The sequence below is a fragment of the Watersipora subatra genome, chromosome 9 (genome assembly GCF_963576615.1).
Source record: "Watersipora subatra chromosome 9, tzWatSuba1.1, whole genome shotgun sequence".
In the NCBI taxonomy this organism is placed as follows: Eukaryota; Metazoa; Bryozoa; class Gymnolaemata; order Cheilostomatida; family Watersiporidae; genus Watersipora; species Watersipora subatra.
In genome coordinates, this window is record NC_088716.1 from 58,859,717 (window position 1) to 58,926,265 (window position 66,549).

At 35.5% G+C, this 66,549-nt stretch overlaps 1 protein-coding gene across 1 annotated transcript; it reads right to left on the minus strand.

The window, feature by feature from the left end:
* Positions 1-16,224: 16,224 nt before the first annotated feature.
* LOC137405287 (cilia- and flagella-associated protein 74-like) lies at positions 16,225-54,781 on the minus strand. The gene is made up of 34 exons (XM_068091515.1): positions 54,627-54,781; positions 53,409-53,639; positions 52,964-53,068; positions 52,561-52,703; positions 51,548-51,689; positions 50,622-50,724; positions 49,737-49,894; positions 48,073-48,205; positions 46,483-46,729; positions 46,027-46,274; positions 44,859-44,977; positions 44,197-44,353; positions 43,412-43,585; positions 42,428-42,608; positions 42,124-42,314; positions 39,324-39,445; positions 38,792-39,008; positions 38,186-38,359; positions 37,060-37,193; positions 36,786-36,955; positions 35,236-35,342; positions 34,369-34,524; positions 33,817-33,843; positions 32,589-32,735; positions 31,707-31,837; positions 29,536-29,677; positions 28,988-29,131; positions 26,561-26,716; positions 25,262-25,457; positions 24,023-24,238; positions 23,266-23,286; positions 21,181-21,308; positions 19,020-19,154; positions 16,225-16,658 (listed from the first exon to the last, which is right to left on the minus strand). Exons 1-34 carry the CDS (start codon positions 54,779-54,781, stop codon positions 16,452-16,454), a joined length of 5,217 nt encoding a protein of 1,738 aa, XP_067947616.1. The 3' UTR covers positions 16,225-16,451.
* Between the last annotated feature and the right edge of the window lie 11,768 nt (positions 54,782-66,549).

A 66,549-nucleotide genomic window follows, 5' to 3' on the forward strand; every position in this document is an offset into this window, starting at 1 on the left:
TTAAAGTTTAGAAGTTGTACTTTTTCACAATAGTACCGTGAATCAAGGCATGCTATCCTCAATAAAATACAATATAGCAATATTTTGAATAAATACTTAATTACAAAATCCACAAATATTTTTCAGGCTGCTACATTTTGTCATGGTATTAAGTGCTAAAAGAAATAACCAAGTTTATTTGATGAAACTTTTCAGCAGTTTGAGTATTTGATTAGGAACTTTCAGTTATTTGTAACACTTATTGTTAAACATGTGCTGTGATATTTAAAGATTTCATGTTTTCCTTTTACTCTGTACAAGTGAGATGCAACCAGTCTACACTAATATCTAGAGATGAGGGTAGAAAATAGACTTCACCAGCTCTTTGATAAATAAACTAATAAAAAAAGTGTTTAATACCAATTTTTAGAAATGAACACTCAAGTTAACATGCTTGCTGGAGCAAGCCTTCAGGCTCAACTCACAAATGAATTGAATTGACTCGATGAATCCCACTAACAAAAATTGAATTATTCGTTCGTTACTGTCATCATAAACGAGCTGATTCAATTCTTTATTTTTAATAATTAAAATGGCTTGAGGCAAAATGCATGATTGATGACTACTAAAGGCAAATTGATGACTACTACCTTGACAAAAGTCCACCTCGGACAGTGATATCCTAAGTAAACCAATCTGATATTTGATGCTCGCCAAAGAGAAGATGCCAGTGCAGTCCAATGTTGCCAGCTACACGCATTTCTACAAGATCCTTGATATCACCGTATATATTTGTTGGTCGATAATATGCGCTATGAATTAATTTAGTGTAGTTCTGTGGTTTGACTGCAAATTGGCAATAAGCTTAGTTATACCATTTTGGTTGTAGTGCAAGCAATATAACTTTGTTAGGCATATTTGTGCTAGTCATTCAGAGAGATGTTTAGTTTTATGCTAACTCTTTCAGTTAAGGAAAGTCATCAAAACGGATCGTGTGTGTTGTTTATTCTGTTGGAAAGCTTTTATAACGGCTCTGTGCCTATACAAAGTATAGGCATATAAGTGCCTATACAAAAACATTTTGGATCACAGAGTTAACAGATCCAAAATGTTGCTACAATAAGTTTTAAAATATTGGGTCACTATTTTGCCAAACAAACAAACCTGTTGGTTGTTTTACTCAGAAGTCACAGCATAAAATCATGGTTTCCAAATTTTATTATACTTCTATTTTAAGATGAATGCAAAGAAAAATTGTAAACAGTGACTTAAACATATTTGTTTTTGTGAAATGTTTCAACACTGGACCTAATAATTTCTGATGAATAAATATTTATATTAGAGAATGTGTGTCCGCGTTTTAAATAAACTGCAAAAATGATAGTGTTTTTCTTTTGAAGCCGGTTTCACCAAACTACGAAAACAATAAATATTTTGTTTTTTGTTCAAAATGAATTTTTTCTCTTTTTTATGGTTTTACAAAACTTTAAATTAAAGTTCCATGACAGAAACTCTAGCATTTACAATAAAAAATACTCAGTGGATGCTAGCAAAAAGGTTTTCAGCCTGACTTAATCCATACAAATGAGCAATGAAATCCTTAATGAAAGTGTTGATATTTGCTGTACAAACAGTCAATAGGCTGAGCTAATGTATGCATAAGTTAGTGAATGTGGTTTATTGCTAGTTTGATATATTGCCATAAGTCAATTTTATGTAAGAATTGATAGAGAATTGATTTTGTATATTTGGGTGAATTGAATTGAGTTGAACCGACTCGTTGAAGTTCGGATAATTAAATAAGTGAGAATTGAATTGTGGTGTTGTGTACTTAAATACAAAATTGAATTAACTCTTACATGATCTATGGTGCAAAAATATTATGAAATAAATTGCTATTTTCTGGATAAAAACTGAATGTAATCGAGTCATTTTTAAAGCGTTAAAAACATATCTACCGGTTTTGAATTGAAATTTTTTGATAAACGCCTAAAATTATTATGATATCATAGCCTTGCAAAATTTGATGTTTATATAACCTGAACAGGTGCATTTGTTAGTATTCTATCAGTTATACGCTATTTCTAAATTAAATACTAAAAATTCTATACAGCAGAACCTTCTAGTGGATACTTGCAGCAGGAAAAATTCACTACAAATGTTTATAACAAAATGTGGTTCTGTGCAGGTGGTTCTAAAACGTCTGTTGCAGATTTTAAAAAGCTCTGTTGCAGTGAAACAATCTTTGGTGTTTCAGTTGGCATTTTTTCTATGTTTATCATATTATTTTCAAGCTGTTCATTTTCTCATGGATGAAAATTATAGTAATTTACTATTATAGCAAGGTAAAAATGTCATATGAAAATAAAATAGACCAAGTATTTTAAATTATAACAATAACTCAAAATAACTGTTATTGAAATCTCTTAGAGTCTAATAAACAACTCTGAGAAATACAGTACAACCGGATTGTTTTTCTGTCATATCAGGAAACTCCAAGTCGGATTGGATAATTGTGATTGGACATCATCCAGTGTTCTCTTCTGGCTCCCATGGCAGTGAATCTTCCACAGCTCCCATGTATAAAAACATACGTAGTGAGATGGTTAACCAGAAAGCTGCTCTCTACATTGGTGGACATGACCACTTCATGGAACACATAGTTGACAGGACGTAAGAAACTTTCTTTTTTCATAAAAAAAATTTTTAGATGTTGTCTGACTTTCTCGCCCAAAGTAAATTTAGTCGGTAGACTTTATAAATGTCTAAAAATCTTTCTTACAAAATATGAATCTAAAATTTATAGAATATTGCTTCAAATGAAGCTTTAGTTGGCAGGTATTTTTTAAGTACGTAATAACACCAAACTGCTACAAAAACTGCTACACTTGAATAGGGCTTCACTTCTTTCTTGTCTCAATCAGACTTTGATTTAGTAAATTAAATAGAGTAACTTGGTAAACTAGAAGCTTTTGGCAGGAGCAAGAACTAAGGGAAGGTTAAAGCTAAACATCAAGTGCTCATTTATTTGCTAGTAATTGAGACCATCAGAGTATTCGGTATATAACGAGCACCAGAGTGAGCTCCTGGTAAATGATACGAAAATGGTGAGACAGTGGTTGGCAACAAATAACATATTTAGACTTCATTGTTTTTACTGCTTAGAAATAACTGTGGTAAACAGTGGTAATCAGGTCAGAGTTCAGCTAATAGTGAAATAGCGGGATATATCTACGAACAGCGAACAGAAGCTTTGTTCTTTTTTGCAGTGGGATAGTTGACTATGTTATTTCTGGATCTGCTGCCAAGCACCGAACTAGTAAAAGTTCTTCAGCCAAAAGAAACATACAGAAAAAGGGTGCATCAAGCAAGTTCTGGAGCTCAGCCTATGGGTTTGCAGGTGTAGAGATAGAAGGAGACACAGCTAAGGTTACGTTCGTTGACCAATATGGAAAAGAACTAAACAGTTTCACAAAGAGAAACCCCAGATCCACCAATGGAAATGCTGTTGTTGGTTAATTGAATGCACTGGATGCCACCAATATTTGTTAAATATATGCAAAAAATGCTAAATGATTTCTTTTTGTCTGTATTCAGTCAAGTTGAACGCATCACACAGTGTTAGATAAAATTATATAACCAGGTTGGGATGGCTAACAGTGCCAAACTTGTTATGGTAAATTGAAAAGTGAAAAAAACTGCAACAACTTATATTACTAAAATTTTATCTGACAAAATCGGGAGGTTCTTATGAGTAATATAGAAGAGCATTGGTGATGAGCAGAGTGGTGCAAAGGAACTGAACACTCTTTGATACGTATAAATGATTGTGATATCCAGATGGTACTATTGAAAGGGAACCATAGAAAATTATGAGTCACGGCTCTTGTACAAAACTTGCAAGTCTGACAGTATTTTTCCGCTACTTGTAGAAGTTGACTTCACCAAAATTTAGTTGTGTTGGCACCAGCCAGTCTGTTACACAGGTCAGCAAAACACTGAGAGTGACCTCTTTAAAAAGCCGCAGTTCTTGACTATTCTGGTGTGCACCAAATGAATGCATTTGCTCGGGTATACCATATTGTTCACCCAAATAAATGTGAATGCTTTTTGTAAGTTCTACTTCCCCATGCTGATGGTCATGTGTCATTTTAGAACCTCTTACCTGTATAAGGCCTCGTTCCCATATCGAATGTGAGACTCCGACTGTAATCTCACGCAGCAAAACACTTGCGGCACAAGGTTCGGCGGCTAATGTTCACATAAAGCTGCATTGCTGATGATTGCATAAAAATGGCCGCTCGCCATGCTGTTTCAAAAGTGCTGACCTTCACCTGTGCAGTGCGTTTTGGGAAGGTTTTGCCTGCAGCTTTTCACAAAAGTTGAACAGCGCTGAACTCTTGCATTGACCACCGGCAACTACTGGTGGTACTCGACGCGTAGGTTCACATTTCACCGCTGATAGCCCTGCGGTGCTGTCACCAATGCTTGAGGCGTATATGGGAACCAGGCTTTAGGAGATTTTTGAAGCATTTTTCAAGAGAGTTGCAGTTGGTAGAGGCTGTTGGAAGATGGCACACCATGGAAGAGACACTTTATAGTATACTACAGCTGTATGTTCACTTTTTCAATTGCGTCGCTTATTTGGCATCATGTTGGCCAACCGTGGTATATCCAACCATCTGGAAAAGCATTTGGTTAAAGATATACTTCTCCAAACTCATCATTGGGCTTAAGACCAGAAACTCCCATTGAAGAATGCTGTTTTAACCATAGCCTGATGTTGGTTAAAAATAAACTGCTGAAGCTTTCGAATGATTATGAGCTCATAATTTATGTTCTCCAATCACCCAACAGACAGGAGCAGCAGGTAATGTTTAAAAAAAATGCTTTAAAAAACTGGTTACAACAGCAAGAAACTGAGTCACTTTGTGGGAGATGCATGACACACGCTTCTAGATGGGGTGCTAGGCAATATTGGCAGCATAGTTTTTTTCTGGTAAATAAAGCTGTCTGCGATAAAGCTATCTTGCTTCTAGATGGCTACACTGCTCCTTCAGCACGTAAGCTGCCATTTTACCGGGTCAAAGGGAAAACCTTGTACACGATATCAAAAAGAATTTTGGGACTGGAGGACGGTGGCAAATATGTGTCCTTATTGCTTAGATTGAATGTACTATGTCACTGCACATTACTGTCAAAGATCTGTTTGGCAACAACTGGCTTATGGGTGGCATCCCACTCTAATTTCTTGCCCATCAATTCACAAAACGCTTCATTAGAAAATAAGCTCACAGTTTCCTCATCAACACATTGTAAATACTGATTGTACTCATGCTGATTCATTGATTATTAATTTGGTCTTAAACATGACTTTAGAGCTAATTTATAAATGCTTGTACTTCAGATGTTATCAGCAGCAAAATTCAAGCCAGCAAGTGGTTTTGGAACTTTATTTTGCTACAACGATGGCAAAGTGCAATGCTCTAGTTTAGTGGCTTTATAGCAGTAGGTTTTATAAACTGGAATTATCAGTCTGAGATACCTCATTGCTAAAAACATGTTTGATTCTGCAAGTTAGCTGTTTGTCTCACATCTGGTCTCTCAAAAGTAACAAATTTTCCTGTCAACAGTTTTGTACAGAAACCAATATTCTTTATACTCAATTAAATATTTGGCACCATTTACAAATGGTACTTCTAAAAGCTATAAAAACAAATGAGCGTCTTTACATTCATCTTTTGAACAAACATGACATAAACTTTTATGAAAAACTTCTTATTTTTTATGTACTTGAGCTGTTTAATACTGTGGTTTTTATCATTATAAAATTCTAATAAAGTAATAAAATTCTTAATGGTTATCTACTCATCACAGTATTTACCTATCTGCAAGATTTCTCAAGCTCTCAAAAGTAAGAAAAAACATGCTGCAGTAGTTTTTTCTTGTGATGCAATTTTGTAATGTGATGGCTGAACAATCAACAAGAAAAGAGCAGATTTCACATCATAGATTGATTACAAATGTGTTAACGTACTGAAGTGCAACAAAGAGATGCATTTGTAAATTGAACACTTACAAAAACAAACAAGTTATTATTCTTAATAAAATTTTCAAAGTTAAGCTTTGAAAATCTGCTGAGACATCTGCTGCTTCTCAGCTTATACTCATAGAGATAATAACTTCTGCTGCTCTGACTGCTACTGTATTGCTCAAAACTAGATTCATTTTAGGATTGTCAAAGATGTTGAAGTTCTTGTACATTGTCTCTGGCATCGTATGTTGCCTCTCTGCAGCAGCCATTTCATCCACAGGTAGACTTCAGCTTTCTCGTTTACTTTTGTACAAGTCATAGCATTTAGCTTTATAGCTAATGTAACGGCTGTTTTGTTTATTTACAACTAATATATGTAAAGTTATTTTAGTAAACCTGCGGCTTTTTACCAGAGTATCACTTCTGTTGTTTTTGCTGTATCTCAAATGTTTCAAAAGTTTGTATTCAGCTCAAACCTGTCAAAAGGTTGAAGTTCTTGTACGTTCTCTCTGGCGTCATCTGTTGTCTATCTGCAGCAACCATTTCTTTTTCAGCTTTTTGACTTCAGCTTTTTGGTTTGCATCTGTAAAATTAATTGCTGAATATGACCTGTATAAACAGCATAATCTCTTTTTCTATAAATTCTACAGTTGAGCTGGTATTACTTGTAATCATAGACATGAATACACCGTGGGCTCTGGTATAGTGTTCAGCATAAAACTTTACCAGTAGTTTTATAGCCACTGTAACTACTGTAAAGTTGCTTTATAGCTGATGTATGTAAAGGGATTTCTGTTTATGGAATGTAAGGCAAAGCTTAAAATGACTTAAAGATTATATACATCAAGCAGCCATATTTATATTTCAATATTTGGTTCAAATTTTTCATTTTTTAATGGAAGTAGGAAAAGCCGAGGTAATTAGTGCCCTAGGGTCACTTTTTCAAGAGCATTTTTGGTAAAAAAACTACTGTATGCGGGATATTGTCTGATCTCACACATAACAAGCATTAGTTAGTGGCCACATTGTTTCCTGTTTTTCTTTTCAGAGCTCATAATGAGTAAATTATTTTAAATTTAGCCATTTTCTTAGGAAAACGTATTTTTGATATTTACATTTTTGATAGTTGAGACTCATTTTCTTAAATTTCTCATTTTCATTTTCTGGCTCATTTTGTCGCTTTCACACAGAGAGCGCACACATGTGGGTGTTTAAAAGACTGATTTTTACAAACTAGTCTTGAGACCAAATACTTTAGCGACCTGACAAATCGCATGTAGTACTCGTGTGCGAAGGTTAAATAAAATCTGTCAAATAAACTTTGAAACGCATAGAATTTATTCAGACTGACACACACCACAACAGCTATTGCACCACACCATATCACGCCACAACACTCACCACGTATCACACTAGGCCCTACGCACCACGCACCACACACCACACGCCATGCACCACACACCACGCACCATGCACCACACACAATGCACAAAGCACTATCAAGCCTACACACCATGTCCCATACCTCACATCCCATGCCCTATACACTATATACTCTGCAATGCATACTCCAAACACACATACTACACCAAATCTCACTCCACACATTACACACCACAAACCAAACATCACACATCACACACCGCACATCACACATCGCACACTGCACACAAAACACTACACACAACACGCCACACGTCATGCACCACGCACCACATACCACGCACCACATACAATACACCATATACCACACACCCACTACAAAAACATGGGACTTATTGATAAATATTTTTGAGACCTGGTTTTTCTGATTTCTATATTCTTACTTGCTTCTTTTACAAGATGTGACTTTGTCTTAGGAAAATGGGTCTACATTGGATGCTACAATGATCAGAGACCCAGAGACCTCACGAGCTACCATAAGTTAGCAAACTACTCAGGGATGACCATAGAAAGATGCTTCAATTTCTGCAGTGGTTACAAAAATAAGTATATGGCCTTACAAGCTGGGTAAGAAATACTTTATGGAATGAGCATTCGTATTAACTGACTTTTCAAAAAATTAGCGACTGCAGTTCTCAGGACACGCAAACTAAAACTAAATGTTGTTTATCTTTAAACTGGCCAGCTTATAGTGTAGATCTTTTGAGAGAAAGCATGACCTTGACACTGCCTCCAATATTTTAGGCGATTTCAATATGTCAGTAAATTTGAATGTCAGTATATTTGAATGAGCAAATTCAGGTAAAGGATTTGAGTTGCGAGAGTTTTTGTGTCCGGTGAAGGCACGAAGCTAGTTGATAGTCTGTGATTAATACGATTTTGCTTCTAGTTTTATACAATGAGCTTGTAAGATGTTAGAATATTAAATGAAAGAATGAAACAATATATTACAGTGTAATGTAACATAGTGTAATATGACATAAATAAAACATCATATGATATTATATAATCTGATATGATCTAACAGGGTGCGATGCTACACAAAGTTATGTAACAGCTAACTAAATACAAGTTATTATAGTATATTTTATATTAAAGTAAATCACGTAAGTGTTGAACTTTGTGTATTTTTGCTAATACAGTAATATATATTATTTTGTAGGACAGAGTGCAGATGTGATAACAACTATGGTCTGTATGGAATCACAGATGAAAGCAACTGCGATGCGGCGTGCACAGGAAATGACCAGCAAGGTTGTGGAGGAGGTTGGGCAAACGCTGTTTATCAAGTTCGAGGTTTGTGAAATTTCCTGTGATTTGAAATCAAAGCCAGAGTGTGATACATATTTGGCAAAAACACAAATAAAAACCTTACCAGCAAAATTCTCCAATTTAGCAGTTTAATTGAACACCCGAAGGAAATACTAACAGTCTAAACTCAGCTGGTAGTTTTTGTTAAATTGCTGCCAGGTTCTTACCATTGTCTGATTTAAACTGCTAGTGCAACAGAAAAAGTGAGCACTTTATTTAGCTAAAGGTCTCATTTTTTCATTTAACAAATAAGCTAAAAATTAGTTTGTTTTATATTCTAAGTCATTCAGGTTTCTGCTATCTACAATTTAACTATCAATCGTATTATTATTTACAAAAGATATTTTGTAATCATGATACTACTGTTATTCTCATCACTAGTTTTGTCGTATTTATCTGGTTTATGTATTTTTAGCTGTTGCGGCTACAAAAGTAACATCAAGTATGATGACACTTTCAACAAACAATAAACTTGTGTTCACTGTCGTGGGAGACTGGGGTATAACAGGGAGCCCACAGAGTGATGTGGCTAAAGAACTCGGAAATTGGGCTGAAAAGCATGGTTCAGCCTTTACGATCTCAGTTGGTAGGTCATGAGAGTTTAGATCATGATCTACAAATCAAGATTTCTCAAGTTCTGACAGCATAATCTGACAGCATAGTTTTATTGGGAAACATTTTGCAGAAGACCATTTTTATGAATTTTAAATGTAATGTTTCGAGTCTTGACTAATTTTAGGCTAAACTAAGACATCTGTGAGACATTTTCATGTAGAATTTTAGCCAAAATTCTCAAATGCTGAGCTTGCATTATTTATATAGTGTAAGATGCAAAAAAATTTCAGGCCATTTTTAGGTAACGAGCGTGCATCTTATAGGCCACCAAATATGGTAGCTAAGATTAGCCAGTCTGGTTTTTGTTTGCTTACAGTCAAACTGCTTTTAGTTATAATGCAGAAACATTTTGTCACATGATTTACTAAAAAACATCTTTATAATGGAAAACGTTTTTGTAGGAGACAATTTTTATGAGTCGGGAGTGACCAGCAAGAACGATCGTCAGTTTTTGACAACTTGGAAAAATGTTTACAGTCATAAGGCTCTGCAACATCCTTGGCTGGTTGTTGAAGGCAATCACGATCATCAGAATGGTTTGTATTACGTAGTCGGTTTATTGGAGCAATCAGTTTCAAAAGCTGCGGTTACGAGAAGCCATTCTAGCCTTGAATTTTACATGGTTTTGAGATTTCATAGCCAAACAGAGCTGTCACCCTGCATAGATATAAGATAGAAGCAATTTGGCAAGTCATACTATGACCTCTGACCAGAATTTTGATTTATTTTAAACAGTTATCTTCCAAGTTGTTTAAGTCATGCTTTCACACCCCGCCAAATCGCATTTTTCTTTTTAAGACATTTTTGACTAGCTTAATTTCATTGCATTTACTAAAGCTTTATTGTTACCTAAGGTGGTGTTTATTATTATGAAGAAGAGTGAGGAACAAACAGACTAAGATCCTTCAATCAGATAGTCGGTGTAAGATTTTTAGTTAGGTCTCACTCATTTTTCACTCTTTGTTAAATAAATTGGTTTTAGCCTCATATGTGAATAAACTTTTAATCAGGAGAAGTATTTCTATTTTAATTGAATAGTAGAAAACTTAAAACTCTTTATGACGAGAGCAAAAATTTTAAACAGAGATCTTGTAACTATTTTATTCAAACAACACAGTTTTTTTTACCACACAGTTCATGAAATTGAAAGCTTTCAATAACAAAACATCATAAAGCTTTGTTTTGTTTGTTTTTGCTTTCTCTGTTGAGAGTAAAACTTGTTTGCTGGCAGATTCTGTAACTTTTCTCAGTTGAGAACTGAATACACGCATGAAGAAACACTTGAAATGTTACACGAGTGGTATGCCTGATATTTTGAAGGTAATGCACCAAATCAGGTGATGCATGGAGACATAGACAAACGGTGGGTGATGCCGAGCCTCTACTACTCTATGCACTACGCTGTCGACAACCAAGATGTCCACTTTATTTTCCTCGATACTACTCCAATACAGAATGTGCATGATTTTCATCAGCACAACTGGTTCAGACAGGAGATTAGTAAGTCTGCTATGGTTATTTTATTATTAAATTAAGTTTTAACACTTTTCTATTTTTTCGTGTTTTGGTTGCTCATACATTCATCAAAAATTGTTTAGTAATGAATTCATAGATAATAAATTTATAGATAAATAAGAAATGCTTATTTGTAACTTGCTCGAGTTACCTTCACTGATATGTTTATTTACCTGATGAAAACATGTATCAACTGTTGACTTAGTGCTTGCCTTACAAAAGTCTATGTCTATGATGCCCCATTTATGATAACTGTGTAAGATTTCATTTATAATTCTCTGGTTTGTTCAGCGTTTTCAATTGGGCAGTAAAAGATTTCGATGCTCATACGATGTAATACTTTAGGAAAAAGTTTTATGGAAGTTTAAAAGCGGTCTCTTTTTCTGCAATAGCGCTGCAATTAAAAGGTCTATCAATGCATGAAATTTTTGCTAGTGACACAGCTATCATCAATAAAATATAGCAGTATTTTAAATCAATAAAATATTAGATTATCCATGATTTTTTATAAGCCCCTATTAAATGGGTAAAAGAATATACATACCTACTTGATAAAACTTTTCAGCAGTTTGAATATTTGGTTAAAAACTTTCAGTTCATTGTCATACTTTCCATAAAATTCATTTAGCTTTAAATTATATGTAAAGCTATAATATTGAAAGATTTTATGTTTTTCTTATACTCTGCGTAAGCAAGATACAAATACCTGTTCTCACTAACATCTGGATATTGAAACAAAAATAGGCTTAACCTGTTTTTGAGCAAATAAATTAGTAAAAGGGAGTTCAAACCTGTCCAATATCTGCTTTTTAGTGTTATTCATTTCACAGATGCATAAAATTATTTGATAATTATATTTCTGCAAACAGTGATTGTTGAAGAACCTGAACAAGTGTAATAGTTAATACTCTTTAAATATCTTACTATAACTTATTATATTATTGTAATCTCTTGTTATACTAAACTAAACACTACAGAATATTCTATAGAATATTTGATAAACTTGGAATTTGCCGTAGTAAAACTATCTGCAACAACATTTGGATGTGTGTAAGTGCTTCGGAAGAATCCATTGCCTCTTACAAAAAAATTGTCGTGATGAAATGTCTCTTGAGTTCCATTCAGCACATTTTACTCTTTTTTTGTATTGCGCTGTTCATCCTCCCGATTTACTATTTATAAAAATGTCAAAGGTTGATATTAGATAAACAGACAAAGTACTTTAAATTTATAATAACGTCTCAAGCTTGTTGCTCTTCTGTGTTCTGGCAGCGCAATGAACCACTTGAGTCCAAATCTTGCCATATGAAATTGAACTAGGCGAATATATTTCAAATTATAACTATGCTTCAAAATAACTGATCCTGTGTGGTCTTAAAGTCTAATAAACAACTCTGGGACATACAGTAGAACCGGCTTGTTTTTCTGTCACATCAGGAAACTCCAAGTCGGATTGGATAATTGTGATTGGACATCATCCAGTGTTCTCTTCTGGCTCCCATGGCAGTGGCTCTTCAACAGCTCCCATGTATAACAAAATACGTAGTGAAATGGTTAACCAGAAGGCTGCCCTCTACATTTGTGGACATGATCACTTCATGGAGCACTTAGTTGACAAGACGTAAGAAACTATTTTTCTAAAAACAACTTTTAAATGTTTTCTGGATTTTTGGCTCAAAGTAAATTTAGTTGGTAGACTTAAAATTTTCACAAATCTTTCTTGCAAAGTATGAAGTGTTGAGGTAATCTTGTTGGATGAACCATTTTAGTTTAAAAAAGAATAGGGCATGTAATTGTATCAGTTAAAAGAAATCTATCATGTTTATGACATACATGTACATTATTACACAAGCACTGTGTAGGCATTATTGAACAGTTGATTATCTACACCAAACTCTTTAAGGTGAAAAATAATATAATCATGAAAACAAACAGCATAAAAGTATAGAAATAAAGTAGTGGCTACCATGAGGCGAGTCACCGCGAAAAACCATTTAGCATTCAACATGAATGCTACTCATTGATAGCCAATAAGGGTTGCCTCTAAAGGCTTATTCACACTATATCGCTGTCTCCTGGTATTGATGCCGCAATACTTCAGTGATGGTCATCGATAATAACGTTCACACTATCATAAACCCACCTGCGTTTGCATTAGCAAATACTCCGTGACATGACATGTGTTGTCATTTTTATTTTTTCACGAAGAAACCTCTTTGTTTTCGGTTGCTTGAATACAATACCAGTCCCGCAGCAACTATTATGAACAAAAATAAATAAACCACGCTATCCGTGACTGCTAATTGCTATTGTCAAAATAGTTCACAATGTTCAGGTTGTGGTCGATGCTCAGCGAAATATCAGGAAAGTTTGACAGTTGCAAACTTTCTCGATGTGTCGACATTAAGTTCCATGACTCATTATACAGACAGCGGTATAAGGAGCCGTGGAACTGTCTATTTTAACTACCATTATGTACTATGTTAGTATAATAGAAAAATGTGACCAATAACATGCAATAAAATTCTGACATGATTAATAGCTGTTAATTAGCGTGGAAAGTGCCCTTGCGTCATTAAATAAAAAAACTTTCACAAAAGTGTCTGCATGATCAACAAATCTCTTTGTTGTTATAGCATGACACCTTCTCCTCGGGCCACAAAACATCATGAAGCGCCTCATTGGCCATTCAAACTCTTCACACTCATTAATTGAAGCTCAAAAGTGATCAATTATTGTGACAGTAGAAGTTGTGCAATTTCAAACTCATAAACTTTGTGGGAAAATTATGTAATTTGTTTATTTAAAAAATACATCTTATACCTTTGACTAGTTACTATGAACATAAAACTTTGTGGGGCTACGTGACATAACAAAAATTTTAAATTTAACTCGAGTAAATTTAGTTTCAGTATTCACAAACTTAAAAGTAATTTTACTTTTTACACTAAAATTAATTCTAACTTTGTTTTTATTTTTTGATATCTTTTTCCGGCTTGTCTCCTTTATTCTCGCTTTTAGACTAACTTTCTCTTTCACTTTTAGCCAATTTTTATTAAATCCTGATCTGACGAAAAAGGTCAAGCAATTCTGTTCCTATAAGCCTCGCCTAGCATGTCTAGCCACCTAGCTGCTGCATCAGGAACAGTTTTGTATGCTCGTATCTCAAATTTCTAGTATGTCGAGGCACCCCCATCTCAAGGTACTACTGTATAGTGGGTGATATTTACAAATAGCCAACTGCATCTTTGTTTTTGTAGAGGGATAGTTGACTATGTTATTTCTGGATCTGCTGCCAAGCACAGAACTAGTAGAAGTTCTTCAGCCAAAAGAAACATAAAGAAAAAGGGTGCGTCAAGCAAGTTCTGGAGCTCAGCCTATGGATTTGTAGGAGTAAAGATAAGAGGAGACAGAATTAAAGTCAAGTTTGTAGACAGATTTGGAAAGGAGGTGCACAGTTTCACAAAGAAAAACCCAAGATCCACTAATAAAAATGCCATTGCAGGTTGATTGCATGAGCTAGACGTTACCCCTGCTGTTCAAATATGATGTAAATATAAAAGTGCTAAATTAAATTCTGTCGTCTGTGGACAGTCAAGCATCACACAGTGTTAGTTACTCAATCATGTAAGAGGTTTGATGCTACTAATAGTGTCAGCCTTGCCATGTTAAACTTTTAAGGGAAAACGAATGCAAAAATTTATATTACCAAATCTTCTTTTGTCAAGATTGGAAGTATTTGATGCTGAGGAGAAAAGATAGCTAAAGAAGAGCGGAATGACAGAATTAATCACCCGTAAACTTAATTAAAGATGTACTTGCACAAAATTTTAGTAGATTTTATCAAAAAGTATCAGTATTTTTTATCATTTGCGATTGTTGTTAATGTTTGAGGTCATCTGACTGCCAGGATGTTTCAAGATTAAAGTCAACAAACTTAATTATGGTTATATTGCTCAGATTAAGCAAAAGTGTGATTATGACCTCTATTAGTCGCAAAAACCACAGCGTAGAGACGTGTAATACTGCAGAGTGAATGCAGTAGCCAATGTTTAGAAGAAGAGAGACAGGCAGTCCCGCAGTTAGTACACCTTTTCAGAGTGTATTTTGATTCTGTGCGTTTTAACCGCAGTCAAGCTTTGTCAATTTTAGTCATGCAACATCCTGGCAGTCAGATCATCTCAAACATTAAAAACAATCATAAATGATAGAAAAATACAAATAAAAATTACCCACACTTTTTGATAAAATTTTGTGTAAGTTTATCTTCAATGATGAGCTGTCAGCAACTTGCTGACTAGCGTCAGCGAGTTGCTGACAGCTAGTCAGCGAGTTGCTGACTAGCGTCAGCGAGTTGCTGACTAGCCACTCAGTCTTTTGAAGTCTTCTCAGTTTTAGCATCTGGCAAGTTTCTTTACTTTATGTCCAGTTGTACAGCTTAAGATTCCTTTCAACACGTTAACCAATAGACTTCTGAGCAATTATCTGCTTAAACAGATGTCTATTGGCATAAGAATTAAGATGTGTAATAGGGATAACCGTGGAGCCACCTGTGTATTCTCATGTTCTTTAGCCAAAGAACTTTTTTACTCCTGGCTTCTGACTACTCAGTGGCTGAACCTTAATTCAATAGGCAATGTTTATGCTCAGAAGCGCTTTACTAGCATGGCTTAGGCATCTCATATTATAAACACGAGTAAGTAGATTGGGAACACAAGGAAAAATTATTTAAAAAGCTTTTCTCTTAATAGTAGCATACTTTAGACCATTTCAGTTAGTTTAACTTTTGGATCGTGTAGTTCATGGCTCCATTTGAAACACAACAAAAATTCTGATACAAAATCTGTTTAGTATATTCCCATCTTGCATGAATGCAAATGTTTTAAATCTTGTGTCCACGAGAAAACTGCAGGCCACTTGCCTAACCCTTCATGTGTTTTAATGAGCAGCAAGAAAATTTTGTGTCCAGACACTCTATTGATACGTTTATCTTGGCAATTAGCAAACCAGATACCTTGATACCGGTGAGTGTGCCCTACTCGATAACAAACAAGCCTCTTGGGGACTAACGGTTTGTTAGAGTGCATGTTCTGGCTGTGAGTAGGCTGCACAACATGGCTATGGTAATCCATTGATTCACACGCTATGGTTTTCTGCCTAATTTGACGTTCTTTGATCTGGAAGAGACTGGAAATCTGTTTCCGGAGTTTCTATTAGCTTGCATTCCACATATTCAACTTGCTAAACATTCAGTAGAATATTTGATATTTATTGATTGTTGACTGTAAAATAAGAAAATACCATATTTCCTGCTGATCAGTGTCAATTCTATTTAGACACCAATTCAAAAATTATGAAATGGCATAGATTAAGAAAACCACCACACGGAGCAACATAAATTATATCAGTCAGTTCATGTTTATATTATGTTATCTTCTGAATAAAGTCAATCTGCTAGCCACATAGTTAGCTATGCAAAGTTTTCGAAAGCAGAACAGTATGTCGCCGGTATAGAGGATATATAAAAATCTTTCATCCGCATACCAGACCGCTATTATGAGCTGGCAGCGGCAGCGGTAGAAGAGCTGAGTGGCCTCTCTTCAGCTGGTGTGACTACGGATGGAACGAGAGCCTCAGATGTAGCGGTCTTAGGTGGCTCTGGAGGGCGTGAGACGATGAGGCCTCTCAATAGAATCTGATAGTTTTCTGTCAACTCACATTTAGTCGAAACTATTATAGAACTTTCTATTGGCTCGTCTGGCTAAAAACAATATATATTAAAATTAAAACGAGCTTTAGAATTTCTGAATACAAAAGTAATTTACCAAGCAACTGGCGGCAGTAGTAGTTTAGCTGGTATATCCATTCATGGGACACTAGTGCAGAAACATCTGATAGCAAGGTAAGTGCAGGAACATTTGATAGCAAGGTAAGTGCAGGAACATCTGATAGCAAGGTAAGTTTAGGAACATCTGATAGCAAGGTAAGTGCAGGAACATTTGATAGCAAGGTAAGTGCAGGAACATCTGATAGCAAGGTAAGTGCAGGAACATCTGATAGCAAGGTAAGTGCAGGAAAATTTGATAGCGAGGTAAGTGCAGAAACATTTGATAGCAAGGTAAGTGCAGGAACATCTGATAGCAAGGTAAGTGCAGGAACATCTGATAGCAAGGTAAGTGCAGGAACATCTGATAGCAAGGTAAGTGCAGGAACATCTGATAGCAAGGTAAGTTCAGGAACATCTGATAGCAAGGTAAGTGCAGGAACATCTGATAGCAAGGTAAGTGCAGGAACATCTGATAGCAAGGTAAGTGCAGGAACATCTGATAGCAAGGTAAGTGCAGGAACATCTGATAGCAAGGTAAGTGCAGGAACATCTGATAGCAAGGTAAGTGCAGGAACATCTGATAGCAAGGTAAGTGCAGGAACATCTGATAGCAAGGTAAGTTCAGGAACATCTGATAGCAAGGTAAGTGCAGGAACATCTGATAGCAAGGTAAGTGCAGGAACATCTGATAGCAAGGTAAGTGCAGGAACATCTGATAGCAAGGTAAGCGCAGGAACATCTGATAGCAAGGTAAGTGCAGGAACATCTGATAGCAAGGTAAGTGCAGGAACATCTGATAGCAAGGAAAGTGCAGAAACATTTGATAGCAAGGTAAGTGCAGGAACATCTGATAGCAAGGTAAGTGCAGGAACATCTGATAGCAAGGTAAGTGCAGGAAAATTTGATAGCAAGGTAAGTGCAGAAACATTTGATAGCAAGGTAAGTGCAGGAACATCTGATAGCAAGGTAAGTGCAGGAACATCTGATAGCAAGGTAAGTGCAGGAACATCTGATAGCAAGGTAAGTGCAGGAACATCTGATAGCAAGGTAAGTTCAGGAACATCTGATAGCAAGGTAAGTGCAGGAACATCTGATAGCAAGGTAAGTGCAGGAACATCTGATAGCAAGGTAAGTGCAGGAACATCTGATAGCAAGGTAAGCGCAGGAACATCTGATAGCAAGGTAAGTGCAGGAACATCTGATAGCATGGTAAGTGCATGAGAATGGTTATTAAGGATGAACTCACACAAACTTCTAGTAGAATTCATCATAAAGTATAGATTTTTTCTAACATTTCCATTTGTTTTGATGTTGGAGGAGATCTGATTGCCAGGATTTTTCAAGATTACAATTGACAAAACTTGATCACAATTAAAACGCTCGAAAGGAAAAAACATGCAAAATAATATCACTAGTTGTAATCATTGCTATAGCTGATATGGGCTATTGTGTTCAAGTGGCAGTCTTACACTTCTCTATTCTGTCCGGCCTCCTCGCAATTATAGATTTCATAATCGCACACTGATCTGAGCATTTTAATTTTGAAATATTCTGGAAGTAGAGATCGCCTCAAACATCCAAAACAATCGCAAATGATAGAAAAATACTGATACTTTCTGATAAAATTTATTAAAGTTTTGTGTAAGTTCATTTTTGGGTGTCTAAAATTTACGACAAAGCTAACAAATATTGTAACTACTCTATGGCTATGTTGTTATTTTACTTAAAACATACCTGACGGTATTTTAAACGTTTTTGCGCCACGAGAATCAATGATAGGAAGACAGCTCATTATCAAGCCTGTCGTTAAGATGACTATCTACTGGGTGTAAACGAAGCTCCGCTTACACTAATATGTTGTGCATGCTCTGTTTTTGCGCAATTTATTTGTGAAATATTTTGTCAAAACATATTTATTACAAGAAGACATGGCTGATAGCTTGCACAAAATGCGTGTCAGCCCCTGCAGTCTGTATGTTTACATTATTTCAGTTCAACAGTGCCGCCAGAAGACATTTTCTGGTAGTGATGATTTACTGCCTTAATTTTGCTAAAAACAACATAAAAACCTATATTAATAGGGGCAGAAATTTTTAACGTTCAATAGAGAGCAAGTTTCCAGTAAGCAGCAATTTGCAATCTTTTTTACTGTGAATACATCTGTAACTGACCTTGACATAACTCAAAAGATAGTCTAGTTATTTTCCCATTGTGTTCTCAACTATGTACATCAGGTGACTTCAGTTATTACATCCTGCGAGCAACAGACTAAGTAAAGATGAATTTATGACCTACATTGTGAGTCTCTGGTGGTGTCCATGTGATTGTCACATTTTTCTTTGTGCCTGCCTCCAAATATGCTTTTGGCTCTGCTATAGTAAAACCCTTGGAGTTGATGGTGTTCATGCTTTCAAATACATACTCCCCATTCTGTAATATATCACGGCATGTAATAAAACTCATTCTAATTTAATATTAATGTGGCAGACACTATATCATAAGCTAAACTCTTTTAAGGAAACTTTTAAACTCAAGTACGGAAAGTGATAACATTTACCAATGACCACAACTTGCAATTGACATAATTTTGAAGTGCTCCTTATCGAAAACGCTACAACTGCTAAAATTCAGCGCATAAATAAATGAAATTTTGCAATATACTATTGCCATTGTGCGATGGTGCTATGCGATGGAAGTCTGTAGTACCATGAGAACTGTAAGGTATGAGAACTACCCTTGCAATAGGAATGCAAATGTACATGAAAATGCGTATACATAAGGTATTCAGACGGTTAACAAAAATAGAAATCAATAGGGATACGGTGAACTAGTCAAACTCGTGTTGTATTAATCTCAGCCAATGAGAAGGAAGGTTGCTGGCTTATCACCATTCTACGACAGACTTGTGACAGCACATAACTAACAATTTTTTGTGGTTGAAACATGCAATGATTGTAAAAAAGCGTTTGTCTCATGACTGATTGGGTGGACTAGATAGCTGGGATATGTCTCAAACAAGAATTGTTCTCCAGATATTTACTAAATTTAAAAGGAAAAAGAGTGCAAGAGCTTAGATTACCAAATCTCTGTTTGGCAAAATTGGGAGGTTTTTATGAGTAGGATAAAAGAGAGTTGATGATGGGCTGAATAATGCAAAGGAAACTGAACACTCTTTGATACGTATAAATGATTGTGATATCCAGATGTCACTTTTAAAAGGGAACTATAGAAGGATATGAATCACGGCTCTTTTACAAATCATTGCGAGTCTGACAGTATAATTTTACAATCATCGTGGATTCCGCAAACGGTTCAATCATGCTTCACAACAACAAGCTGTATGTTGTAAAATAATATCCATGAAGTCTTTTGGACAAAGACTAATCATAAAGTATTCAGGTTTCCTAACAACTATCAAGCATCAAACGGTACAAACTTGAATAACTCTATGGACACAACTTTATCTAATGGCAGTTATGTGCACCTTACCTCAAGCTAAAAATAAACCAAAGTTTTTGCTAGAGTTGCATAAAATAATAGATCAGCGGACTGCTTATAGGATTCTCTGTTCTGACCATGACCTAGACAGAGAATTTCTACATGTTGATTCAAATGATAGATAACTCTATGGCGCATACACACAAGCGGTAACAAAGAACTAGAAAGCTTAACCATCACCTTTCGTGGCTGCAAAAATAAATCAGTTTACAGGTATTCACTGCGACGCCTGGTTAGCTGGCTAATTGAATGAGAGAGCAAATCCAAGGCCAAACATCTATCACCATTTCTAGTGTCCTAATTAATAAGGAAAACATTTTTTTTTAAATTGCTGCTACTTTGTAAATATTCAGCCAAAAAAGGATATGCAGGGAAGCTATGCCAAGTTTTTTATCATGTATCAACACCAATGCAAGGATTATAAATGGTTTACTTCCACACAACAACAACTGTGAACTATCTCTCCATGTTTTTACCCTTGACTGAATTTATAATATGTACAACTAAGTATTTTTGATTTTCCTGCATGAAATGACCTGCTAGCCTTTTATTTTATGACCAAAAATTCTAGCGTAAGAACAAGTGACAACAAAACCTAAAAATTCTTTTTAAAGGTCTAAGTTTTTTTTTGTTCAGAGCTTAACAGACTTGTAGTCAAAAAAGTTAATATTTTGAATTAAGTTTGTTTTTTAAAGATAATAACTTATTATTAATTAACTCTATTATTAGAGAGATGAGCTACTCATAAAAATGTTATTTTACTATAAAAAAACAAGTTAATTGATCAAATTCTAAGTCATGGATGACAAAAAACAAATGATAATTGAATGCTAAAACTATATTAGAGAAGCTAGGCAAATATTTTAGTCCAAAACAGAACTGCATAGATGAAATTCCTAGCTTTACGCAATAGAAGAAAGTTCTAGAACTATAAAGTTTATATCAGCATAAGTCTTACCTTTTTCTGGCTGACTGCCATGGTTCTCACACAACCGATGATAACATCTGCAGTGGCTGTAGAAAACACACCATCTCTAGCTACGCTATAGAACATCAGCAGTATGTGGCCTGCAATCGGCTTAGTGTCTACAACAATAATAAATCCCATTATGATGACCAGCAAAGAGTTAATCTTCCAAACAGATATTTCTGTGCTTTTAGTGATTGTAACAACGCAATTCTACTTTGTGAAGGTTGTGACTACTAATTACTAATGTGGCATCAAACAATAAAAAGGAATAAGTCAGCACTTGCTCAGTTTACACCTTGATCTAAACAGAGAATATCTACATGTACATGTTAATCCAAATAATAGATACTTCTATGATTCCAACACACAAGCAGTAACAGAGAACTAAAGAGCTTAACCATCACCTCTCTTTGCTGTAAAGACAAACCAGTTGAGAAGTGTTTACTGCGAGCCATGGCCGACTTAGTAGCTATTGTATGAGAACACAACTCTAATATAGAACAACATCTCCGTTTCTAGCATCTTACTAGATCAGTTATTTAATCAAAAATCAGGGTTTGCAATAAACTAACAGTATAGGACAGGTTTTATAACTGTTTTAATAATAACTGTACAACAATTTAACTGCCCGATGGAGCTATGTTAGTACATAGAATAAAGAAGCATACCAAACATATATATGTATGCCAAACAGCTTAATCACCTGTTTGGTATATATATGTACGTTTTGATACCAGATTCAAACTGGAAAATAGTTTCATCTTGTAACTATTACATCATTAATATAGCTGTTACTATTGCATCATTATTATAGTTGTTACTACTACATCATTATTATAGTAAACACTATTACATCATTAATATAGTTGGTACTATTACATAATCAATATAGTTGTTACTACTACATCATTATTGTAGTAGTTACTATTACATCATTAATATAGTTGTTACTAATACATCATCAATATAGTTGTTACTATTACATTATTAATATAGTTGTTACTATTACAGCATTATTATAGTAAACACTATTACATCATTAATATAGTTGGTACTATCACATCATCAATATAGTTGTTACTACTACATCATTATTGTAGTAGTTACTATTACATCATTAATATAGTTGTTACTATTACATCATTAATATAGTTGCTACTATTACATCATTATTATAGTAAACACTATTACATCATTAATATAGTTGGTACTATTACATCATCAATATAGTTGTTACTGCTACATCATTATTGTAGTAGTTGTAGTATTGTAGTATCCTTACATCATTAATTGTTACTATTACATCATTGTTATAGTAGTTATTACTGCATTAGAGAGTCATTTAACTTTAGAGAGAGATATGTATCTCTAACAGACAATCAAATGTTAGATACTTCAAATGCCAGTCTATCAGACCATAGTACAATTTCCTCTCATATTTCCTCAATTTAACAATTAACCTTTATAACTAAACTCTATATCTACCATCCATTATTTAAACAGACAAAGTTATTCCAAGTTGAAACTATTATAATGTTATTGTTTCCTTTTTTTAAATGTTACGTGTTTTGTCCCTACATTTGTAAAACGGGTTTATCCAATAAGGTACATCCTAATAAAGTTCTTGTATGTACATATACGTAAATATGCATTTTAAGCGTATACAAAGGCATATACATGTATACTCGTATATACGTGTATATACTCTGCTACCATTTACATGTAGTTATATAGTTATACATAAGCTCTACCACTGTTTAATTAACAAAACTACAACAAGGCATACAGACTTTCCACACAAATAGAAAGTCATAGCTGCAAGGTACATTAACATTTAACCCTTCACCGATTTCTGCAAGTAAACCGCTAGCTTTTATCTGAAAACAAGAAGAGAATGGGACAAATACCATGGCAAGTGGTGCAGATGTAATCTCCACTATAATTGCAATAAATCATAATCACTTTTAAATATATAAGGGACAACAGAGAAATTCAATCACGCAGAGAGATTAGAGCCCAAGTCCAGATCTAATAACATAAAGGAAGGAAGAGACATCTAGTCTAAAAACATACCTTGAAACCGTAGCAAGCGCTCTATAACAGGTGATACGGTGTTGAGTCAGCAGATAGTAACAAGTTATATCAAAGATCGACACATACATGTATGTAGGTGCGAAGAGAAGCATATGTATATTGCATCTTGCAAGTCTGAATTCGTTGAATAAAACTTAACAAAACTGAACAATTTTTATTGGGTGCAGGTTTATCAAAGTATGATATAAATTTAATCTTGTGATATAGTAAATGTTTAGTGTTTGACGGTGACCAGATACCAACACGGTTAAGGTCCCGACAACAATGTTTAACAACTGCCCACAATAATCAATTTTGTGTGATTAACTCCTAGGTTTTTTGCTGGCTCTCTGTATCTCTTACTACATGTTGAAAAAAATTGAAGTTGATACTAGTATAGGAACTTTTTGAATTCATTACAAAGCTTATTGACACTTGTCAATCGCAGTCAGAGCAGAAATTTTCCTTTTAGAAGTCTAGCAATTACGCTGTAGTTCAAAGCATTAACTGTTAAATAGTCAAAGCATTTTGTACTAGCAGGCAAAGATCAAAGAGGTCAGCATAAATGACAGGTTTACCATCATTAATACAGATTAGTCCTGAATTATGCATATTGAATATGCTCAAGAAACTAGACTCTCATCATATTCTGTAACCACCATTTAACTAATATAAACTCCAAGACTATAATTCTGGTATTTACTATATACATGTACAACTATATATAAGCTTGTATAAACTACGGCTGTTCACAGACCTTCATCTGGCTGAATGGGAACCAGGGGCAGCAGAGACTCAACACTAGGATGCATAACCTGTCCACCGGTCACATACATTATGTGTTCTTTGGCCTGGCCAACTACCTGAAAGGAGTAAGCCTCTTCCATGTTGAACAGCTCAACATGGACTCCGTCTGAGAAGTAATCACTCGCGTGATCAGGCGCGAATGTCAAGGTTATTTCCTGAGAGCCACCTAAAAGAACCAATTGTGCATTAGGAGAGAGAATGAAGCGAGTACCTTGATCTTTGGTACACAGGCTAAAACCAGTTTCGTCATGCTAGTTCTGAGTAAAACAAACTGATCAGGTTCATAATTTCATGCTGTATGTTTTCTTCCACTTTCTAAAATCCTTCGATGTTGTTACTGTTGTGACTTTCACATAAACTTGATAGAATCTGATGCTGCAGCTCTCATGTTCTAATCTTCGCTATATTAAGATTTGTGTCCACTTGTCTGTCTGAAGCCACACTAAGAGCGTGAGGTAAAAAGATTGCACCATACAGGGATCAAATCCGGATATTTAAACTTTGAGACAGGCGGGCTACCATATGCGCCACTCCATCGCCTTCCCACACCATAGAATAATTGTGCACATAGTTTTTACACGTAATGACTTTTCCTCGTGCGCGGTACTGTCAGCGTACCAGTACACGGTACTGTCAGCGTACCGGTACACGGTACTGTCAGCGTACTATTGCAAAATAATATATAGAACAACTAGGTCCAAGTTGAATGTTTAAAAAGCTTCTACCCTACCCTTACAGTAAAATATAAGCATGCTATTTCACATAGCACAGTAACTTGAAACAAGTTTCTTATCAATAGAATGATCACTAATAGAGAAGTTGTTTAAAACATACATTCACGCTTCTATTCCAAACAACCTAACAGAGGTCTTAGATGGACATTATTATTATTATCAGAGCAAAAAGAAAATTCTTTAGTATGCCTGCTTTCCAGAATGTAGTTTCAAGGTAAATCTATATCAAGACGGTTTATTGGAGTTGCTTCCTCAATGACAAACTCTGTTCAGTGTAAAACGAAAAATGGTTGTGAAAACAGCCTTGTTCCAGTAGTCTACATGATGCTGCATACTATGTTTGTTCAACATTGAAGGTGGTCATTGAAAAAGTACAACACATAATTGATCAATCATATTTAGCCCTTAGAGACCTTGAATCTTTACTCTTTTACTCGCTCACAATGGTCACTCACCTCCAGAGATGGTTCCCGCAAATGGAACACAGTCAAATACACATTTTCCTTTGTTATTTTGCACTCCAATAGTATTTGGTGGCTCTCCTTCAGGCTGCACAAATTTGGGTAGGTCCTGCATCATCTTGTATCTTAGGAGACTAAGGCTATCAAATTTGATGCTGTAGTCTACTGATAGACTCGAAGTGTTCTTTATCTATGGAAGTCATAAATTACATAGATATTACAATATTTTACAAACCTTACCAACTACTCACTCAGTAGTAAAGAATATAATCTGTAGCAGTCGACACCCAGAGAGTTAGGGTTCTAAAGATAGTGTCAAGATTTTTAAGATAGACTAATAGCCCTCTGTGTTATGAGTTTGGTGGCTACACATGTCTTACTCATAACTCTATCAACGGTTCATATTGAAAAATATGAACAATGCAGCAGCTGGATAGTCTTAACCCTCGTTCTACCAGATAGTCCATCACATCTTTTTCTAGGCTGCCATCAAAACTTTGGTTTTTTGTTTTTTAAAATCTGACTTGTTTCATCGAATAGCAGACCAACAACAGTTTCAAATTAGTTGATACTTATGTTGGCTTCCTCTAATACATTCATAATTAATAAAAAAATTCAATTCAATAAGAAAATCAAACAGCGCACAAGCAATCTGTTCAAAAGTTTAGCAATATGGTTTTGACACAAAATTACTTCTAGCTTTTAACAACCATTAAAAATATTATTAAAATTAATTATAAATAATTGCTCAACTGCTTAAACACAGTAACATTTTGATTACAATCTGTATGACCACGTTTGGTGCCTTGAAAGAAGGCAGAACATGGTTTAAAAGAGCTCTGATAAACGGTTACTCCGCTAGTCACGTTAATAATCGGTAAAAACACAAGAAAAGGCTAGCTTCTAAGCTCAATGTCAACTGCATGTCGAAAAAGCTTTATCAAAATTAGTCATTTGGTCAAAAACTATTAAAATAATGTGCTGATGAAGTACATATGTTCTAAAATAGATTTTTGAGGCGTTTATGAACACTTATCACGGGTTTCTGCGCACTTTCAATCCATGCTTACTAAAGCAAACAGGAAAAACTATTGTGATTTCGCATTGTGACACTGTCATGAGAAAACTAATGGTAGAACTAGTTCATAGCCTTAAAGAGTTGGCCAGTAATTCTGAGAATCAACAAGATATGTTTGTTTTTAAATCACTCTTAACACAAAATATTCTATACATGCAGTAATAAACTATAAAATATAAGCCTAGAACAAGGCATAGCAACTGAATAATCACTACCTTGAAAGTGCGCTCTACATATTCGTTCACCAAGACAGCACCCATGTCAAATACAGGATCCTCTAGATTCAGTTGAATAGTTGGGTTGACTCCTCGCCCGACCAAGTTCACATGTAATGTAGAATCTGGGCCGTAAATATGTAAGGTCTCTTGAAACTAAAGTCATGCAAAAAACATTGGTAAGAATCTTGCATCAGTAACTGTTAATAACCTCTACTTTGTCCCATCAACTACAAGTCTGATTAACTCTTACTTTTGACTAGTTTGTTGAGTATGATAAACATATTCATGTTTGTTTACCTAAAAAGCTTCAAAATTTATCTTCAGCCTTTTTTAATACAGTGAAAACAAAACATGCTAGCTTGTATCTGCCAGAACCCTACAGTCTGTAACATTTAATTATATATAGCATTATACTACAGCAATTTTATTTATATAATTGTATAAGGTATTATATTCTTGATATTTTATTAGCTGCTAGCTTAGATGCATCAAATGAAATTGAGGAGAGTGGCTGTTAAAGTGCGGAAATGTAAAAAGCAGTTTTGTAACAACACGAGTGTTTGAATTCATTCTAATAGTCCACTTCTTATAGCTCATCTTATTAACGACCTAATTCTCTCATTATGCTTACTAACATTGATGTTTCTGTTCACCGATACAATATATCACATAAAAAAATACATGTAAAGCGTAAAAACTAAAATTCCAAGCTGATTGTTGTTCAAAATATTAAGTTTATATGCTCCAAAAGACAATTTGGGGCGATTAATATGCAGTCTCTTAAGAGTGAGATGAATCGTCAGAATCTAGTGATAATATGACATGACCAATGGAGCATAGTTCGGGATTCTTGCTGTGGTTTTGTCTTTGTATGTTTACTGTTAAGTGGTACACCGATCTTTAGTACAAAACATAAATCCGCATGGTTTGCATCAGTGAGTCTATACATATAAGAAGACAAGGGCAGCTGACATAACAAGTACATTTGTAGACAACAACACTCGCAACTAACTGCAAACACAGTAAAAGGCAGGCAGGGTCGATACAAATAATCTATAATTGTGCTCGACTCTTTAATTATGGTAGATAATTGCCAAAACTTCATATTGTTATAGTTTTTCAAGTTTGTATGTTAGATCAAAAAATAATATTTTACAGACTAACTATATGTAATAGTTAAGAAGCCATATATGTTATGTATACTACATTTAAAAATAATTCTGATCACAAAAAGAGATGCAAAGACAAAAGTTTATTTTCTAATGTGCATGCAAGATAGATCAATGCGATTTGTTAGCTAAAAGAAGAATAAAGAACAACAATAAATGACTAATAAAATGTTATAGTCGCTTGCCAACTTAAATGTTAGGTTACTTATGAATAAAATATAGCACGGCATAAACAAAGGCTGTAATAAGTTTAATAGAGAGTTTATTCTAGTAGCAGTTGAGGTGTTACCAAGTGATAAAATAGTAAGACAATAGCAGGTTTAGATAAACACTAAAAGCAGACTGGGGGGAGACAATAAATTTCTACCTGTCCCTGTAATAAAGAAATATTCATATTAAACATTTTGGGCATAAGAAATATGTTTCTACATTAAAAAATGGCAAAAATATTAACTGCAGTACTAAATATATAAGTAATTATCTGAACCTCACTTGGATTCACATAAATCCTATTATTATAGTAATTTGGCACAGCTCCAATTCCATTACATGTCTTCATTTTATTACGGCTCAAGGTGTTTGGCTTCAACTGTGTCATGTTTAGGTTGATATGCTCAGCTTGTATTAAGAGAGTAGAGTAAAATTTACAGGTTTTGTTTAGAGCACCAGGTCCCACATTTTATTGTCTGGTAATGCTATTACACTGTAATGGAGATCAGATTTATGTAGCCTTTACCAACAAAATTTAATAGTAACAAATAACACAAATAAATTAAAAAGGTACTAATTTTTATAAGCATATAATCAATTAGTGATATAACAAGGTAAATGAGAAGGAGTTTCACACTCGCTTGCAACTTCCTATAGTTCTTAACCAGAACATATAGAGACAATTAATAAAATAGATGTGCAATGTCAACTAATCTACTGCCAAACAGATCTCAGCTGTAAAATCAAAGTGAACATTTTATTCCATTTCTATGGCCTCATCTCAATTCCATCTGCTGATGTGGAAGGCCCAGTTTTCTAATTCTCAAGGTAAGAATGTGCTAATTTTGTAAACAATTCAATAAACAATAAAGTCTTCAATGTAAATATATAAACTTATTTTATCTGATTGTTTCAATTTTAAAAAGCTAGCTAATAGCCCCACAGTCAATCCCTCACAGAAGGTGGGAATCCCTCAAAGAAGGTGGGAATCCCTCAAAGAAGGTGGGAATACCATTATAAAGTCCAAGTATAAAAGACAACTCACATGATCTGGCTTGAGTGGAGCAAATCTGATAATGAGAGAATGTGATGAGTCGGGAGGCAACTCTCTCAGTGGATTCCTCATCTCAAAGGGCCCAGTTGTGTCAAGGAGAGAGCCAGTCAAGTCTATTTCTTTATCATCAATGTTCTATAATAAGACTTAGGGGGTAATTTTTTCAGGTAAGTATCAATGCAGTACTGACTATATTCTGGCAAATAGTGTGCAGCAATTGTTACACACTTAACAACATAAATAATTCCAATAAGAATAAAATGTTAGTGAAATGCAGATTGACAGACAGAAACTATCAACAATCCATAAATAGTCAATCTCTAGTAAAGTTATCAACAGAATCATAGAGTTGTCAATAACAAAGAAAGCTAGCAAGATCAAAAAAGATTAATAGACAATAGCAGCCTATGAAGTAGGTTCGGTTTATCTACTAAATTAGTCACTCTACTAAAATGTCTCTTTCATGGACTTGAGAGTGTTGTCTTATCTGTCTACAGAACGCATTCTCAATGTTCAGGTGAGCCAGCCATGCCTCTTACCTGTATAGTAACAGTCTTGTTCATTTGTTGTCCGATGCTCACATCTCCATAGTCAATGGTCGCTCTACCATTGTCAGATATGACAACAACCTGGGGTTTAACTGTAGGACAATGTACCTCGAGGTACAGAGTGTTGTGTATGCTGGAAAACAATATTTGAAACTGGAGCAACAGGTAGACGGAGCATGAAAGAACAGAGTCAGTCTGAGTGTCTAAGTAAAGTTTATTGTTACTCGTACCCTGGCAGTCTATTGCATTATGAGAGATCTTCAGGTGTAATAACTATGTGTACAACTATTCTGGCAAATGGAAAGGAGATTGATCGGTGCAGGTGATAGAGTGTCGGTCGTGCAAGTCGGAAATCGTGAGCACGAATCTCATTGAAAGCAATATTTTTTCCTAATCTCGAAGCAAGGCTTTTGACAGATGGACAAACAAATGGCTCTTACTATATTTAGCTAATACTTAAATAGATTTAGATGCTATTGTATGTAAACCATTAGACAAAACAGTAGGTAGATTACAAGCATCTAATCGATAATGTTTGCAGTATGAAATCTGACAACTCTAAGTGAGTTTTTTTAATTTCCACTTTTGATATACTCAGTTTTGTTGAGTCACACTGTATTTTATTTTAAAAATTTTAACTTTACACACAGTCAACTGGTTCCAAGTTGTTTTGGGTGTTTTCGTAGAAACACTGCTTGGTAGAAACAGACCAGCGTAAATACACAAATCTATGAACTTCCTCTTCTTTAGAGGTCAAACTATCAGCTCTTTCCAAGGAAAAAGCACAGCTCCAAGCTTAATACTTTTGGGGGTTTTAGCTAGTAATCTACTGGTTAACCACAGCAATTTGCTATCTTTAGTACCCGAGTATTCCACTGTAGTGACAAGAGCAGATAACTGTTATTCTGCCAGCGTGTGTTCATCTATATAGCCACAATAATCGCTAATTTTTCAAGACTGCTTGAGACAGCTTGAACTAGATAGGCCTCAGTTGATGCTGCCAATCAGCCAACCGCGAGGCTTGGCGACTGCTTTCAATTGGCACAGGTGCAACAGTTGAGCAAGGAACAAACCCAACTGATCATTAACAAAAGATATGAAAGCATGTTCACCAATGACTAGGTAATAAAACTCACTTGAGGGCTAAAAATACTTTGCTGCCTGTTCCACCAGCTCAGCCTCATGTGTAGCCAAAGAAAAATGATGTACATACATGTAAACAACCAAACAATGCGTGACCAACTCTGCTGGTGCCTCGTAATCTATATATATATTTCTCAAAGTTTGCGTGTATATCTGTTTGTCCAGATATAGCTATTGAAATCTTTAAATAACGAATCCATATCGCAGAAGGTTTTATATCGGACCCTCTCAGTCGCCAGTCCGATGCCCTACTAACTTAGCTACATGAGCTTGATACATCCGCTAGGCAATATATGTCGTTATATGGGAGCAAATACTCTACCGCTTTAGGTCATGACGCAGGGTGATTGCTTAACGTCATGAGAAGCTGGTAGCTCTTATTAGTACGCTTACTCAAATTATGCATTGGCAATGTGCCAGGCTAATAGCAACTGGCGGGCAACTTTCATTACCTCTCATTGTTTATAAGCTGATTTGTAATACCCGGGCAACGCCGGGTAGTGCAGCTAGTATATATATATATATATATATATATATATATATATATATATATATATATATATAATAATAATGTTGACACAATGATGCACAACTAGCTGTACACTAACAGTAGGGCATTTCAGTGCCCTCAAAGCCTCCTGACCACCTAATTTCTTATTGCATAAATCTATATAAGCTGAGGGGCCTTATTATGACTAAATTAGTGAAAGTACAGCATCCTTAAATAGCTTCAACCTTTAATCATCAGCCACCTTACAGAAAGATTTAGAGTCATATGACTTAGTTTGTATGTAATCGACACTTTTTTAAACCTTGGTAACAGAAGGAATGACAAGCAAAATGATTTGTTTTGTCTTTAAAATACAAATTTAAATCCTTATAAAAAAACCAGAAAATACTACTTTGCAACCAGCATTAGTTTTTAAGCTAAACAAAATAAAGAGATAAATATTGTTTCAGCTACAACTTTATGTTTACCAGGAACCTTGGATATCTTCAAATATGTCTATAGTTCTTACCTGTACTTGAGATCACCAGGTTTAGCGCAAGCACCACTGGATAGGTAGCATGGAATTACGTAGGTTTGAAAGGCGCCCTCAAACTGTCTCAACAGCGTGGAATGGGCACTAGCATACTCATCAGACTCCAGCTGTAGTAAAAATCACTACTTAGTAATACCTTACTTGAATGCCTTGTTTCTGGGAACACGGTACTGTATAGACAATGGGTACAATGAACACGCAACTGGTATTTGAGGGTTTCAAAGTTTACTGAACGAGCTTGCTATGTAGATATAGCAACAGTAGCTGGTACCCTTAAAGATACGCTAGACATAGTACTAAATACAAAAACTCAAGCTATAACTAATACTAAGGCTAGCTGGCTTGTGAGCTAGTGGGTAGCAGGTTAAGGCTGGTTCACTCTATATCGCTGTATGTTGGAGTTGTCCTTTCGGGGTTCATCGGCGACTATGTTCAATGTAAACCAATGCCATCTACAAAGCAGCGCGGATACGTCGGCAAGGTTTGCAGCTGTTAAACTATCCCAATAGTTCGCCAAGCATCAATGACAGCCTGTACAATGCGCACTATTTCGGCAATGGTGGTTGCAGTCGTGGATAACGTAATCTATTTATTTCAGTTTATGACAGTTGCTGCAGGACTAGCATTTGATTCAAGCACGCGGTAACAAAAAGGTTTCTTCGAGAAAAACGAGAACACTATGCCATGAACTATTCACTGATGTAAACACGAATAGTTGCCATAGTGTGAACATTGTTATCACTGACAATCACCGAAGTATTGTGGCATGAACGCTGAGATATGGTGATATAGTGTGAACCAGTCTTTAGTTGAAACACTATAAATTAACACAAAGGGTGGAATTTTTCTAATCTGTACTTTAATGCTTTCCACCGGTGGAGCAGTCACAGGCTCTGGACCTCCTATGTCTAGTTGAGGCCCAGTTGCTGGTCGATTTGCAGCCTTCCCTTTAGCTGATCCTTTGCCAGCAGGCTTGGAAGGTGCTGGAGCAGCTTTCTTTTTGCCCTGTACAATTCAAATAATTGCATCAATTGATAGTTTGATAAACAAAAAACAAACTGCAAAAAGAAACAAAAAAAATAAAAAAACAACTGCAAATAATGAGAATGGTGCTCGTTATGTTTAGTCATCCCATAACAGTGGCAGTAGATACAACCTCACTTATCTCACTAGTTAATAGTTACAATAAATTGTCCTGAACTGTGAGTGAGCTGACATTCCCAGCGATGGCAATCTGAAAAGACTGAAATCTAATAGTAATTCAACCAGAGATCAGCGAACAGTCATGGCTTAAAATGCGCGACCTGCAACCACAGGTTGGGGTTCACTTCCTAACAGGCCACCGGTGGTGACAGGAATTGCATCTACCCTAAAATTGATCTCTGCGTACGTCTCCAGTCGTCAAGGTTTCCTTGCCACTGGACTTAGGCATGTCCAACCAAGTTCACAGAACTGATGTTTGTACTTAACAGCACACTTAAAAACACACACAACCTCTGCTTGCAGTTAGTTAAGCAGACGTAGCCAATCTTTGAGTGTTCATTTCTGTTAGCATCTGGTGATGTTATAGAGTGGATGGGCTCTGAATGTAAAACTGTACATGGTTTTGAACAAAGAGAGTTATGCAAAATGCTAAGGAATGCTCTATGTAGCAGACCATGAGAAATGATTGTAAATAATAAAAAACAACAAAGTCAATTAAGGAGATCACGGTCAGCCGTTTAGCAAGCGCATGCTGATGTTCTATTTGCAGTAAGCTAGTAATTAATTGAGGAGAAGAAATGCTTCCAGTTATCTGTTTGAGCAGGTGCAAGCAGACATGTAAGTAGAAGCTTGTTTATAAATCGGAGCGTCTCACTCAGGTTTGGGAAGAAGTTTTTAGGGATTGTTTAAGCTTAATAAAGTTTAAAGTGTTTTTTATGTTCACTAACAAATATACTGAAACTTTCTGACAGACTTCAATGCTTCTCATCAGGGAAGTCACAAAAGAATTGCGCTTATCTATGTTTGCTATAGTAAAGCTGAGCAATGAAGGGTTAGTAAGTCACAACAAACAAGTTAGATCGGGTGGGTTTTTTGGACCTACCACATTCGCTCCTGCCGCAGCCAGAATCTAATGGTATAGCAAAACAGAGTGAACTTCCAATTGTGTCTATGAAATGTGATTTGGCCTACTTGCTTTAGTTCAAATCAATAGCAAATGTATCTTTAAGTTTTTTGCATCTGTCCTGATGTCGTTATATGAAATAAATAAATAAATCGTTAGGACAGAATTTCAACAAAGCAGCAATAGATGTGATCATGAATGTTTTTCTGCAACCAAATGTTGAAGCTATTGTGCTTCCCAAAATGATTCTATATGTGGTTTGGTCTGCTTCACTAAATACAAATCAGTAAAGAATGAATTTTAAATTCATTGCATCCACCGGGAGTGGTGATCTGAAATAAGTTAATACGCCATTTTATGGCAGAATCTCAGCAAAACAACAATTGATGTGATCAATGAACATTTTTCTGCAACAAATTGTTGAAGCTATCAGCAAAGTGACGCTAAACCAAGAAAGAACTTCAGTGAGAAGTTTGACCCGTCAATTAGCATTTTAGTCCTTAAACTATCACTAAGTTAAATGGAACTTACAGCTTGGGCCTCAGCTTCCTCTCTCTCCTTTCTCATTTTCTCATCATATTCTTTCTGAGCCCGCTCTTCAGCTTTGCGCACCACAACTCGGACAGCCTCTTCCTTTATCCTCTCAACCGGAAGTGTCGGGGCAAACCTCATCTGAACTCGCAATCTCTAGAAGAGATCAGAGACCAAGTGAGAATAGTTACTTTCTAATCTACACAACCGAACTGGTATATGTTGTTATTGAGATGCTAGATCTACTATAGAAATGAGTATATGTTGTTATTGAGATGCTAGATCTTCTATAGAAATGAGTATATGTTGTTATTGAGATGCTAGATCTTCTATAGAAATGAGTATATGTTGTTATTGAGATGCTAGATCTTCTATAGAAATGAGTATATGTTGTTATTGAGATGCTAGATCTTCTATAGAAATAAGTATATGTTGTTATTGAGATGCTAGATCTTCTATAGAAATGAGTATAAGTTTACTTTAAAAGAGAACAGCAAAGGTAATTATTTAGTAAACAATTATTAAAGTAATTATTTGGTGGTCAAATTTTCAGCAGTCAAACTTTATCATAAATATAATCACTAAACTTGAAACTATTATGACCACTTGTAACATTTTTAGTAATGCACAACATTTTACAGTTTAACAAGTTAGTAAGAATAAAAATAACTAGGTTGTTGTCTGCCCTGTCATACAGACTGTACCAATGTTGTTTAAAACAGCACTGGTAACTACATGATGCCAAAAGCAATAATTAGCAAAAGGAAATAGGCAACTTGACATAGTCTATAATTGTAGGACTGTAAGTAGTAAGTTCTAGTTACAAGGCAAGTTATTCTATTCAGATTGTGTGAAAGTCATATATACTTCTCCAGGTTTCACTGTGCCAACAGATGGATAGAGATTGAGAGGGGCCCCTTCAGGAACTTTGAACTCAAAGCTTGTAGGACCTACAGGTGCAATTGCTCCTTTCCCTGGTAAAAGAGAAGATGTTTTTTGTTTCACTTTCTAAGTAACTAGTTGCTACTGGAAACGCATCACATAAATAACGGTCGAAACTCTAGAAAAATGTGTCATGTTACGCAACTACTGTGAAACCTCTAATTGAACATCATGGCCTTCTATTTTTCAAACCTTTTTATATAGTGGTGGTCAGTTGGAAGTGGTGTTCAAATAGAGGCTGGCGGTATATTTTTTAAATCGCTTGTTGGAATTTTGGGAAGATAAATTTAGCCCTTTTAAGGGCGAAGCCAATGTCGCCTATATTTTGCCCTCTCCTTCCCGGAGAGTGATATTAAACCTTTTGGATGCAATAAATCTGCTAACCTACCTCCAAATTGTCAAAGATCTCTTAATAAATGTGCCTTGAGAAGCTGAGAGATATCTCTATCAGTTGATATCTATTGCTTGCAATTAACCTGCGATGATATTATGGCCTGTGTTCTACTCTGCAATTTGTTAGAGCTTTCAATTTTTATTTCATTCTAAATTTGAAGACATATTTTTATCTTATATTTATATTTAACAATATTGCATAAAGTGTCATAGCACTCATTGTTGTGGTTGTTACAGTTTGCATCAAAACTGGCTTTTTATGTGCAATAGAAGTGGGGTTATAAGCTTCAATCAATTGTCCGCCGAGTTCAGATTACCGCAATCATGCTAATAAGTAATATGCTATAAATCTGCAAATTTATAAGTTATATAGTGATAATCTACCAAATGCTGCAAATATATATTCACGAAGAAGTGACATAACAAACCACACTTCTATTATATGCAGAAACAAAAATTAACGTTTTTGAACAAAATTATTTACATCATTTGCTTGGATAGCAGCGTTCTGATTGTTGCGCTCGATGGAACAAGAATCTTCTGGTTGTCCAATACCTTCCACAATATCTTCTGGCCTCAACTCTTCTTCTGTACTGCTAAACTAGTCGATATTAGTGTCCAAATAATTTTTGGCAGAGCAAATCTTTTACAAGTTGCATTTAGCATAAATGCGACTCGTAAAAGTATTGCTAGCTGAATGTAACCTTTGGCCTAAAACTAGTCATTCATCTACCATTGTAAATATAAACCATTTGTATATACATATACAATAACCTGAGACAGTTATTAATTATTTTTATGGTGTTGCTTTTAAAGTTTTAATAAAAAAGCTTTGGAGTCCGATAGCGGAAAAACTGATTGTTATCAATGTAAACGATTCTTAATACAATTTTGTGGACACTTTTACTGCTCACTTGATATTATGGGTTCATAAAGATCAATGATTGTAAAAGTGGCGATCAAATAGAGGTCGTGTTCAGTTAGAGGTTTTACGGCACATACTTCAAGCATGCAATCATACAGACAATTTTAAAAAGGTAGAGTGTCATCAAAGTTGGGTATCTGATGGGAAGACAACTCACCTATGCGCGGTACAGGATGGGTGTACTCATTGGTGGAGAGATGGTTGTTGATTATGTATAAGTCATTTATGGAATAGTCATTCATAGAGGTAGCCTTAAAATGCACAACTTGTTCAGAAAGTTCCATGGGTGGGTGCACACCCACCCCTTTGCACTTGATCTTAAACTCCCTGTAAGATTATATAAGTAAGGCATGTTTTCCTTCCAGAAATCCAATCAACTTGCGAACAGCTAATATATTGTTCAAAATCCTGCAATGTTTAATACAGAATACCTGTTAATGAGAGATTTGCAGCAGAGCTCAAAATTGTAGTTCTTGGCCTTTGGGGGGCTAAATACAATGTCCAGATCTATTGTCTCTTTTGGTAAGACAATTCCAAAACCGTCATTAGGTTGAATGTCCACATACTAAAATTGTAATCATCAATTTACCAACTAAAAAATAAATTGAATGTAGTATTTCCTACCCGGGATCTAAACCATATAGCATTGTATAAACTTCATCAAGACATACAGTACACTGATAGATCTCAATTTTTTTCTACATTCTGTAAACCAGTGTGAGATGAATACATGTATACTGGTCATTATATTTTATTGGCATCAGAATTGCCTTTAAAATAGCTGATAAGGCTGCTGATATAAAACTCCCTGTTTTGAAAATTTAAAAAAATTCGGCTGACTTAGTAAGACTTGCAGCCAGAAGTATGATTCTGTTTGACTCAGTTTCACTGTATCATATAAACACTAAGATTAATAGTACTGCTGGAGAAAAAGGTTAAAAATCAAGGTTGGCTTCAACAAGCGCATGTATGTCATTGCTGTATATTGTCTGTGCATGAAACAGTACTACTTGCCCAATTACATATGCACCGCAACAGTTTTCCTGCACTTTCCACTCAACAGTTCATGCTAATTTATACGTTGTTTTTGTTATTATTATACTTTGAAGTTTTGTTCAGGTAGTTCAATCAATGGTTTTCCATAATTGCTTAACCGACTCATTCCACTTACAGGCTACTATCGTGCAGACCTACAGGCTACTATCGTGCAGACCTAGAGGCTACTATCGTGCAGACCTAGAGGCTACTATCGTGCAGACCTAGAGGCTACTATCGTGCAGATCTAGAGGTTACTATCGTGCAGACCTAGAGGCTACTATCGTGCAGACCTAAAGGCTACTATCGTGCAGACCTACAGGCTACTGTCGTGCAGACCTACAGGCTACTATCGTGCAACATTTGGAAATAATATTATCTTAATGGTTTGCACAAAAGCTGGAATCTGAAGATGACAAGCAAAACAAATTACTTCTGATAAAGCCATGACTTTTTTATCAACCTTTTACGCAGTCGTTGCCCTAGAGTTAAGCTTTGGCTGCGCACTTCTGTAGAACTCACCTCTGGCAAACCCATGAAGCCAAATTCCTGAGGAAGTATGGATTTGTTAGTCAGCTGAATGCTCGCTCTAGCAGACTCGTAAATAGTGCTGTGGCCAAAGTCTATCTCAGTAACGCTGAACTCTAGATCAGAGTTGGTCACAATAGCGTGTACCACAAATGGCACAGGTCGAGTCTAAAATAGTGCAAAATGGCAGCAAACTAAAGAAAGTCACACTCAAAAATCACGAGTTAAAAAAAAACACAAGAAAACACGCTCGACCAAAAAACCATTTCAGCTCAAAAAGAACATAAAGAGTTGAAATTTTGCATCATGTTTCGAAGGTGGATACTTATCAACCGCAAGAAATCATTGCATTTGATACAGCAATTTTAAAGATAAGGCCATTTTAGAGGAGACGATTCTGCATTTTTAATATTTCACAAATTATACTTTTAAGAATCAGCTGTTCCATTAAAATATGACTAAAATGAACTTATCAGTTTACTAGCTGCCGTCTCACAATAAAAGTCTAGCTCCACTTCAGTAATACCACAGGATTTTTTGCCTGAACAACAAAACATGATAGCAAATCAGGCATCATTGATGCCGCAGCATTTCGCTCACCTGATCCGCAACATGAATGATTAATGGAACTTCCAGTACACCCGTGCTCTTGTCAAAATACTCAAGGGCATCTTCAGCTATTGTACTCCGTGGAAGAAATTTCAGTTGGGCTGAGAAAGAGCTTTGGGCTTGAACAAAACCAGTTTTAGGCAGCAGCTCCATGTGTTTCCTTAGAGATTTTGGCACCTCAAACATTAGTTTGAGAGCACTCGTAGCTCTAAAAAAGAGAACAGAAAACCTGCTGTTGAACATGTTATAAAACTAGTAAATAAATGCTATACAATACGTGATATCAGGCTGGTGATCTAATCAAGAATTGTTGTGAGTCATACAAACCAACTTCTAAAAAATTCTTTAATATTGTCAATTAGATGTAGACAAGATAGATTTGATAATTGTGCAAATTATGTTGTACGTAAAAACGTGGGATCTTCATCACTTGTGTAACAGCATTCAAAGTTTGCATTATCTTGTGGTTACAACTAGTTTGGCTGTATGCTCAGAACTCAGGTTCATAGACATAGATACACACCTGTTTTTTACTATAATAGAGTCCTGGTAGAGTCTATCAAGGGTGCAGATTTGAAGATCGATGTTCTGTCTTGTCACATAAACTGGTACATCTATGGCTGTTCCACTGCTGGTTAACGTTATCTAAATTCATATATAAATACATAGACTGTTTATTTTTAATTTTAAGTATGAACAGACAAATAACCATTTCATAGCAGAGTGGCTGTGGTTTAGTGGTCTAGAACCCCTGACCTACAAACAACTGGTTGGGGTTCAATTCCCAAAGAATGTCACTGATAATAACAGCAATGATATTCAACCTTGAATTGCTCTCTGCAGCTGGGCATGTCACAGTTAATGAGGTTCTTTTACCCCTGTACTCAGACATGTCCAGCCAAGATCATAGAGCCATTGCTTGTGAAACAATGCCCTTAAAACATGTACAGCCTCGGCTTGCAGTAAACTGAGCAGATATCCTACTCGATAATCAAGGGATTGCTCATAGACACACGCGCACTAATGCACACATATAAGTAGCTCACTGTGTTTTATTGTTTTCCACCTGCACATAGCCACATATATATTTTTATACAAAGCATTTGTATCTTAAGATGAACTAAATATATCTGTATCTGTGATCAAAGAAACCTCTGCATGTTGACACATAGAAGTGATTATAACTGACTATGTGTCAATAATACTACGTATTATATGTATTTCATCAAAGCTGCTGATTTGATTAAAATATTTAAAAAGCAAAAGAATATATAGCAAGTATTATAAGATAAGTGTTATGGGCTCACATCAGCAGCATTATAAGATGAGTGTTATGGACTCACATCAGCAGTATTATAGGATGAGTATTATGAACTCACATCAGCAACATTATAAGATGAGTGTTATGAACTCACATCAGCAGCATTATAAGATGGGTATTATGGACTCACGTCAGCAGTATTATAGGATGAGTGTTATGAACTCACACCAGCAACATTATAAGATGCGTGTTATGCACTCACATCAGCAGTATTATAAGATGAGTGTTATGAACACATGTCAGCAGTATTATAAGATGAGTGTTATGAACTAATGTCAGCAGCATTATAAGATGAGTGTTATGGACTCACGTCAGCAGCATTATAAGATGAGTGTTATGGACTCACATCAGCAGCATTATAAGATGAGTGTTATGAACTCACATCAGCAGCATTATAAGATGAGTGTTATGAACTCACATCATCAGTATTATAAGATGAGTGTTATGAACACATGTCAGAAGCATTATAAGATGAGTGTCATGAACTAATGTCAGCAGCATTATAAGATGACTGTTATGAACTCACATCAGCAGCATTATGAGATGAGTGTTATGAACTCATGTCAGAAGCATTATAAGATGAGTGTTATGAACTAATGTCAGCAGCATTATAAGATGAGTGTTATGGACTCACATCAGCAGCATTATAAGATGAGTGTTATGCACTCACATCAGCCACATTATAAGATGAGTGTTATGGACTCACATCAGCAGCATTATAAGATGAGTGTTATGGACTCACATCAGCAGCATTATAAGATGAGTGTTATGAACACATGTCAGCAGCATTATAAGATGACTTTTATGAACTCACATCAGCAGCATTATAAGATGAGTGTTATGAACACATGTCAGCAGCATTATAAGATGACTGTTATGAACTCACATTAGCAGCATTATGAGATGAGTGTTATGAACTCATGTCAGAAGCATTATAAGATGAGTGTTATGAACTAATGTCAGCAGCATTATAAGATGAGTGTTATGGACTCACATCAGCAGCATTATAAGATGAGTGTTATGCACTCACATCAGCCACATTATAAGATGAGTGTTATGAACTCACATCAGCAGCATTATGAGATGAGTGTTATGGACTCACATCAGCAGCATTATAAGATGAGTGTTATGAACACATGTCAGCAGCATTATAAGATGACTTTTATGAACTCACATCAGCAGCATTATAAGATGAGTGTTATGAACACATGTCAGCAGCATTATAAGATGACTGTTATGAACTCACATCAGCAGCATTATGAGATGAGTGTTATGAACTCATGTCAGAAGCATTATAAGATGAGTGTTATGAACTAATGTCAGCAGCATTATAAAATGAGTGTTATGAACTCACATCAGCAGCATTATAAGATGAGTGTTATGAACTCACATCAGCAGTATTATAAGATGAGTGTTATGAACTAATGTCAGCAGCATTATAAGATGAGTGTTATGAACTCACATCAGCAGCATTATAAGATGAGTGTTATGAACTCATGTCAGAAGCATTATGAGATGAGTGTTATGAACTCATGTCAGAAGCATTATAAGATGAGTGTTATGAACACATGTCAGCAGCATTATAAGATGACTGTTATGAACTCACATCAGCAGCATTATAAGATGAGTGTTATGAACACATGTCAGAAGCATTATAAGATGACTGTTATGAACTCACATCAGCAGCATTATAAGATGAGTGTTATGAACTCACATCAGCAGCATTATGAGATGAGTGTTATGAACACATGTCAGAAGCATTATAAGATGAGTGTTATGGACTCACATCAGCAGCATTATAAGATGAGTGTTATGAACTCATGTCAGAAGCATTATAAGATGAGTGTTATGAACTAATGTCAGCAGCATTATAAGATGAGTGTTATGAACTCACATCAGCAGCATTATAAGATGAGTGTTATGGACTCACATCAGCAGCACTATAAGATGAGTGTTATGAACTCACATCAGCAGCATTATAAGATGAGTGTTATGAACTCACATCAGCAGAAAGCTCATCCTCAAATGATAGAATGAACTGAGCATCACACTTTCCAGGTACAGTTGGCTTCCAGACAATCTCCAGCTTTTCTTGGGAGAATGGTTTTATGAGCGTCGAGTTCTGATCACTGACCATCATGCCATCAAGGTCAAGGTCATGATCTTCAGAAAGACTTGCTCCAATCGAGCTCGCTGTAAGCAGTGACAAAAAGTAATTGGTTGATAGAAAATTGAAGCCATGACAGGATACACTGCTCTACCGCTTTTCTGTCAATGGTTAAAATACGCTAATGCGTAAATCGAACCTTCATCAAAGCTTCTCTGCTTGGTGCTGGAACCAGCTACCTCTTCAACTTCACATTGCGACCTATTAGCAAGAGTGCCAGCTGGTGAGATGGGTTTGCTCACCCCACTTTCAGATGCATCAGCATTTCCTTGAAGTTTAGGGCTATCTGGCAAACCATTATCACTCATAGGTGTGTCTTCCTTCAAACATAAGTGAGATACATACATTAAGTATATTTTTCACAAAGAGAACAGAGATTTTATCTTAAAAATAGCAGAACTCTTCATTTGGATTTTTTACTGACATATACATCTAATTTTAAATAATTTTTTATATATTTTCTTCATTTCAACTTACGTGCTATGATTGAATTGCATACATCATCTAACAATTATTTTGAAAGCATTATTGCCAGCTGATTTAGCAATCTTCTACCTAATATCCGTTCTCTTAGCAGAGAAAGGCATTTTAAACACTATTTGTCAAACTATTTATTTGATTTTAAAGGCTAACTGTTGCCCTTTTTTGTTTTATGATTTTTGTATGGCATAATTTAAAAAACATTTCTGAATGAAATGAAATTATTTACAATAAAATAATATATATTTAGTAAATGAAAATGGTTACTTTGTTAGGATAATTTCAGTTCATCACATCACAAATGGTAAACTAAAGATCAGATTAGTCAGGTCTCTCAGTACGAATGCTTAAATCCTGTAAGAATTCTGACAACTAAATAACAGAGCTTACTTATGGGCACATCTCTTAACAGAACGTTGGTATGACCAGCTAAAATAACTAGCAACAAGTTAATGCTATTAGTTAGAGGCAGGTAGTTAATGCTATTAGTTAGAGGCAGGTAGTTAATGCTATTAGTTAGAGGCAGGTAGTTAATGCTATTAGTTAGAGGCAGGTAGTTAATGCTATTAGTTAGAGGCCGGTAGTTACTTAACAAAAAGTAGCCAACGCGATGGAAATTAGATTAAAGAAGTGGTGAACCCACCCGCTGTACAAAGTCAGCAGGAGCTGCGGTTATAATATGATGATCCTTCCCGGTGTATTTACCAAACATCAGCCTTGTTCCTAAGGCTCCGTCATTCCTAAGGGTGATGTGACGTTTTAGAGTCTCTCCAATGACACTTGTACCAAACTGTACTTCTGTCATATCCACCGACAGCTACATAGAGAGGTTTTGTCTCTGGTTAGTTAGTGATATGATTATAAAACAGAAGTATATATGTGACATGCAACAGCAGGTAAGTGATGTCACTAGCAACCGATATTTACAGATAATTATTTATTATATTAAATATATATATATATAATAAAATATTTATAAGTGGAACTTCACTTCCAAGAGTGAAGTTCCACTTATAAATATTTTATAATTTAGCTCTGATTTATCATTGAGCACTCTGTAACGAACTGTGCAGCGTCCACTTTGTCTATATATATAATATATATATTAAATATTATATTATATAATTATAATTATTTATTGATATAGCACATTTTTTAAATTAGAGTGCAATAAAAAACATGTATTTTTATTTTATTTATTATGTTTTATACTCATCAGAATTGTCTTCATAATACCTGATATGTCACTGCAAGTAACAATTGACAGCAGTCATTTATCTGTTTGTCATGTCAAATTAGTAGAGTCTGAAACAAGTATCTTGAGGAATTGTGGCATGCTATAGCAGGTGGCTGAAATCATTATATGAAAATTACTGCAATGCCAATCCCTTAAAAAACCATTACTCACATTCCAGATCTTATACTCACATCACATTTCTTTGTAGAACAGACAACAGGCAGTTCAAATGGCCCTGTCTGGGACAGGAAGTTGATCACACCCTCCAAGTCTTCATTGATCATGGGCTTAAACATTATAAGCAGCTCACATGTCATGCCAGCTGACAGCTGACCAGGTGGATCAAACCTACAAACAATACAGTTTTAATATCATGATAGTTTAAAGATGCCCCCACAGTGATACCAAAAATCAACAATAATACTTACAAATCTACTGTAAATTATGTATTCCTTCTAGTTAATTCAATAGAAAAGGAAACAGAAAAGGACCTTCCAAGGTTAATATAAAATTCTTTGTTTATTGACAAAAATATATGACAGTAGTGCTTTAGTGTAAATATGTAACATAAAAAGCAGGTGTCACAATTTAAGGACAGCAAAATTTGATACATGATTACCAACTTCCTTTAAAATCTAATGAACATTAACTTACGGCTTGTGAGTCTTAGCAGAACATGGGACCAGAGTCTATGTTTGTTGAACAAACTATTGTTTAACCTTCTCAGGAAATTCAAGCTAATAACTGGTTGTATTTTGTGCTTAGTAACATGAAACACGCATGCTACATTTTTTTTAGTTTTGAACAACTCACACTAGTTTTTAAAATTCGAGACCATACATGCAATACATACGTTATTTCCAGAAAGTCTTTGAGGTGATCTGAAAGGCCAACCAGTTTACAGAAGTTGATACTGTAACTGACATTTGTGAGAGTTACTCTCTTTTTGTAGGATTTCCCAACGTCAAAGTCCTAGACAAAAGAGAATAAAGAATTTATAATCAGAAGGCAAATAAATTTGCTATTCACACTTTTCTAGCAGTGATAATGTATGTGCTGAACTTATTGATATAAACACGTTTGGAGTATTTTTAAAGTGTAGCTCACAATCAAAATTAGAGGGACTACTTAAATAGCTGAGACCATAAGTCCACTCAAGTTATTACAGTTTTAACTTACAGTAAAATCTGATCCAAAAATGTACCATGAGGTTAGGTTGATTGAAATTGAAGTTTTACAAATATCTTTGTCATCGTAGGGAAAGATATTTGATTGTAAACGGTTTATTGCTTTGAACTATATTGGCAATAAAACCATGGATTCATATTAGCACTAAGTTGGCAATAAAACCATGGATTCATATTAGCACTAAGTTGGCAATAGAACCTTGGATTCATATTAGCACTAAGTTGGCAATAAAACCATGGATTCATATTAGCACTAAGTTGGCAATAAAACCATGGATTCATATTAGCACTAAGTTGGCAATAAAACCAAGGATTCATATTAGCACTAAATTGGCAATAAAACCATGGATTCATATTAGCACTAAGTTAGCAATAGAACCATGGATTCATATTAGCACTAAGTTGGCAATAAAACCATGGATTCATATTAGCACTAAATTGGCAATAAAACCATGAATTCATATTAGCACTAAGTTAGCAATAAAACCTTGGATTCATATTAGCACTAAGTTGGCAATAAAACCATGGATTCATATTAGCACTAAGTTAGCAATAGAACCATGGATTCATATTAGCACTAAGTTGGCAATAAAACCATGGATTCATATTAGCACTAAGTTGGCAATAAAACCATGGATTCGTATTAGCACTAAGCAGCCCTTGGAAAATGTTTGGAATGTCAAAAAAAGCTATTAGAGAACGCAAAACGTGTTTTCATAAATTGGCGAATTTTCCTACAAACATGCAGCTCATGCTACTACTAAAGTAGGGACCAAGATGGCAGGCTTTGATTCTTTCAGAAACAATGATATTGAACTTTGAGCGAGAACAAACCTTGAAATGAACAACAGTAGGTTTGCTGTTAAAAGAGGATTTCTCCTTGAACTCTCGACCCGCTGCGACCTGTGTTTGTACTATGTTTTCTCTTTGCACTTGTAGTTTTTCTCTCATGATGTCTTGGTCCATTTTGCTAACCTTTGACCCCTTGATGACATCCACAACAACCTCTTTTGGAACAACGTATTTCTCAAACTTGTTCCACATTCCTTCAAACTCTGGTTTGGCTAGTGTGACAGAATCATCTAAGGACAACAGAAGGATGCAGGTTAGATACTCTAAGATGATTAACAGGCTCTATCTCACACCAGCCAACACTTTACTATATAGAAAATAACAGCGGTTGACCTTGAACTCTCTTTAACGCCTGCTAAGAATTTCTAGTAGATTATGCAACTACTAGCATTAGGTAATTAGGTATAAGAGGTTATAAAGCTTCAAACTAGCCCATACTTGTGCTCGTAGCCTTGGATCCATCATTTGCGGGCAAAGTGTTTGACAACTTGTTGACAATAGCCTCGTCATCACTGGAATCCCGTCTAGTGCCCATGGGAGGGGCTTGAAGGCCTCTAATAAGCTGGTCATTAGCCTCCAGCTTAGGAAGTGAGTCTAACTGAGAGATGTATTTGTCATAATCATTGCTAGAGGTGACGTCTGTAGCCAGAGTTCTGAGTTTCTTCTTCTTGTGCGGCTTGACATTCTGTGAAATTCAAATCAAATCAAACCAAACTTTTTCAACATACACACTACATTTGAACGATTTTCACCAGAAAACTTATACTGATGATATGAAGTTATAACAATTTTATAATACTTATTGCGAAGAGCTTTATCCGCAAGGTACAGAGTTTTTTCAAGTGAATACTGATGTTGCTGCCGAAGGAACTCAATAACAAAAAAGAGAAAATTAATAACAACAATGTCCGCCAGTGTAATAACTGTGAATATGCATATGCAGAGATTAAATGCTAAATATTAATACTGTTACTATGCGAGGCATTATACAAACAGCCAGTATACACACAGTTACACGCAGTCAGTATACAAACAGCCAGTATACGCACAGTATACACGCAGTCAGTATACAAACAGTCAGTATACGCTCAGTATACACAGTCAGTATACAAACAGCCAGTATACGCACAGTATACACGCAGTCAGTATACAAACAGTCAGTATACGCTCAGTATACACGCAGTCAGTATACAAACAGTCAGTATACGCTCAGTATATACGCTCAGTATATACAGTCAGTATACACAGTCAGTATACACTCAGTATACACGCAGTCAGTATACACACAGTCAGTATACAAACAGCCAGTATACACACAGTCAGTATAACACAGTCAGTATACACACAGTCAGTATACACACAGTTAGCATACACACAGTCGGTATGCACTCAGTTAGCATACACACAGTCGGTATGCACTCAGTCAGTATACACACAGTGGGTATACACACAGTCAGTATACACACAGCCAGTATACACACAGCCAGTATACACACAGTCAGTATACACTCAGTCAGCATACACACAGTCAGCATACACTCAGTCAGTATACACACAGTCAGTATACACTCAGTCAGTATACATACAGTCAGTATACATGCAGTCAGTATACACTCAGTATACACACAGTCAGTATACACACAGTCAGTATACACTCAGTCAGCATACACACAGTCAGCATACACTCAGTCAGTATACACACAGTCAGTATACACTCAGTCAGTATACATACAGTCAGTATACATGCAGTCAGTATACACTCAGTCAGTATACACACAGTCAGTATACACACAGTCAGCATACACTCAGTCAGTATACACACATTCAGTATACACTCAGTCAGTATACATACAGTCAGTATACATGCAGTCAGTATACACTCAGTCAGCATACACACAGTCAGTATACACTCAGTCAGTATACATACACTCAGTCAGTACACACACAGCCAGCAGCATGCATGTAGCAATATACCTAAAGATCATTAAAGAGGCTGATCCAGACTGTTATGAAAGGTTTCACACTTACGAGACTATCAACCCATTTCTTTTCTTGCCAAAGGTGTGGGTAGGCTTGTTTACGTTTCTTAAACTGCTCTTCTTCAGAGATGATTTTTGAGGCTATTTTCACTTCAGCAGCTCTTTGTTTCACCTCATGCTCGCTGCAAAGCAAGAGCCCAAATAATGGATGAGACCAACTTTAGTTTTCACAACATAGCTGTTAGAGTTTCGCTTAGGCAAACATAAAAACGGAAACATCCTTCTGACCTAGTATTTTAATATTTTCAGATGCAAACCGGATTTCGCTAGAACCTATCTGGGCATTTCATGTAAGATTCTTTGGTTTCTATAAGTGAGATCAGCCAGTAATCAGTTACGGTTGCTCACTCTAATAATGAATACCTAATATATATTAGATATTCTATCACTGTCGCTCTGACCTGATCGATCAAAACAAAGAAATTGTCTACCATAAAACATATAAAATGTGAGAACTTTATATTTGTTATTTCTTTAGTTTAACCCAAGTGTAGAGTTTTGCGTGGTTATTGAAACATAATTAAACATGAATCATTACCTTCAAGTGCATTAAAACTGTTTACCAGCTGTAGATACTAGAAGAGGGCCTAATTATTATATCGTTGTTAAGATATGAGAAGTGCTCCAAGTGTGGTGACAAGTATGATCTCAGTGAGTCACTAATAACAAATCTGAAGCATTTTATTGGTTCCCTGAATCAGTAAAAATGTTAGGTGTTTGTTTATGTATCGCCATGGACACTACGCCTAAGAAAGGTGGTAGATCTAAACACAAACATCATGCTGCAGCTTTTAAGTGTATTGCCAAACAAAATAGCAAACTATTCACATGTAAAATGTGCTGTCTTGTTTACAACTCTATGTAGATTGCATATAAGAATAGCTTATGTTCCTAGTTGTTGGATCGGTACACGTTATTAGGCATCTCATACTGGTTTATTATAGCAGACATTAAAATCTATAGTTCAGTTCTCGTCGTAAATAGCTATGGCAATTTCAAGTTCTCAACTGTTCACAACGGTCAAGAGAAGAATATTAAAACACGGTATATTTATATATACATCTATTACGTAAATAATATTATAGTAAAAAATAATTCATATCATAAGGAGGATTATAGCCCTGTTTTGCTGCCTAAAATATTTCAATGTTTGGGAGATCTATGATGGGTATAGAAATTTCATTTTAATATTTATTCTTTTTCTAATGCTATTATTTTATGCCTGCTGAGTAGGTCATCAGCTCTCACAACCTGTGAACTTTAATACTGTCTTCAATTTCACATGTTTTACAGGCAACCGTAGTCCGTTACATTTATATCTTCAAACTGTTGTATCATGGTCTACTTAGTCTAAATATGTCTGCGTACATACTGTATATGTTGCCCTAGACCAGTTCTTTTTATGATAAAAGCTCCTTAAATGGACAAAAGTGGTCAAATATTTTGTGCACTCAACAGCTTCTAAAATTCAAAAAGGTCTGCTGCGTGAGTTCGAGTGGTAAGCGCACCCTCTTACCTACCAGGGCCCCTCCTACCTACCAGCGCCGCACCTTTGTTTTAAATTATGAACCTGTGAAAAGTTGGTGCACTTTGGGTACCGGATATAAGATAGTAAGTTCCAATGCCTTAGATGTAAGTACAAGGTAAACTTACGCTTGGTTCTTCTCCATCTGCTCAATTCTCTTTTTTACAAGTAGTGCTGTCTGCGCATCTCCGCCTTCTGCAGTTATCTGGTCCATAAAGACTTTGTCCTCTTTTTGAGCGTCTTTCTCCAAATCCTTGTTCCTCGCTCTTAGAGCATTGATGTTCTCCTGTACCCATGCAAATACATTGCGTCTATTGCAGCATACAAGGTGATAATAGTTGTGGGCAAAGAAATTAGAAATGTACACTTGCAGTAGGAGTTTGTATGTAAACAGATGTTAACTCCACCTCCTGATTTGAACGAACAATAAAAAATCACCCTATTTTTGGTGTTCACTACTTAAATATATAATAATTATACATCTATCCTTCCCCCCCCCCAACTTAAGTAGTGGTACACGCTAATTATTTGATGTAGAGACTCACAACAGTAGCAGTGAAAATTTTGATAAATTTATGATAAACCCAATTATTAGGTTTATCATAAGTTTATTAAATTTCTCACTACTGTGGTAATTCTCTACATCAAATAATCAGCATGTACCAGTTTACCTTTTAAAAAGACAGACATTATATGAATTATTTCTGCAAACTTCTGATAGAAATTCAAAGCATATCATAACAAATACTTGCAGATTTGAATGTTTTATCCATTCTTCAAAAGGTTAAACAACCGATACTTTAAGATAGGTTTTACAAAGATGATGATTCCAAGGTAAATGCATGCCTAACAGTACAGCCATTCAGTTTTATTAGTGGATGACACTTATTTCATCAAAAGTGTAACAGGTCATACAGCCCAAGACGTTTCCATAGCAAACATCAGTTAAACTATAACTATTTCTAAATCTTGGCAGGTATAAAAAAATAATGAAAAGCTATTGAAAAAATTACCCTGTTTGTAGTGATGTTGTTTTTGAGAGAAAGAACTGCCGTAATTCTTCTGTTCAAGTCAGCACTGTGTCGCTCATTCTCCTGTTTTGTCTGATCTCGAATTCTATAACAAATAGTTTTCAATAAAGCAGTTACTTGTTAGGAGTTGTCTAATATGCAAAAAAATAGTCGTTGTCTTATTTCAGCAGATCTGTTGTCAAGGTGGCTGGAGCAGATGAGGGTTCATTCAGTGGAAAAAGAATATTCACTTTCTTATCGGCCTATGAATGGATAGAACCCAAGTCTGTAGTTATCCAACCAAGTGTTCCGACTGCTAGGCATTATCGGCCCGACTGCTAGGCATTATCGGCCCGACTGCTAGGCATTATCGGCCCGACTGCTAGGCATTATCGGCCCGACTGTTAGGCATTATCGGCCCATGAGGTACATAGACAATCATTTTAAAAGCTTAAGAAGCACAGCCAATTCTCTGACTCTGTGATGTGAAGTTTTGGACGGTAAGCTAGAGTATTTTAATGTCAAAGAATCCCACATACAACTTAAAGTTTAAAAGGTTATAGTTCACCTAGTATGAACTTTTATATATGCATTTTTTGCATATTTCACTGTTATATTAGTGATATACGATAGATACATGAGATGAGTTGAACTTCGTGTATTTACTTTATACACTCATATTTTTTACCATTTATTTAAATAGGAAGTGATATAAAACATCCTAGATATTACTGTTATCATTATTTTCACCACAGCCATAATTACGTATCCAGTCATTGATCTTAGTTAATGGAAAGTTGTTGTATATGTACAGTACATTGTTGTACAGTTGTACGTTATGCAACAGCAGCACGCATAAATGAATGTAACTGTACAAGTTCAGCGCCTAAAGACTTGGTACAGTTAGGTACTTGTGGAAGAGGACTCACTCTTGCATGGTCTGCTTGAGGTATTTGTTCGTCTCTTCCTTAGCTTTCATTGCCTGACTGAGTGCGTGTTTACCTCGTCTCTCGTACTCTTTTGATGCCTCCGCTGCATCTTTTAGAGCTTTTTTGCGGTGCTTGTATGTGTCTGACAATCAGAGACAGGTGTGCGCTTAACAATATTTAATGATGTTGACTGGATGACTAAATTGTGCCACCCTTTATATACAAAAAATAGTGTGTGTAAAATTCCAAGTATATAGTTTGGTTTTTGCATTCTGACAGTCTGTCATTATGACTTTTATCAAAAACTTCTTAAATCGACTACAAGATTTTTTGTTAACAAAAGCCAATAATAACCCTAATAATAACTCTAATGGTATCTGATGCATTCTTTAGTCAAATTTGCCCTAATAGCGTTTAAATTTTTTACACTAATAAAAAAGTTGGCTAAATCACTAGATAATGTGGCAGAAGCTCGCTAAGCAAAGGGCCGGTGTTTCACCTAGCCAGCTCAGCAATACCCCAACTGCCCCGTCATATGACCCCAAACAGTGGGAGAAGCCACTGTGTATATTACCTACATAAAGGCAAGCCATCCTTTTGTTGGAAGAGAAAAGAGCAACGATTGCATGCATTCACTTATAAGATTTACTGCGCGACTGATTACAACAAATAAACCCATATAATCATGACTACTTGTTATCTTGAGGATTAAAACAGCTGGTGTAGTTGAGTAAAGGTTTAGACTTCCATAAGTCTGAGTTGTTAGAAAGACAAGGGTCTAAACTTCTTCACAATAAAATAAATAACAGAGTTCTGAGAAATGCGACGAATAACCTTTCAAAAGTTGAACTAAATATTCATAGTTTGTATGTTACAATACATGAAGTTCATAACTTATGTTCTTTTCAAAAAGAATCTATTGCATTAATAATGATAATAATAATCAAACAGAAGAAAACAACGCAGAGTAATATCAAGCATGCAAGTCTGAATATTACTACGATCTACTGTACCTCGAACAAAACTGTCATCTTTCTTTTTCCTTATTTCAAAGTCTTGTAGTTTCTGTTCTCTCAAAACAGAATGCTCACGCCGAAGGTCATCTTCAGTGAGCAGATATTTCCCTTTCTGTAGTTCAGATTGAGCCAGTTCATACCTGGAGCAAATGCTATGCAACTACAATCTTAAAATTGAGCCAATAATGTAACCATAGACCTATATTGACTATACTATACTTAAGTGTACTATTAACTATACTATACTTAAGTATAGTTAATAGGTCTATGAATGTAACACTGCTTCATTACTGTAGAAAAACAGCATGTATGCTTTTATCTTGCTGGTTTTGGGTTTGAGCATCAACGAAAAGTATGCGTAGGGTTGCTAAATGAATTTGGAGTTAAAAGCAAAACCTACTCTGCACGAGAGAGACGCCCTTTAATGGCTTCTTCTATTCCAGTTTCCATCTCAAGCTCTAGAATGGCTCTCTCATGTTGAGCTCTCAGTCTGTCTCCATTAGGGCTGCAAGTCAGTAATTCATAAAAACAAAGTGAAACATTAATACTGAACTGGGCATAAGCATCAAAACTATTTAAAAAACAAAAGCAGACAACTCCAAAGATAGCTAAATGAATATAATTTATCAAACCTCTATGTTTCATATAGAGTTGGTATCATAAACATAAATAGATCTGTGCATTGGAAGCAAAGAGAGTAAAATTAGTGAATGCCAATAAATACCACGCTAAAATTGTTACAAGGCAAAGATGACATAAGCTTTACTGCTTTCAGGCAAAGGCATGTATTCGCTCAGTTTATGTTCAGCATTCTTTTCATTAAACAATAAAATAAGATCTCTTACACATCCTCATTCTCATCAGCTTCTTGCACCATGTAATAAAGTTGGTCCCTTTCCTTTTCAAGGTCTGATATTCTTTCTTGACACTTTTCCAGTTCATCTCGAGTTTTGGAAGTGAGCATAGACTTCTCATGCAAATCCTCATTAAGAGAGTCTATGTATTTTTTCATGTATATGTGATGGAGTTGCCTTTGTTGGTTAACTCTGCCAGGCAACTCAGCTTCAGCATATTCACTGTAATATACACAATTTGATATAAGCATTATATATGTTTTGCTATTCAAACTTTTGTGTTTTACTAAGATTTAGTTAACTCAGACACCATTTCAACCAGATTTAAAACAAATTTGACTAGGCTAAATTGTAGCTTTCACATATATAACCTCAACTCTAACAAATCATTGTGACTGAATACATACAAGTTTATAAAAAAAGCGTAGGAACCATGATTGTGAATCCCATCTATTCTCACCAAGCTCATTCAAAGGCATCTTCTTCTAGCTATTCCATTATGCTGCGATAATTGTCAATGCTTGGAAGGTTTTGTATGATTGATAGAACTTCAAGCTGAATGAAGTTTGCTGAATGAATTTGCTAATTAAAATCATTTTGCAGCAGAAGTTTGCAAAAAACTATTGAAACGTGAGAGAGTGTCTAGCATATTAGACACCATGGTTGTGCTGAATATAAGTTAGTTCAATTTCATGTAGTTACCAAAATAGCTGCAGACTCCTTCATGAATCAGAATCAAAACTAATATGATAGAAATTTGACACATTTTATGTTTAGCACAATATTCCTAATAGCACATACTCTAATACGTTGTCATGCAGATACGGATCATCTGCAAAGAGATGCTGCTGATATTCATTTCAAATGTTTGATAGATAGATGTTCTTACCGTGCATATCTATTGCTCATGTCAGAAAAAAGTCAAAACTGTTGCAAATGGCAGTGTTAAGGTTTAACAGTGAAAAAAGCAAAGCAACTTTTACCGCTGTGTTGTAGTTAAAATTGCCATATGTTCCGACAGAACTAATAACCAATAGTTTGTTTGCGTTGTATCAATTTAATTAAAAACTGTAGGTAATGGAAATGACGACGTCTAGTCGAGCTTCCATGAGACATATTTTGTGCTACAGGCTGTTGCAGGACACTCTTCTTTGACAACTATCTTACAATATAAACATCGTAGCTTTACTTAAAACCGTACAAACTTACTTTTCGTTGGGCTCAATACAGACTTGACAGTTTTCTTCGCACAAGTCAGAGTCTTCACTTTCTTCTAATGAAAATCCGTCACCGTCATCATCGTCCTCTTTTATAAAATATTCAGCCTCATCAAATTCGTTAAACAACAGCTCTTCTGATTCCATTGGTGCATATACTTTTTAACCCCAATTTGTTGTTTAAAGTAAATTCAGTTATTGCTTCTCTACCGTATTCTACTGCTTAAAACCGCCAAAATAAATCGCCTGAAATTTATACTAGCGTTATTGAAAGTGTCTAGCCAAGCCGAAGGCGGCCATCATAGTCATAGCAACACTGATCACTTGAGTCACAAGCGCATATTAGGTAATATATCTATCGAAGACCGTTGCGCAGTTTGCGATTTGCCAATGGCAAGAAAGATAATGGGTAGCTACGATAAGGATAACTACAGGGATTTGTGAGTTCCTAGCCCGTAGTTCCTAACTCCGTTGCGGAATGTTTTACAAGTGCTATACAAATGTTATAAAAGTTATACAAAACTATTTTCCTATGTTCATGGTACTACTGATGATACCGTATATAATCGCCAGCACAGCTACACATTTTTCAAACCGACTAGAACTCGAAGGCTATGATCTCTCAAATACCGTAGTTATCTTTTTTAAATCTTACCGAGATCAGAGCGGTATAGTTTCACAGTTATATGAAACTACGAGCTTCACAGCTCGTATGTGAAACTATACGACACTGATCGAGATAATAACAATGATTTTACAAATGAGAGTCTGTTGAATCGCCAGAGCGCGCTTTGTTGGTGGGTGAAATAACCGACGTCTTCCACAGCAGTCAGCCAGTATTGCGTTTCATTTTGAATGTTGGTCAATATTTAATGCAATATTGGCGACGACTTCTTAAAGGCTGCTACAAACACAGAAGTTAATACGTGGATTATGATGATGAACTCAAAGGCGTTTATGAACAGATGTAAGTATATTTCAGAGTAATAGTGAGTAAGAGAATGATAGAAATTTAAGTTGATTCAGATTGATTGATTGATTGATGAGAATGTCTAGAAAAGAATTATAAGGAAATGAATGAATAGGCATTTCAGAAGGAAAATAAAGAATAAATCTTTTTTAGAATAGATTTATCTATGTGAGAGATATGAATCGAATGTTGAATGAGTTATACAATATGATTGTTGTTAGATTGCCATCATAAAGCTTAAGTTAAGCTAACTTTGCGCTATCTATTCTAATATAGCTAAATATTCTAATACAAGTAATGCTTTTGTTTAGCTATTTATTACATAGCCATAGCTCAGGCTTATATAAACTAGGTCTGGAAGGCAACAGTGCAATACATACTATGAGAGTGAATAAACCACATCTTGTGCTATTATTCATACAGGTAACATTTATTACTGTTATACTTTCCTTGTTGTCTCTACATGTTAATGCAATACATACTATGAGAGTGAATAAACCACATATTGTGCTATTATTCATACAGGAACATAACAGAAGTTATTGGCGACAAGGATGGGATATTCTTGAGCATTACAACTGAGATTCTTACAAGAATATAACCCGGAACCTATACAGCATTCTCAGTGTATACAAGTATGTCTTCGGAAGTGGATAAGTTAATTGAAGTAATTACAGCTCAAAACCAAAATATGAAGGAGCAACAAAAAGCTCATCAAGAACAACAACAAGCTTATCTGGAGGAAAATAAGAAACTCATGGAACTACTGGTGAAAGGTCAAACCGAGACAGCAGCTAAGCTAGCACCATCGGCAGCCTTACCCAAGTTTTCAGAGTATGATCCAGCTACCAAACTATTGACTGATTACATGAATCGATATGACACTTTTGTAGCAGCTCACTCTATAACTGAAGAGAGAAAAGCTAACGTGTTCTTAATTAATCAGTCACCTGTTCTCTACAAACAGATCAGCAACATGGCTGGCCAACTGGAGACTCCAAAACTTATAAATGAAGTTACCATGGAGGAAATAGATAATTTCTTAAAAGAACAATATGATCCCACACGATTTTTAGTACTCGAGCGTTATAAATTCTGAAGTACTATGAAAAGGAAACCTGGAGAAACTATTCATGAATTAGCGAATAGAATTAGACAGGAAGCGACCACATGTGACTTTTCTAATATTGATGACCCATTAGATGAAGCTATGAGAACACGGTTTGTCTGCTCAGTAAATAATGAAGCAGTTCTCAAAGCACTGTTCAAAGTAAAAGAAACTGAGCTATCTTTTAGAAGAGCTATTGAAATTGCGACAGAAACAGAGGATGCAGCCAAGATAGCCAAGGAAACCGTATATGGAGAGCAACAAAAAGTCAACAAGGTACAACCAGATCATAGAACTAAGACACCAACAGGAACTTCAAACTACAAAGAAGCAAGACAGACAACTTTCAATTGCTACAGATGCAATGAAACTACACATACTGCTAAGGAATGTCCATACAGATCTGCTACATGTAATTTTTGCCAGAAGTTAGGACATCTAGGAGTTGCCTGCCGAAAAAGAAAAGCACCTACTAATAAAAGGCCTATAGCACAGAAATCTACACCAAAACAACAGCTTAAAACTATTCGAAGAATACATATGGAACAACTTCAAAAGAGTATTGAGATAGAGGAACAGATCGTAGAGATGGAGTTAGATACAGGAGCCTGTGACAACTTCATCACTGAGGAAGTCTGGTGTAAACTTGGAAAACCTGTACTCTCTACAACAACGACAAACTACGAATCTGCTTCAAAACATCTGTTTGAAGTAATTGGAAAGTGCCAGCTGAATACTAAAACCGTAGAGAGAAATCATATTGCTTTAAACTTTGTAGTTGGCCGGGTTCCAAATCTCAACCTGATAGGAAGAGGAGCAATCAAACTATTGGGGATATCAATAGACAACATGCTCAGTCAACAAACTACTACAACTTGTAAAGTAGTAGGCCAGGAAACAGCTGACAAAAGTCTACAACAATCTTGCGAGCAACACTGCAATGAATTTCCTGATCTATTTAACAACGATCTAGGCTGTCTAAAGGATTACGAGCTAGAATTAAAATTCAAAGCAGATGCAAAACCAGTGTTTCACAAAGCTCGACCTGTGCCATTTGCTATTCAAGATGAATTAAATCTAGCCTACGAAACTGGAATTCAAAGAGGAATTTGGAAACCAGTACAGTTTAATCAATATGGTACGCCTGTAGTTCCGGTCAGGAAAGCGCAACTTTCTAACAGTCATCAAAAATCGATCAGAGTATGTGGAGACTACTCGCAAACAGTCAATCCACAATTAGAGACTCACCGACAGCCTATACCTCTACCCGAAGACCTGATGAACAAGTTAAGAGGAGGATACGGATATACTAAAATTGATCTAGCTGATGCATACAACCAAATCCCCGGGACCAAACAGTCAGAAAAAGCTTGCTCTTAGCATTCAAAAAGGAGTACTACTACAGATGAGACTTCCGTTTGGAATCAATTCAGCACCTGGATATTTTCAGGAGATAATGGAACAATTGACAGCTGATCTACCAGGGGTAGCTGTATATTTAGATGATATACTGGTTAGTGGTACTGATGCTACAAGTCATTTACAGAATTTGCGACAACTACTTGCAAGATTGAATGAGAAAGGTTTACGATGTCGTAAAGAAAAATGCCATTTTGCTCAACCCTCGGTAGAATATCTTGGTCATAACCTTTCAGCAAAAGGAATTTCTAAAGGACTAAAAGCAGATGCTGTTAAACAGATGCCTGCACTTACTAACATAAACAGTTTACGTTCATTCCTTGGATCAGTACAGTTCTACAGCAAATTCTTACCTAACCTATCAACGATTACTGAACCATTGCATCAGCTAACTAGAAAAAATGTGCAGTGGAAGTGAAGTGCAGAACAGGAAACCAGTTTTCTTCAACTAAAGCAACTGCTGACCGCTGACACCGTTCTTACACATTTCAACTCAAAACTGTCTATAGGAATAGCATGTGATGCTTCCGAAAAAGGAATTGGAGCTGTCTTATTTCACAGATATGAGGATAATAGTGAAAGACCTATTATGCATGCTTCTAAAACATTGACGGCGACCCAAAGAAAATATGGTCAGATTCAAAAAGAGGCACTAGCTATCATATTTGCGTTGAAGAAGTTTCACCAATTTCTCTATGGCAGAAAATTCACCATCGTTACTGACCATCGAGCATTGATATCAATGTTTGCACCTAACAAAGGAACTCCTGCACTTGCTGCTAACCGATTAGCAAGATGGGCTCTCTTACTCAGTCAATATGAATATGAAATTGAATATAGAAAGACTAACAAACATGGGAATGCAGATGCTCTTAGTCGGCTACCTGTTGGACCAGATGTTGAGTTTGACAGAGAGGAAGACGATGCTGACGTAGACATCATTTGCACTATTAAAACTATTGGAGCTCAACTGAACCCTACAGATCCAGGAGTAATAGTCAAGGAATCTTCTAAAGACGTTATCTCTACAGTCATGAGATATACAACAGAAGGATGGCCAGATCGAGAGGAAGCAACTTCAGCTACTTCTGAAATCAAAGAATTTAAAAAGTTAGCAAACTCACTATCTGTGTGTAATGGTTGTCTACTCTATGAAAACAGAGTAGTAATTCCTACCAGCTTACAAAAAGAAGTACATGTACTGAAGATATTGCATCTCGGACATTTTGGGATACAAAGGATGAAGCAGCTAGCACGCACAGCAGTATACTGGCCTAGAATGGATGCTGACATTGCGGAGACAAGCAAGTTGTGTACATCGTGTGCTGAAAATCAGAGACTACCTTCAAAGTATCCTGTACATCCGTGGATGCTACCAGAGAAACCATGGAGTTGTTTACACTTAGATCATGCTATCAACTTTATGGGAAGTAACTGGCTAGTTCTCACAGATGCTTACACTAAATATCCTTGCGTTCACAGGACCAGTTCTACATCGACAAAATCAACTACTGATCTTTTAGAACAAGATTTTTTAGACACATTAGTTACAGACAATGCTACTACCTTTAAATCAGAAGAGTTTCAACAGTGGTGCAAAGAAAAAGGAATTACACATTTATCAGGAGCTCCTTATCATCCTGCAACAAATGGAGCTGCTGAGAGAATGGTGCAATCGTTTAAACAAGCTTTGAGGAAGTCTACCCTACCACCTAATGCAGCATTATTAGAATTCCTGATGCATTATAGAAGAACACCTTTAGAGACTGGATATTCACCAAGCCAACTGCTACATGGAAGGCAAATCCGATGCAAAATTGACACAATTATTCCATCACCAGCCCATTTGGCTCAAGGAAAACAATCTAAAAATACACAGCTTCTGAATGACACAGTAAACAAGATTCACAGCTATCAAGTTGGAGATCCATGCTATGCGTTATACTGTGGCCCTAAAAGATCTAATCAGCCTCGATGGGTTCCAGCATTAGTGACTAAAGTCTATGGCCAGCGAAGTGTTAATGTTAGAGTATGGCCACGCGGACCTACACGGAGGAGACATGTAGAACAACTACAACCTAGATTTAGCACAGAAGAAGACCTACACCCTGGAGATATATTTCAAACATCAGATAAAAATAGTGACAGGCTACCTATCCCGGTACCTCCCGAAGAACCAGTGCGTCAACCAAAAAGACCAAATCCTAGACATCCTCTACACAGTGATTATGGACCAGATAATCCATGTATATGTAGATCATCTAGAAGGAGACAGCAAACACAATTTTATCCATAACGTTTCGTCTGTTCATATTATCTCCAGACTAGTGAGGTGTTAGATTGCCATCATAAAGCTTAAGTCAAGCTAACTTTGCGCTATCTATTCTAATATAGCTAAATATTCTAATACAAGTAATGCTTTTGTTTAGCTATTTATTACATAGCCATAGCTCAGGCTTATATAAACTAGGTCTGGAAGGCAACAGTGCAATACATACTATGAGAGTGAATAAACCACATCTTGTGCTATTATTCATACAGGAACATAACAATTGTATTGCTAGATAATAAATAATATGGATTATGATATAATCATATATTATCACTAGAAATTCCACTGTCATACAGCCCCCGACCAAAGTAATATTGGAAAAAAGAAAGGGATGGTTGAGAAATGCAATATTAGCAGTCAAATGACACTGCAGTGCAATAGGATAACTGCAATGGTAGCTGTAATGTACTGGGTGTGGGTGTTATTATATACAACAAACAGCAATAATGAAAGAAAAGATTATATGTCTATATCTCTCCGCCTGCAATAGGAGAAATGCAATATTGGCCAATATTAGAAGTAGAATGCACTGATGTTATTGGAATAACCAAGATTATTAATATAGTAATCATATAAAACCAATGCACAATTTTGTTTACATTTCAAAATGTCATAGCTAACAATATCAAAAAGTGATATTTATTATATAGATTTTTAGAAAATCTATTTAAAAAAGTGTTTGGTCATGACAAACAGTGATAATGAAAGGAAAATATTATATGTTTATATCTCTCCCCCTGCAATAGGAGAAATGCAATATTAGAAGTAAAATGCACTGATATTATTAGAATAACCAATATTATTAATATAGTAATACAGTAATAATAGAAAACCAATGAACAATTTTGTTTACATTTAAAAACGTCATAGCTAACAATATCAAGAAGTATCAAAAAGAATATCCAAACTTAGTAATAGTAATACAGTAATAATAGAAAATCAATGCGCAATTTTGTTTACATTTCAAAACGTCATAGATAACAATATCAAGAAGTATCAAGAAGAATATCCAAACTTATAATTAAATACCGTAATCTCATAAAAATCGTTAGAAAAAAATATCGTCATATTCTTTACTTACACTGCGTTGGACATCAGTTAGAATACCAAAGTACTCAAATGTGTCTGAAATGTCAGTTAATTTGAAATCGGCAAAAATGAAACGATTTCAGTACTCCTACGTTAATCACCAAAAGCTTCGGACAATGCTATAGACTGGTGAAAAGTGCACGTTATTTTTTCGTGAAATGCGCACGATTTAATCGTTCTATTCTTTGTCACTCGGCGTTTCAATTTCCGGTCTTGACTTTTATAAAAGTGAGGCTTGACAAGTTTTAATAACGATTTTCGTCCAAATAAATCTGTCAATTTGTGTATAATCCGATCAGATGGGTAAGTTTTAAGATAATAACGACGGTTTACAAAGTATTGGTAACATATTTAAATAGGTTTGTATGTGTTTTGTATCGTTATTATACTTTAATGACTCTACAAAACGATGGTTAAATTTATTGATGAAATTTTAATTCAAGGGTTCGTCTCATTGTTGATGAATAATTTTCGGGAGTTGTGTGCACATGTGCATTTATCATAAATCTCCCAACCAATCGCTTCGCTCTGTTTGGTCGTGGGACCATCAAAGATGAAGTAATATTAGTGATTTTTTTATATTTGTCACTATAACTATTATCCTACTCACTTAACAATGCAATGGCTAGTGAGACCAATGATTTACACTAGTTCACCCAAAAACTGATCGATGGCGATCTGATGGTAATGAATTTTTATTTATTTAGATCATAAAGCCTTGAAAAGCCATCGCAAGAATGGGATGAACACAAAGGAGATTGCTGCGTTAATCGGAGTTACACATAGAATATGGCACAGGTGAGTTATATTCAAACAGTTCATAATTTTCCATCCATATACACAAACTACAGCATATAATAGAGCAATTTCTTATGCATCTATATATATATAGATGTATATATAGAAGATGTATATATATATATATATATATATATATATATATATATATATGTTTCACATCTATATATATACATGTAGATGTGAAACATGCAGAGGGAAATAAGGAATCAGTCAATATCTAAACCGGCCAGTTAATTCTCCCATTTGTATTCATTTCAATAAAAGATCAAACATTACATAACATATCATAACATTACATATTACATAACATATCATAACATTACATATTACATAACATATCATAACACTACATATTTCATAACATATCATAACACTACATATTTCATAACATATCATAACACTACATATTACAAAACATATCATAACATTACATATTACATAACATATCATAACACTACATATTACATAACATATCATAACATTACATAACATATCATAACACTACATATTTCATAACATATCATAACACTACATATTTCATAACATATCATAACACTACATATTACATAACATATCATAACACTACATATTACATACTATCAATACAGTGTTAGAACTACGCAGCAGCACCTCAACTAGCTATAATTAGTAACTAAAGGAGTGGAATCCTTATTAGATACCATAATATCTGCGATCAAGGAGATTGTATACAGTTCTGACGAGAATCAGGGACATGCTGCCATATGGAAAACTCTACGTAAAGAGTTTGGCCTACTGGTGCGAAGGTATGGTGGTTTATTAAATTGAGCTCAAGTCAGTTAGTTTAAATATTCTATAGTTACACTAGAATTGGTTCAGCGAAAGGTTTTTCTTACCAAGTAGTTCTGTATAAACATGTTGCGTATCCTTTCTTGCCCCCATACTTAACAGGCTTCACATTATCACATTTGTTCCAAGAGTTATATAGCAAATATTATTTTAGGAAAACGGTGATTGATATTCTCTCCATTATTGATGCTGGAAGAGCTACAAGGTCGAGGAGAACTCGACTAAAACGTAGAGTGTATCGTGCTGATGGTCCCAATCATATGTGGCACATAGATGGGAATGACATGTTAAAGAGATTAGAATTTTCAATCCATGGTGGCATTGATGGTTTTAGTCGAAAACTTATTTGGCTCGAAATGGAAACAATCAACAAAGACCTAGAGATAGTTGCGAGTCATTTTGTTAAAGCTATGAAAAAACTTCACGCTGTTCCCCGTTTGGTGTCTCGATAGAGGGCTTGAAAATTTCAAATCGGCTGATATCCAAACTCGATTCAGAGAAAACCACACTGATGGCTGGAAGAAAGTTGCTGTGCTGTTTGGCTCATCCAACTACAATCAAAGAATTTAAAGATTTTGAGGAGAGTTTTGCCTAGTCAGAAACTCCAAGTCTACATGGATATTTTTTGTGAGCTGGAAGGAATTTGCTGCCTTGACCTCTCCCAGAGAATGGAGAAAGGGCTTCTCTGGTTCTGCTTCAATGCTGTTTTCAGAGACGATATTCTGGAAACTTTTAAGTGGTGGGAATACACATCGCATTCGGAAATGCAAACATGCTAAGTTGCCAGCTGGTGTTTCGGAGTTCCTTTACACAGTACCTCATTATCATGGCTACACTGAATGCAAAGTTTGTTTTGATACATTGATGTGGAAGAATGGGCATTGTTTAGAATGCAACGAAATTTTTGGGTTTTTCCAACTACTAGGCAAACTGCTGTGACACTTTACAAACAGTTGCATAGTCTATTATAAACTTCGAGACTCATTTTTTATAATAAGACTGCAGTTGTGAAGTTTCACAGCATTTGCATTATGCTTAGTAGTTGGGAAGACTCATGCATTTTCTTAGATCACGTTCAACTTTTTGTTTCTGGTAATATTCTTGGTTAAAAAAATTACTTATAAGTTTGTCCACCGTTGCAACTAATACAATATATCACAAAGTCTGTGGTTGTAGGATTTTTTTCCACAAATCTTTATGTACAACCGTGCAGTTGTTAAAGTAATGAGCCACAAATTACATATGTATTGCAATAAACACATAAAAATCATACATTTTCAACTATGAGTTTGATATAATTCACCTATAAACTTCTCATAAAAATAGAATCTTGTTTTATTAAAGTATTTAAAGTGTTCTCCAAATAGCTGAGGGACCATTTGATCAAAGATTTGTCTTGTACATCTATTGCCTAAGACTAACATGGTTTCTTTTCTATTCATTGGCAATAAAGCTTCGTGGCCAGGTGATGTGGTTCCATTCATGGGTACCATAGTTATTACAATGCAGGAAAAAATTATATGATTTAGAATAACAGGCTGTTATAAATTCTCCTGATCATTCATTCTTGAAAAAGCTTAACTTCCACTTTATTGAGTGTTCATATTAGCCTGAAGCAAATCTGAAAATACTTATCTTCCCCAACGACAGCTATTCAGGGCACACCTTTAGCGCCATCCTGTGTGACAATTATTCTAATCACTTGTGATATGCCAAAAAATGGGTTCTCTAGTCTAAGTTCTCAGACAGAAAATGGTAGGATTTGCTGGTACACACTATAACTTAGACTAGGGGCTTTCATGGATCAATGCTCACTGCTTCACGGTATATTAAATTTAAGTTAAGTAGTTTATATTTGAAGACAAATATTTCTTAGTATTAAATTCTGATAACAAATTATCAATGTAGGTAATGTCAAAGCCTTGATTCTCTTTCCAATACGTACTGATTTATATTCCCCATCACTTATTATTACCTTCAATGTTTTGTATTTTGTACATCAGCATTTTTATTGACCATTGTGTGAGTAAGGCTGGTTGTATGAAAATTTAATCATCATAAACCAACTAGTCATAATAGACCATTCTTATTTACTGACATAGATTGGTATTAAAATATTATGTATTGTATTTAGGAGTATTGCCAGTTTTTCCATGCCACACATGGTGTTGTTACTTGTTGTCCTACAGCGATGGGATATTTCTTTTTCCACTCAGCATTTATCAAACTGCCATCAGGGTAAACCACAGTTTTTTTAATGGGCAATACACATTCTTGACAATCATTAAATAAATATAATATGTGACCACTGGCCAGTGTGATTACCTGTAACAAAAGCACAAGAAGCTATCACCTAGTCAGTGCTCCAAAAGTTCAAAGAGTTTGCGCCTCATATTTTAATATCTTTAATATGTAATAATGTATAAAGTATAATAGATCAAAAGAACACCCAAAATCTGCATGTACTGAAATGGGTAATAAAACCAACAGTGCATCCATGACACATGAGGAAGCTTTTGTCAAGAGGACTTAAAACATGGAAATTTCACATTATTATCATACAGGCAGCTGTAGATTATAATCACCGTACTTTCTATCAATGATAGTACTCCCAATAAAGTGAAACAAACTTTACTTAATATTATTGAAAGAGTGGACCTATAGACCTATCATCGGTCCTAGTGAGACTTGATAAAATGGTTGATAGGTCTACTGGAAGAGAAATTCCTAAGCATAAACCAGCATAACTAGCATCAAAGAAAGTTGTAGATTACTGATTGCCATCACTGTTATTTAAAAGAAAAACTGCTCATCAAACCAAATTTACAGAAACCCAGAAAGGTCAATTTCTTCAAACACAGAAGCTTTCAGACAAGGTTTGTTTTATGCAAAAAAAATTCCTTTGAACACTAGAAGTCGACCACCTTCTTCTTTATAAGGCAAAAGCCCTCCTAACATAAATATATTTTTTTCCAAAAAGCATATTTAATGTAAACCATGTTCTATGATTAAACCAACATGTTGAAGTGAGTGCTTTGGATCCACACCAAATCGATGAGGTCGGCATGCCAATGTAGTACCATTAGGTCAGAGTTAAGCAGATTGTCCTAGTGCTGAACACAGAACAGAATACTAGCAATCAATGATGTGATCACTGCTGCAATGGCATGACAGGGATATGATTGACACCCTACTTTCACCAGTTTAACTTAAAAAGATAGCAAGCAGCAATGTCCGGTGAGCCAAGTAGAATCTTTCAACAGAGTAATTTCAAATTTGGTATGGGATATGGGTGTACATGGTCACAAGTAAGGTGGTAAAGATAAGGTGCTGCAGGGGAGAGCTTGGGGACAAAAGCTCTTCAAGAG

Bases quoted from the DNA above. Each gene is read 5' to 3' on its own strand.
- LOC137405287 (XM_068091515.1), bottom strand. From the start codon at position 54,781: ATGGAATCAGAAGAGCTGTTGTTTAACGAATTTGATGAGGCTGAATAT. The intron at 39,446-42,123 runs GTGAGTTCATAA...ATATGAATTTAG, and splicing joins AGGATGAGCTTTCTGCTGAT to ATAACGTTAACCAGCAGTGG. The intron at 29,678-31,706 runs GTAAGAACTATA...ATTGTTTTCCAG, and splicing joins CCTGGTGATCTCAAGTACAG to CATACACAACACTCTGTACC.